Source organism: Ambystoma mexicanum, chromosome 2p, assembly GCF_040938575.1.
Source record: "Ambystoma mexicanum isolate Mex_15411 chromosome 2p, UKY_AmexF1_1, whole genome shotgun sequence".
Taxonomy (NCBI): domain Eukaryota; kingdom Metazoa; phylum Chordata; class Amphibia; order Caudata; family Ambystomatidae; genus Ambystoma; species Ambystoma mexicanum.
In genome coordinates, this window is record NC_090923.1 from 1,163,165,670 (window position 1) to 1,163,237,758 (window position 72,089).

The 72,089-nt window shown below is 50.0% G+C and overlaps 1 long non-coding RNA gene across 1 annotated transcript; it reads right to left on the reverse strand.

Moving 5' to 3' along the window:
• Nucleotides 1–18,778: 18,778 nt before the first annotated feature.
• LOC138567269 (uncharacterized) lies at nucleotides 18,779–53,810 on the reverse strand. The gene is made up of 3 exons (XR_011302149.1): nucleotides 53,556–53,810; nucleotides 36,614–36,671; nucleotides 18,779–18,962 (listed from the first exon to the last, which is right to left on the reverse strand). It is a non-coding gene; the product is annotated as an uncharacterized lncRNA (long non-coding RNA).
• Nucleotides 53,811–72,089: the final 18,279 nt, after the last annotated feature.

Genomic DNA, 72,089 nt, shown 5'->3' on the forward strand with positions numbered 1-72,089 from the left:
TCATGTATTTTTGGTATGTGTGTTACACAGCACCCTCCGTGCCGTAACACAGGGGTGTCATAGTGACCCCCAAACATAGACTCCGTACCCTGGGACTGACTACTTTCTCCCAGGGCATGTAAAGTCACCATAGGCTTTACTAGTCCAAAATTGTGAACAGAACCAGTACAAACCACCATATTGTGGGCGTACTGGTAGGGGCAATTTGATTGCCCCTGGGTCTGTTGTTCGAGGAGGCACTGTCCAGTCCCCCCTGAGTGAGTTTTGGCTGGTGGCAGTGGATACTACTTTTTATATTCAACCGCGAATATATCCCCATTGTTCGAGGCTAATACTTTTTAACATAGCCTCAAACATATCGCCGGTTTATTTATTTAATATTAATTCACCGGTTGGTATTTTTTGCCAGAACTCGGTTCGAAAATGGCGTTTGTGTTCGCTTCTGTGACTCCAACCCAAGTCGAGCCCTTTGTTCCACTTTTTGGGAGGTACCACAGGCGGTGTAGGAGGGGGTTTAGGCACCCTGGACTGAGTTGCCTCTGCAACTCAAGTCGCACTCTTGTGTGACTGGCCCAGTGGTGAGCCACCCGGCTCACCACTTAGCATGTTTGAGTGACAGCTAGGACTGATGAATGGGGGTTTTCTGCATAAAAGCAGGGCTTTGGGGACTGGGACTTCAGATGTCGCCACAGGACTAAAGAATCCGAAGAGGAAGAAGCTGAGCCGACCTGCAATGACGACACCACCGGTGGAGCCCTGCTGAACCGACTCACCACTTCTTCCAACGACACAGGAGATCTTCATCCCGAAGAGTCTTCTTCCTTTGACTGGTGGGGATAACCAGTTTGCCCGCCTTTTCGCCTTCCCGGAGCATCTCGTGGCCGCCTTGCCTGTGCCAAGCACCCCGGCAACCAGAATACCACGATAAAAGGGTAGTGCCTTTTTACCGGAGAACTCCACGGCTGGTTTCTTCCCTGGCAGTGCAACGACCTTCAGCTTTCCTCCACGTCGAGATCATCTCTTCCTCTGGACGACGCCGCGACTTGCACCCGCTGCCAGGAACAACTGCCACCGCTGGAGGATTCTCTCCACTTTCAAGGTACTGTGTCCGCCTGGCCTCCCTCGCAACGGTCTGCGTGGGGTGTCTCTTAAATCCTCAACTTACCACTTGGGTTGGCCCTAGGCTGGCTAACTGAACTTTTCTGAACTGAACTGATTCCTTTTTAAACTCTCTGCAAGACTTTCCAAGACTTTTAAACTGTGTGATCTTGGGCACATTGGTGTTCTACTCTCTCCAAGAGGGAGCCTGGCTCTGAACTTTTTGCTCACAAGTAGACTTTGACTTTCCTGCCTTGTTGAGTGTTTCTAAAGTATTGTGTTGTGTGCTGTTCCTAATTTCTGCCTTTTCCCTCCCTTTTTCTTAAACTTATTGGAGTGCCATCTTTAGTTAAGCGCTCACCTCTGTCTGGGAATAAGTGGTGTTAACTAAGATTTGTCTAATAAGGACTAAGAAATGTATATATATTAATAGTGACTGTGTTTTTGAACTTGCTTACAATAATAGTGCTAGAGTGTTTCTAAGTGTGTCTTTAAATAAATAATTATATACTTAATACCAAAGCTCTGGTCAGTGTTTGCTTGTGCTACTGTATTTTGGTACCTATCTTGTATACTCTATATACTGTCTAACTCTTCTTGAGAGAAGTCTGGCTGCTCAGCCACAGCTACCAGGTAAATCTGGGTAGTACAGACTGCTACCAATTGGGTTTACTGCCAACACCTGTAGTCCTAAGCCTTTTGCAGTGGTCCCTAAGGGAACTGCACAGGTTTCTGCCTAACATGGTGGTACTCTCAAAGGACGGCTTTGGAGTATTAGCTTTGGATTTCCTCTTCTCTGCCTTCCTTTCCTGAATACGAAAAACTATTTGCATGGCAAGGTCCATTAGTGCCTGGAATGAGTTTGGGCGAGCCACTCTGGCCAACTCTTCCTTAATCTTAAAATTAAAATGGCCTCATTCAGTCCTCTCCTGAAAAGGGTAAAACTCGCCTCCGATCAGCTTCCTTGACTAACTGCTTGAATCGGGTAACATAGGTAAGCATATCCTGGGATCCTTGCTGAAAGTCTAACAGGCGTTCCTGGGCTCTATAGACCTGTTCTGCACAGTCAAACATGGTCTTAAGGGCTTGTATGAAGCCATCAAAGTCATCTAGAAGAATGTCGCCGGAATTACCGAGGGGCGTGGCCCAGGTTAAAGCGTTTCCTGAAAGGTGGGAAATTATGAAGCCGACTTTAGCCCTGGGAGTTGAAAAGTAGTAGGGCTTAAAAGTAAAGTGAACCAAACATGAATCCAGAATCCTCTAAGGGTTTTTGGTGAGCCATCGTATTTGTCCACTATACCGCCCAGCAATACACTTTCTTTTGTGGCAGAATCGCGGGATAAAACTAGTTGTTTGAGAGCGGCATTTTTCGCCTTTAGATTCTGCACCTCGGTTGATAGCTCTTGCATGCCACGCATCAGGTCCTGGACGGCCGCTTCCATGTCCATATCGAGTTCGGTCGGTTGGCGTCTCAAACTGTCAAGGAGTTCCCCCCTTCTCACCTTAGTTCGATCTTTGCTGGATTTCTTGATTGATGCCTTCTTGCGTACTGCTCGAGTCTTGAATAAGGCTGCACAAGTCTCTTCCGACTCCAGCATGCGTTCAAGTACCGGGATGCAGGGATCCAGGAATCCAGGAAATAACAGGGTGCGCAACTAGCACACAAGTCCAGGAATCAAGAAAGGAAGGAAAGGGACTAGAATTGGGTTAGAGAGGAAGAAGCAAGGGAAACAATACCGCGAGCTAACGGAGCACATGTCTGGTCGCTGCTTCGCAATAGCATTGAGACGCGCGGGGCCGCAGGGGCGTGGCATATTTATGGAACGTACTACGTCCGCCGTGAAGGCTGGTGCGAGGCGTGTCACGTGATACGGCCATGTTGGGAGAAACAATGAATGCAAGCCCCGCCGTGACAAGGACCAGGAAGTCCAGAATGGGCGCGTTCTGTGGGTCATGACAATAGCAGTCTTGTCTAGCAAGACAATATCATCCGCATAAGCCAGCCAGAAGATCTTTTTACCATTTAGGAGCGGGCTGGCCAATGCGGATGATTCCAGTTCCTCCCCTAAATCAGAGAGAAACAGATTGAAAATAATGGTGCTCCAAGGCACCCCTGCTTTACCCCCTTCTCTACTTCCACTGATTAGGACAGGTTACCTTTATCATCTAATCTCACCCTCACAGAGGTGCCTTTGTGTAGCTCCATTAGCATGGCTAGCAGATGTTCTGGGGCACCCTTTGCCCTGAGCTTCGCCCATAATTTGGATCTATCTATCTAGTCGAAAGCTTTGGAAAGGTCAATCCAAGCACCGTATAACGGCTGGCCCCCCTTCGTCATGGATGATTCGCTCACAAGGTTCAGTATCAACCCATTTAGCGTGGTTGACAACCCGTGCCTAAAACCTGTCTGGAAGCAAGACAGAGCCCCGACCTGGTCCACCCGAGATGCAAGTTCTTTAAATATCAGCTTCATAAAGATCTTGCTCTCTATGTCCAAAAGGGCGACAGGACGATAGTTTACTGGATCGGTCATAGCGCCCCCTTAAAGAACAGAATTACCAGGGTTGATTTCCAGGATGGCGGGAATTGTTTTACCCTTAAGCTCTCCTCAAAGAGTTGCGACAAAAACATTGCCCAAAATTATGGTTCATTTTTGAGAACCTAGTAGGTTAGGCCACTAGGGCCGCCAGCCTTAGAAGATGAAGACTTGCCAATCATATCTGCAATTTCTTCTTGATTCAGGGCTACCTTCCACTTGCTAACTGATAGCATAATTATCTCACCCTCTCAGGGATTCCTAAAAATGCAGGAGAGATGTTCTACCCATTTGTGTTCCGGCGTTAGGTTACATCAAGAGCTACCTGAGTGCGAATCAAGCTGGCTCATGACTGACCAAAAACTTCTTGAATTTGTTTCTGCTATAAGCTTTGACATCAAATCCCCATCCATTTGCAGGCGTGCCATCCTATGATTTCTCGACCAATACCTATAGTTGTTTTTGACGCTTTTAGCTTCTTTTAGGTATATGTCTATATTCAGGGGGATTTTAGCCTCCGAAGTTCTCTTCTCACTGCTCGCTTCTTAGACCTTGATTCTTTGTGCTTTTGCCTAATTACCATGGATGGCGTTACGGGAGGAACTGTTGACCAAATAAAGTTAAGTCATCTGGATGACACCTTTCCGCTAAAATGGACCCTGGCACTTCCTTTAGCGCTTTGTTTAACTTCAACCCTCCATGCCATACTTTACTAGCCGGGTTCTTCCCTTTGTTTCCATTAACTCCTACTTATGAACCACCTTGGTGGCTGGCGAAAGATCTGGCAATGACAGCTCCAACCGGGAGTGATCGCTGCCCCCCTCCTGTAAAACCTCTAGGTTGGATTTCAGGGAAATGAAACCCGAACTGACAAAGATATAGTCCAAAACCGATAATGAATTACCTTGTCTCCATGTTACAGTGGGCCCCACATCCCCCTCCGAGGTGCCATTTAACATTCTTAAGTCCCATGAGCTCATAAAGTCCAACCATTTTTGGCCTCTTATTGCCAGCTGCCTTGACCCAGTTTTCTTTTTCCCTTGTGCTCTCTATACACAGTCTGAGTTGAAGTCCCCCGCCACCATTATGTTGGCCCTACCCATTTCATTTTTTACTGTTATCAATAGTGTATTCAGGATGGTCAAAAATGCTTCAAGCGAGGAGGTTTTGAGATTCCAGTAGATATCTATTAGTACTACTATTGGGTTAACAATATCATGTTTAAAATAAAATTAGCAAGCCATAATGCCGAGCTCATTTTTGAGTAGAGGAGTAACTGCCTCGATTGAACTATTTTTAAGTGCTATTAAAAGTCCTCCAGCTGGTTTATCTAGGGATTTCTGGCTTGCTGGTAGACAGTGAACTGTATATCCCTCGATCTCTATCGGGTTAACCTGCCAGGTCTCCTGAAAAACTAGTATGTCCATCCTTCCCAATAAGTAGTCTCTCATTGCTTTCGATCTAAATGTACTTGAGCCCCGTGTGTTCCAGCTCACCACATATAGACCATTTTGTTTAAAGTTTCTGCAAGCCCAACTCTATTTTTGTCAAAACTTGTGTTAGGATTTCAGGTATCACAACTAAAAAAATTTCTTCCACTGAACTTTCTCCCAATTTTAACTGCCTTCTTTCTGTGACCCAGATGGACTCCTTTCTAGACTGTAGAAGCTATTTTTGCCAAAATCCTTCTGCTGACTAGGGGCAGTTAGAGGTTGCCCAAAGGGTTCCTTAGCCACTAGGAGTCCTTGATGTTCCAAAGCACCAGTGGCTTTTAGAATTGCTTGCTGGGCTTTTATTGTAATAAACCCTAGCTCCACCTCAAGTCCATTCTTACAGTCTGGGAATTTCACGTATTCCGAATCTGTGGATGCAAATAAGAAGAGGCTTCTGGCTTTCCTAAACAGAGACAAAATCACAGATCTGCTGAGGGACTTGTAATGACTGTTCTTTTTTGTTGCTTTCAGCCAAAGTCTGGGAACTTCGAAGCCGGTTATCACTTCCTCTTTGCCCTCCTCCCTCATCTGAGGTCTGTCTTGAGAGAGGATGGTCAGGTCCTGAGTTGGCGCTAACGCCTTCGATTTCCCAATTCCATTCCAAATACCCCGGATGATCTGATGTTTCCCGTCTCCCAGATCCATGGACGGTACAGGGACGGTTTTTAACTGGGTTGTCGGTACAATTGTTAGCGCTCTTGCCTGTAAACGGAAAAATTGGCGCTAATTTTAATTTTGGTCCTTGAGGGACATTGATCGCTTGCTGCACCACTGTATTGGTTTTTGGATGTTTTTATTTCTGAAATATTGGTGCCAATTTCAGATTTTTGCCAGTCTGGCCAATTGTGTTCTGGTAATTAATCGAGGCTTTCACCTTCTGATCTTGACCGATAGCTTCCCCTTCTTTTCTCTTTGAATTACCAATACTACTTTCAGCCTGGCCTTTATTTGCAGGTCTGTCTGTAGGTCAATGCTCACACTTATGATTTTTGACCAGTCCTGCAGCATTTTCCGATGGGTTTGATTCTTTCTTTCCTGAGTTTACCCGTTCCTTGCAATATCATTGCCATTTGGCACAGTGTCCTCTGGAGAGTCCAAGGGCTCCTGACTGGTTTTACCTGCCCTTTTGGTTTCTGACTGCTCGTGTGATATTGGGAATGAGATATTGCTCACATAGTTTTGTATCCCTGTCTTTTTCATTTTTTTGTTTTTTTTGACATTTTCCCTGGGTTCTTTTTCATATGTTGCTCGGTAGTATTCTGGATCATTTTCCACGTTCTTTCTTTTTAGTTTTTCTCCTTCTCCTGTGATTTTGTTCACATGCCGCTATCCATGCTGGTTCCTCCGTGGCCCCATTCTCCGGACCCCCTACGGGTGTTTCCTTGATCGTAATTTCTACCTCCCCAGGCACTTCTACTTGTCCTTCGATCACGTGGGCCAACCTCCTGCATTCTACCAGGGTAGATTCCGACAATGGGGTGTCATCAAAGATCCCTGGGTTCTCTAATATATCAATGGTCTCTATCTCCCGGGGTGGGGGGACTGCTTGCCAGAACAGCGACAACTCTCGCAGCTAGATTTTTAAGGAGTCATCTCCATTTTTATTCTGACAATGCCCTTTGTATAGAGGAAATGTCCAAGCCCTGCTTTGTCATTTCAGTTCGAATGTCATTTAGTGCTGGGGTGATGGAGGAGGTAATTACGTTCTTAAGGCCCACCAGTGATGATTCGCTTCTGGCCACTTCATTTGCGAGCTCGAGAAGGATTCTGGCTTGGGACTGCACTTCGTTCTTTAGTAGCTCAAAAACAGACACTAAAGAGTTCAGGACGATGTTTAGTGCCTTTTAAGGTGGTGTCATCTGGCTGATAGCTTTTACAACTTTGCAACCCATTTTCTAGCAGTAAGCCGTACTCCTGTAGGTCTGATCTGGCCCTCTGCTCCCCTCTCCGGGCCTCTAAATCAGGAGTTTCACATTCTGTTGTCTCCTGGGCTATTGGCTGATTGTTATGATCTCGACATGATCTTGATGCCTAGGGGCCCTCTTCTTCCGATGTCGAGGTTTGCTGTCCCCAGCTTTTCACTGCTGCTTCATCCGCATCATTCAGGCTTTAATGCCGCTTCTTCCCGAAATGCTCCTTAATTTTCCTTTGTATGTGCTTGGTGGTGACTGTGTATTCTAGGCCACGTTTCCATTGATTAACAAGTTCCTAATGGTTAGTTGTTTCTTCTTCTCCTTTGTCGTGCTGATCCAGGGAGTCATGAACTTGAGCTACTGTTTCACCAGACGGGATTAATTGTATGGGCCCTGCCTCACCCACAGATGGCGTCCCAGCACTGTAAAGTGCACCATGGGCTCCAGATAGGAGCCCTCCCATTCCGGTGCTCTTGAGAATTCCAGTGCCGCTGTACTGCAGAGCTTAATTTGTGGAGACTTGATTATTACCCCCTTATTGCAAACCTACAGACTAGGGGCAGTAGATTAGAGCCTCAAGGTTACCAGGGGCTGGGACTCTCTGAATGTCAAGTTCCACCAATAGTTCAAATGGGGTGATTTTCTACCCTGGGCTACCTTAACCCAGAGTGTTATATTCTAAATATGCGGTGTCCAATGACAGGGACTATTTCCTTGCAGCTGGGGGCGGGATCTAGGAGTAACTCCCCCAATCTGCCGATCACTTTATCAGCAGACACCAGAAACTTTCTTGGCACTTAGGCCTTTATAACATTCAGTACATAGTTACCAGGGCTGCGCTCACGCTTCTCCGACCTCCGGCTCTCGGTGCGTCTAAATTAGATCCTCTATGCTGGAACTGGCTGTGCTCGGATTATTGGATGATCCGGGACCGTAGTGCTGCGCTATGATGATCCTTAGCTAAATGGTTCCGGTCTCCGGCGGTGTAACGTCGAATTCTGCTCATCTTAGAAAAATGCTTAGGCTGCTACTGCGCATGCGTGAATTTCAATGGCAAAGCAAAATCCGACGGTACTGTAACGTCGGATTTTGCTTACCCGTCAGAAAATGCTTTCTGGTCTACGGGGCAGGGGCAAGGGGCAAGGGGCAAGGGGCAGGGGCAGCTGTACATTAAACCTATTAACCCTATGTTTCCACAGGGCATATTATTTATTTTAACCCTATGTTGTGCAGGGCAGTGCATTAACCCGTCAGAAAATGCTTTCTGCCGTCAGAAAATGCTTTCTGGTCTACGGGGCAGGGGCAGCGGGGACAGGGGCAGGGGCAGCTGTACATTAACCCTATTAACCCTATGTTTCCACAGGGCATATTATTTATTTTAACCCTATGTTGTGCAGCGCAGTGCATTAACCCGTCAGAAAATGCTTTCTGCCGTCAGAAAATGCTTTCTGGTCTACGGGGCAGGGGCAGCGGGGCAAGGGGCAGGGGCAGCTGTTCATTAACCCTATGATTCCACAGGGCATATTATTTATTTTAACCCTATGTTGTGCAGCGCAGTGCATTAACCCGTCAGAAAATGCTTTCTGCCGTCAGAAAATGCTTTCTGGTCTACGGGGCAGGGGCAGCGGGGACAGGGGCAGGGGCAGCTGTACATTAACCCTATTAACCCTATGTTTCCACAGGGCATATTATTTATTTTAACCCTATGTTGTGCAGCGCAGTGCATTAACCCGTCAGAAAATGCTTTCTGCCGTCAGAAAATGCTTTCTGGTCTACGGGGCAGGGGCAGCGGGGCAAGGGGCAGGGGCAGCTGTTCATTAACCCTATGTTTCCACAGGGCATATTATTTATTTTAACCCTATGTTGTGCAGGGCAGTGCATTAACCTGTCAGAAAATGCTTTCTGCTGTCAGAAAATGCTTTCTGGTCTACGGGGCAGGGGCAGCGGGGCAAGGGGCAGGGGCAGCTGTTCATTAACCCTATTAACCCTATGTTTCCACAGGGCATATTATTTATTTTAACCCTATGTTGTGCAGGGCAGTGCATTAACCCGTCAGAAAATGCTTTCTGCTGTCAGAAAATGCTTTCTGGTCTACAGGGCAGGGGCAGCGGGGCAAGGGGCAGGGGCAGCTGTACATTAAACCTATTAACCCTATGTTTCCACAGGGCATATTATTTATTTTAACCCTATGTTGTGCAGGGCAGTGCATTAACCCGTCAGAAAATGCTTTCTGCCGTCAGAAAATGCTTTCTGGTCTACGGGGCAGGGGCAGCGGGGACAGGGGCAGGGGCAGCTGTACATTAACCCTATTAACCCTATGTTTCCACAGGGCATATTATTTATTTTAACCCTATGTTGTGCAGGGCAGTGCATTAACCCGTCAGAAAATGCTTTCTGCCGTCAGAAAATGCTTTCTGGTCTACGGGGCAGGGGCAGCGGGGACAGGGGCAGCTGTACATTAACCCTATTAACCCTATGTTTCCACAGGGCATATTATTTATTTTAACCCTATGTTGTGCAGCGCAGTGCATTAACCCGTCAGAAAATGCTTTCTGCCGTCAGAAAATGCTTTCTGGTCTACGGGGCAGGGGCAGCAGGGCAAGGGGCAGGGGCAGCTGTTCATTAACCCTATTAACCCTATGATTCCACAGGGCATATTATTTATTTTAACCCTATGTTGTGCAGCGCAGTGCATTAACCCGTCAGAAAATGCTTTCTGCCGTCAGAAAATGCTTTCTGGTCTACGGGGCAGGGGCAGCGGGGACAGGGGCAGGGGCAGCTGTACATTAACCCTATTAACCCTATGTTTCCACAGGGCATATTATTTATTTTAACCCTATGTTGTGCAGCGCAGTGCATTAACCCGTCAGAAAATGCTTTCTGCCGTCAGAAAATGCTTTCTGGTCTACGGGGCAGGGGCAGCGGGGACAGGGGCAGGGGCAGCTGTACATTAACCCTATTAACCCTATGTTTCCACAGGGCATATTATTTATTTTAACCCTATGTTGTGCAGGGCAGTGCATTAACCCGTCAGAAAATGCTTTCTGCCGTCAGAAAATGCTTTCTGGTCTACGGGGCAGGGGCAGCGGGGACAGGGGCAGGGGCAGCTGTACATTAACCCTATTAACCCTATGTTTCCACAGGGCATATTATTTATTTTAACCCTATGTTGTGCAGCGCAGTGCATTAACCCGTCAGAAAATGCTTTCTGCCGTCAGAAAATGCTTTCTGGTCTACGGGGCAGGGGCAGCGGGGCAAGGGGCAGGGGCAGCTGTTCATTAACCCTATTAACCCTATGATTCCACAGGGCATATTATTTATTTTAACCCTATGTTGTGCAGCGCAGTGCATTAACCCGTCAGAAAATGCTTTCTGCCGTCAGAAAATGCTTTCTGGTCTACGGGCAGGGCAGCGGGGACAGGGGCAGGGGCAGCTGTACATTAACCCTATTAACCCTATGTTTCCACAGGGCATATTATTTATTTTAACCCTATGTTGTGCAGCGCAGTGCATTAACCCGTCAGAAAATGCTTTCTGCCGTCAGAAAATGCTTTCTGGTCTACGGGGCAGGGGCAGCGGGGCAAGGGGCAGGGGCAGCTGTTCATTAACCCTATTAACCCTATGTTTCCACAGGGCATATTATTTATTTTAACCCTATGTTGTGCAGGGCAGTGCATTAACCTGTCAGAAAATGCTTTCTGCTGTCAGAAAATGCTTTCTGGTCTACGGGGCAGGGGCAGCGGGGCAAGGGGCAGGGGCAGCTGTTCATTAACCCTATTAACCCTATGTTTCCACAGGGCATATTATTTATTTTAACCTTATGTTGTGCAGGGCAGTGCATTAACCCGTCAGAAAATGCTTTCTGCTGTCAGAAAATGCTTTCTGGTCTATGGGGCAGGGGCAGCGGGGCCAGGGGCAGGGGCAGCTGTACATTAAACCTATTAACCCTATGTTTCCACAGGGCATATTATTTATTTTAACCCTATGTTGTGCAGGGCAGTGCATTAACCCGTCAGAAAATGCTTTCTGCCGTCAGAAAATGCTTTCTGGTCTACGGGGCAGGGGCAGCGGGGACAGGGGCAGGGGCAGCTGTACATTAACCCTATTAACCCTATGTTTCCACAGGGCATATTATTTATTTTAACCCTATGTTGTGCAGCGCAGTGCATTAACCCGTCAGAAAATTCTTTCTGCTGTCAGAAAATGCTTTCTGGTCTACGGGGTAGGTGCAGCGGGGCAAGGGGCAGAGGCAGCTGTACATTAACCCTATTAACCCTATGTTTCCACAGGGCATATTATTTATTTTAACCCTATGTTGTGCAGCGCAGTGCATTAACCCGTCAGAAAATGCTTTCTGCCGTCAGAAAATGCTTTCTGGTCTACGGGGCAGGGGCAGCGGGGACAGGGGCAGCTGTACATTAACCCTATTAACCCTATGTTTCCACAGGGCATATTATTTATTTTAACCCTATGTTGTGCAGGGCAGTGCATTAACCCGTCAGAAAATGCTTTCTGCCGTCAGAAAATGCTTTCTGGTCTACGGGGCAGGGGCAGCGGGGACAGGGGCAGGGGCAGCTGTACATTAACCCTATTAACCCTATGTTTCCACAGGGCATATTATTTATTTTAACCCTATGTTGTGCAGCGCAGTGCATTAACCCGTCAGAAAATGCTTTCTGCCGTCAGAAAATGCTTTCTGGTCTACGGGGCAGGGGCAGCGGGGCAAGGGGCAGGGGCAGCTGTTCATTAACCCTATTAACCCTATGATTCCACAGGGCATATTATGTATTTTAACCCTATGTTGTGCAGCGCAGTGCATTAACCCGTCAGAAAATGCTTTCTGCCGTCAGAAAATGCTTTCTGGTCTACGGGGCAGGGGCAGCGGGGACAGGGGCAGGGGCAGCTGTACATTAACCCTATTAACCCTATGTTTCCACAGGGCATATTATTTATTTTAACCCTATGTTGTGCAGCGCAGTGCATTAACCCGTCAGAAAATGCTTTCTGCCGTCAGAAAATGCTTTCTGGTCTACGGGGCAGGGGCAGCGGGGCAAGGGGCAGGGGCAGCTGTTCATTAACCCTATTAACCCTATGTTTCCACAGGGCATATTATTTATTTTAACCCTATGTTGTGCAGGGCAGTGGATTAACCTGTCAGAAAATGCTTTCTGCTGTCAGAAAATGCTTTCTGGTCTACGGGGCAGGGGCAGCGGGGCAAGGGGCAGGGGCAGCTGTTCATTAACCCTATTAACCCTATGTTTCCACAGGGAATATTATTTATTTTAACCCTATGTTGTGCAGGGCAGTGCATTAACCCGTCAGAAAATGCTTTCTGCTGTCAGAAAATGCTTTCTGGTCTACGGGGCAGGGGCAGCGGGGCAAGGGGCAGGGGCAGCTGTACATTAACCCTATTAACCCTATGTTTCCACAGGGCATATTATTTATTTTAACCCTATGTTGTGCAGCGCAGTGCATTAACCCGTCAGAAAATGCTTTCTGCTGTCAGAAAATGCTTTCTGGTCTACGGGGCAGGTGCAGCGGGGCCAGGGGCAGAGGCAGCTGTGCATTAACCCTATTAACCCTATGTTTCCACAGGGCATATTATTTATTTTAACCCTATGTTGTGCAGGGCAGTGCATTAACCCGTCAGAAAATGCTTTCTGCTGTCAGAAAATGCTTTCTGGTCTACGGGGCAGGGGCAGCGGGGACAGGGGCAGGGGCAGCTGTGCATTAACCCTATTAACCCTATGTTTCCACAGGGCATATTATTTATTTTAACCCTATGTTGTGCAGGGCAGTGCATTAACCCGTCAGAAAATGCTTTCTGCCGTCAGAAAATGCTTTCTGGTCTACGGGGCAGGGGCAGCGGGGACAGGGGCAGCTGTTCATTAACCCTATGTTTCCACAGGGCATATTATTTATTTTAACCCTATGTTGTGCAGGGCAGTGCATTAACCCGTCAGAAAATGCTTTCTGCTGTCAGAAAATGCTTTCTGGTCTACGGGGCAGGGGCAGGGGCAGTGCTACAGTAACCCTATGTTTCCACAGGGCATATTATCTATTTTAACCCTATTTTGTGCAGGGCAGTGCAGCATAGCATTAACCCGTCAGAAAATGCTTGCAATGGCATTTTTTGACAGTGTTTTTTGTAGCCAACCATATGTTGTACGGAGCAGTCAGCATTAACCCTATGTTAGCAATTTTGTACCCTATGTTACATCATTTATGGTGAGATTGCAAAATCAGACGGCAGCCTAAGCAAATTCTGACGGCACATAAAATGCAATTTTCTGCTGCCCTGCAAAGCCGCCTGTGAGGAATTGTGCCAATATAGCCCTATGGTGGCTTGGCGCCGTCCTTCCCGGGCAACTTGAGCTGTGCCTCAGCATTTTTAACCCCATGTTGCATCATTTCGCCAGCCTAAGCAAATTCTGGTGGCGAATCCGCTGTGGAATCGCGGGTATTGAGTCCTTTCATTTTTTCTTTTGTTCTTTTAGAGTATTAAGGCTGTTTTTGCTTAGAAGTTTACACATTTTACTGTTAATGTGATGATTGTTTTGCAAAGGTAAATTTTAACCAAACACAATAAAAAATGTTTTAAAAAAAAAATGGAGTCTTTTCCTTTCCCCAACTGTACAACCTGCAGGTTTGTCTGGGCCCATTTTTAATTCCAAGGCCCCCCCCCCCACCCCTTTTGGTGTTATCTATTGTGGCGGTTGCCCTCCCCGGGCTTTCATTTTGCCTTAAAGTTTAGCCTCCCTGGTGATTTTATTCTGGTTCTGGGCCTCTCGGACCGCTCTAGCCTCATGAGGGGGAGGTGGGTGGAAACCCCTTTATGTAATGTCTTTGAGGCCCGGTCTTGTGGTGATGAGGTGCTGGTGAGTCCCCCTTCTTCTCAACCGGGCCTCCTTTTGTGGGACCTATTTTCTGCAGCTACTTGGGGATTCTCTCCTCGTGGAGGTCATGGGGCTATACCTGGCGGGTTGTCTCTCCTGGACCAGGTCTGCAGGGCCCCTAGTCCTTTACATCCCCTGCTTTTAAGGGGAAATGTCTCCCAGCGACCCCCCTGCCTGAGGTGTCCGCTTTGCCCCTCTTGATATTAGAGGCTTCATCTCCTGTGGTTGCCACAGTTTGTCTGGTTAGGCATGCCTGCCCCCACCCCCCTCCCCCCGGAAGCTCCACCTTAGCTCCTTTATTCTGCTCTGGGGAACCGTGGTGTCTGGAGTCACTCTTGTGGGCCCTTGATCGGATTTCACCAGGGCCTCCACGGTGCGGTGCCTTGGCCCTTCCTGGCCTCAATCTTCTCCTGGATGGTTGGTGTGGTGGAGGTTGTGAGGTAGTCCTCTTTGTATAGCTGATTGCTCTGTGGTCCGGAGCCTCCTCCCTCCCTTGCTATGTCCTACGGTATCTTCCTCTGTGTGTTTGCATTAATAGAGGTGCCTCACCTGTTGCACTCGTCGGGGTTGCACTTGTCGGGATCCTTATGAGGCTCCACGGGTGCTCCTGCTATCCCCCTGTTGCTCTCCTCTATGCTTGCCCCTTCAAGGCTCCTGCTGTCCCCCTGCTGCTTTCCTCTACGCTGGCCCCTTTAAGGCTCCTGCTGTCCCCGTGTTGCTCTCCTCTACGCTTGCCCATTCAAGGCTCCTGCTGTCCCCCTGTTCTCCTCTACGCTTGCCCCTTCAAGGCTCCTGCTGTCCCCCTGTTGCGCTTATCTACGCTTGCCCCTTCCAGGCTCCTGCTGTCCCCCAGTTGCTCTCCTCTATGCTTGCCCCTTCAAGGCTCCTGCTATCCCCCTGTTGCTTTCCTCTATGCTTGTCCCTTCAAGGCTCAGGGCTGGCTCCGGCTGCTTTCCCACTCATAAGGCACTGGATGGACGGAGAGGCTATTTGCAACAAAACTAGCTGCTTGGGTGCTGTAGGCAGATGAAAGTGTCTGCATTGCCTGGGCCTCCCTTTCACGGCCCGACAGAGGAGATCAGTAGTGCCTTTGAAGGGTTAGTCTTGCCCAAACTATATAATGGGATGCTAATGAACCTGCTAATAAAACAACTACCCTTTTGTGAGGGTCCAATAATCAATGATATTGAGCATTGATTTCTAATACTTTAAGGAATGAAGCAAGCACACTGTGTTGTGATATGCACTTAGTTAGCAGGCCACACCATTTTTAAAATGTTCGTAGGTAGGCCACCCCCATCAGGTATTAGACCATAGCCATCATGCAAGACACACCCCCAAATGAGCCCCCACCACCTTACTTTCTTACCCCACTTAACGCCCTGGGAGTACTTGAAGCATATATGGGTAACATATAAAACATTCTTGCAGAGGGCTGGTTGTGGGTTCTCCGGATTCGAAGCACCAAACTCAACGCGGGTCTTGGATAGTCTTTCACTGAAGGAAAATCGTAAAGTACATGTACCCATAGTAAGTCTGCATAGCACCATGGATGACACGGTGACTGTGTAGACCTCTAATGATCTACCATCGCCAAAGCCTGAGATACCCATAACCTTACCTGCCATTGCCCCTCAAGGTAGGGGTATATTCAATCTTGCCCCACAAGGGAGGAGTACACCCAATTTTGATCAATCCAAGCATTCGGCTCTCCTCCAAATGGCCCGACCTTATGGCCAACATTGCTAAAGAGCTTCTACTTTCTAAGGACCCATTTGACCGTGGCTTTTTGTCGGGTGCATTAAACGATTGGGTAGCAGACCTATGGGTGCCGAAATTGAACTCTGCATCCCAGACACATGGGCATGCTAGCGCTGATGCTACAGGCAGCAAGGGTAAACACTGCCAGCCAAACTCTTTCACAAAGGGAAATGACAGATCAAGCCACTCAAACTGACCTCTGTATTGAGGAATCCCTGAGTTCTATCGGGCCAATATTGGCATGCGATGAAAAGGCAAAAATCCCTAGCGTAGACTTATAACAGGAAACTGTTCCTTCCTTATCTCTGCATGAGCTGAGTGCTGGCCATAAAGAGGTTAAACATCCCACAGTCATGAATGCCAAATTGAAAAGCACTTCCCTATGAAATCTGCCAGTAAAAAAAAAAAAATTTTTAAAAATCACATATGCCTAAGATAATGGAATCGAACACTCATGACTTTGTAATGGATCAAAGATATTTCATTATAACGAACATTCAGAAAACTAAAGAAAAAGAGCCCAAAGAAGCCCTGCGCAATAAGGTTCTCGCTTGGTTGTGCCACAGAACTGTCCCAGGAGTAGTCGGACTCAAGGACTTAATGATCATTCGGAGGATAGATCTGAGTGACTGGTGTCTGCTACCCAATTGTGACTGCATTTTGGTGGGCTGTGGGGCCAGCACCTTGCCTGCTTTTCTCAGACGATGCAAATATCTACCCAAAGGGACCTCAAACTGTAACATTATTCTTAGAATTTAGATCTTCAGAGAGTTTCTTATGGTTCTTCCTCTTCCTGATTATTGTTAACATGCTTACTCTGATTTTCTCAATACTTGAACTGCAGTTACTAAGTGGATGGTGATTGTTATGTCTTGCCCATTTTGCTCTTATCTTGTTATCGACCCTTATATGTATTTATGTTGTTTGTCTTGTCTGCGCCCTTAAGCCTCCGGGTTCTCAGGTGCGCAATACAAATTCAATAAAGTAAAGTAAAAGTGCTCAAACACCGCCTGGGGACTATGGGAACCTGACGCATAAAGTGTTGCTAAGTATCACACACCAGGTGAAAAGTGCGGCTTCTCTCTCGTGCAATTATCACACCATTGACGAGAAGTCCTGTCCCGCCTCCCCTCACTGAAACAATTACACTCATTCTGAAAACAACGTTACAACTGACTGCACGCTACACATCCCATCTCGAAAAACCGTAGCTATCTGGACAATTGGAGACACTCACTGCCATCCTTGCATCCTTCAAGGACACATCATATGTGCCTGGCTGCTTCTGTACTCGAAACTCTTTAAACTGAAGCACTCCTCCTTTACCTGACTATCATTAACTGCTCACAGCAGGACACAACTGTATTAGTTCCGGAGGCAAGTGGCCTTCATAGAATCATAGTTGGCTAGCCCAACCCTCCGATTGGGTTTATAGCTCTTTGGTGACTATTAGCCAATTAGGAGGGCCGTTCTGTTTGGGATATGAGGCACACTGTGGCAAATCAACTTCCGGTGCACCAGTGGTGCAGAGATGAATATCGGTTTCTAAACCATCAAACAACCCCACAACCTCTAGTATACCATAAGGGATCTGAAAAGATTGGAAACATAAGCAAATTATAAACCTTGTTCAATTTTGGTAACATGGACGGAGCGGCATGCTTATCTGTGAATAGTCGTGGATCGTTGGTTAGTTGCAACACAGCGATAATACAATTATTACCCAATGTCTTTGCTTTGGGTAATAATCGCTTCGTGAAAGCGAGGCGAGTGGAAAGCATATAAAAGTTCCTCCGAGCCTGTTTTTGCCATTTAATTGTATTAATCTGTGCTCCGTGCCTCAGTGAATCCCTCTCCCTGCCTTCCCCACCAGCTTCCTCTTCCTGATCCCCGCCCGTCTCCCAGCCCGCCCACCTCCCTGATTGGTCAGATCACTAGTCTTAACGGATATGAGTTTCTTGACCTACTATCCGCCAGTTGTCGCTGGTACCCCCGCCCTTATTTCCCTCGTCATCACTGTGTGCCCACAACCCCTTAGGTCCCAACGTTTCACTGTGTGCCCAGACCCCCTGGTTCACATCTCGTCACTGCCCCTCCAACAACCTCCGGTTCAGTGTGATGCTGCCAGCTTCTCGCCTGGTCCCCTAAGATATCGCCATCTACCCCATGCCCCTCTCGTGTCCCATGTTGTCGCTGTGTACCCCCAGCCCCTCTGGTACTGTGATTTCTCTCTGTACCCTCTGGTCCCCTGCATGCTGTTGCGGTTTGCCCCCACCCCCGGTCCCCTGCGATGCCCCTCTGTACCCAACCCCTCCGGTCCTCATTTACAGTTCCCAGGCATGCCCTCCTGTCTGTGCCCTAGCACCTGCACTGTCTAGGTGTCTCTAGACCGAGTGCAGTAGCTAGTCTTCACATTTGTGCTGTTCATGCCCTGTGGGAGTGTCTTTGCTTTCTCCCTCTTTCCCTCCCTTGTCATCGAATGCCTTTGAAGCGCATTGCGCTTAATCGCCGTGTGGATGGAACATCATATCATATCACTATGCTTACTCTCTACTCTACACATTACGCAATTAGAGTGCACCTATACCCCTCAATCAATTTGGCCAAGCTGCTCACATATGACCACTACCCCACAAACACGTCATCACTCTAATAAAAAGCAGCTATATCCCATTACAAACCGGCTTAGCTGCACATATAAGCGTCCTACAGGCCGAACGCAGCCAGAACCCAGTCTGGGTGTACACCCACCAGACTGCACACATATCATCAACACCTCATACATCCCAGTCAAAAATGTCATAAAACGGATGCAAATTATATATACTGTATAGCTTATGAATTATATGTTCTTTAGCACTACCAAGGAGTTCTCCAGGATGAAGTTTCAAGGCACAGCCAAATAGTTCCTACTGGATAGTATGTGATGTTCCATCCCACTCTGTTGCTCCTGTCAGCAAGCATAGATGTATAAGCCCCCATTTGCTTTATTGGCCCACATTCTGTATAGTTGAAGGCCATTTGAAGTTACGCTGATTTGATCAATGTTAACACAAAGAAGCAAAGTAGTAGAGAAGCAAGCAAGTTTTACCTGATCATTTTATTCTTTACAATGAAATATGTATTAACAGAAAATAAATTGCAAAAACCAGCAAGAACATTTATTTTTGGACAACTTCGAAACAATGGCACTCAGGAGGTTGGTGCGAAATTCACGTCACCCACACAAGCCAACGCGGAATGCTCCAATGAGGATGACTTCTCTCTAAGTGTAAAGAGATAAAAAAGTAAGGCTCAAAGATTGGGATGCATACAATAGCCACCAAAATGTAACGTATGACAGCATGAACATATTAATCAATAATTTATTGGGTATTTATAGTGCCCCTATACAGCAATATTTATAATAGTAGTGTGAAATTCAAAATTACAATGTACATGTCATCAGAGCGAACTGGACCTTCCAGCCCTCGAAGATGAGATAGCAATACCCTTGAGATAGATGGGGATGCAGAATTGTATTCAAACATCAATAATCGAAACAACTCAGGTAGTTGGCAAAAGGATAAGTGTTTTAATATCAATTATCTAAAACAGGAATGATAACGGACATCAGCAGATGTCTCATCACTATCTCAAAGCGTTTCATTAAAAAAATGACACCTTTATAGTAAATATTCGTCATTGATGACATTAACCTGTGTATCACTCATGTCATCCTACGTGGAAAAACTTAAATACCTACGGGTGAATGCAATAGGGTCTAAACGAATCATCTAGGTATACTATCCATACTCGTTTGGGCAGTGAAATAAAGTGATAGGCTTCTTAACATCAGGTGGGGCAACTAAGCCCTTCCCTAAAATGTCACTATAAATGTCACTAAATATACGACGTCTAATTGGCTACACAACTATAGGACCCTTGATCATGCGGTCCTTTATCATCGGTAACTTTCCAACCTCTGTCATTACCCTCCCAACCTATGTTAGCAGCTCTCAGGCTGAGCGTCCAGGTGCAGATAAGCTAGTCTTAACCACAGCTTCCCAACAATTAACATGATCATCCATCATCACCTCAGTGGTCTGCTGTCAATTAGGGCATTGAACTCGTCCTTGGAAATGTTCCTTGCTACTGAAGAATTCAGGGGAGTGAAGGCACACTCTGCCTTTGTGCGTAGGTGTGACCATCATGCTCTTCCGACTTCTTCTCCCCACGTGACTAAAGACCACGAAATTGAGCTTTCAGAATTCAGATTTTCCGGACTAATGTCCAGGAAAGTCATAATTGTATAAAAAATGTATATTTTATGCGGCTAGTAGTTTTGACCATTGTTCCTGAATACATATTCCTAAATTTCACAATTTGCATCACATTGTATCAAAAAACTCCCACTTGTGTACAATTCAACCAGTCTGTTACAAAAGGAATGAATTGCCATTTGCAACTGTGGGTCACTTTTTCATTGGTGCCTGAGACAATTTTATGCCCCAGGCCAACCTGGTGGCCAACCATGCTTGGATAGTGTCATACATTCTGTTGATGTAGCTGTAGTCTTGGTCATAAATCCCTGAGAGGGGAATGAGGATTTGGGTATCATCGGCATAGTTGGTATAAAATATGTCCAGAGCATGGTTTTGTATAAATGTTGTAAAATGTTGGGGAGACGCATGAGCCTTGAGGGACCCCGCAGGGAACTTGAGTTGGATGGGCAGCAGTGCTTCCAGCATAGACACTGTCTGCCTGCAAGAAATTAGGCAATCCATTTGGTGGACTTGGGTGAAATGTTGGCAGCTAAAGTGAGGTGGTGGCAGAGTGTTTGGTGGTTGACCAGGTCAAACGCTGCCGATGGATCGAGAAGGACAAGCGCTAGGTTGCCAGTGTCGTGGATATCGTCGAGTTGGTTTTTCAGGTCAAGGAGGAAGTATTCTGTGCCATGACAGGTCTGAAGCCTGACTGGTGAGGGCTGAGGATGTTGTGTTGTTTCAGGTAGGCTTGTATTTTAATGTATGATATGATATGATATGGAATTTATAACGCGCCTATACACAAGGGTTTCTAGGCCAGACAAGACAAGGATGGGGAAACAGAGGGAGGACGAAACAACGATCTTACTAGGCCTTGTCATTTAGATCACGCAAGTGCAGGGAAGGGGATGTAATCAAAGGTGCAGCCAGCGGGTGGCTCAGTGCAGGTAATCAAAAGTGCAGCCAACGGGTGGCTCATAAGTGCAGAGCGAAGGGGATGTAGGGTTACAGATACAGACCCCAAGTGCTGGGGCAGCCAAAAGGCAGTGCAAGGTGCAACTGGACAGGCAGGGACCTGGGCCCAACTTCAGAGGGTGACCAGTGCGTGGACCAGACGGGTCATCAGCAGGGGAGAGGAAGAGAGAAAGCAGAAGCAAAGAGGAAGGTCTCGAGTTGCTTCTGGGACCAGAGGTAGTTCTGCTCAAGTTTGAGAGAGGCAGGGAGGCTGTTCCAGAGGGAGGCCCCAGCCGAAGAAAGAGATCTGCCCCCAACTTTCTGCTTTGAAAAGCGACTGACCCTCAGAGAGTTGGAGGTGGATGAGCGGAGAGCTCGAGAAGGGACATGTTTAGGAAGAGAGAGTTGTAAGTAGTGCGGTCCCAGTCCCCAGAAAGACTTGTGGACAATGCAGAGGGTCTTGAACTTGATCCTTGCCACCATTGTGGGCAATGTAGGCAGCAATGGTAGATGAGTGTTCAAAATGGCTGCGCATCGACGCCATGTTATCCTGGCTCACATTTTACACACTAGCATTACAAAGCCGTGTCTCCAGGTGTCACAGGTCCTCTGTCTGTTAAGCAGGGGCAGCACAAACTTGTGCATCCCCATAGGGTAATGGCACCTGCACTATAGTAGTACACAGGACACAGTAACCCCTCAGGGATAGAGGGTTAGGGACTGTTGGATTGGATAGGCACAGGGAGGTAGGGTAACCGGAAAGAGAGTTAGGTAGAGGGTGTGGAAAGCAAGGGGGAAGTCGGGTAAGGAACGAGTTACTTACCTGTAACTGTTGTTCTCTAGCATGGGTCTGGCACTGAATCACATGCTCATGAATATTCCCTGTCGTCGGGCTGGGAATCCTCGGTATAAGAAAAAAAAGTTTCACTTTTGTTTATAAACTGTCTTTCTCCTATAAACCAATGTCTGAGCTATGGGTCATACTGCCACCAGCCAATGACTGCCCTCTCCCTAAGCCCCTCCTCTGGCAGCCATCCTCAGATTTGGTAGCACGTAAAGTGGCAGTATGACCAAGAAGAGCCCCAGAGGGGCAGGAGGGTTCACATGTAATTCCATGCCAGACCCAAGCTGGAGAACAACAGTTACAGGTAAGTAACTCGTTCCTTCTCCAGCATGGGGTCTAGCATGCATTCACATGCACATGAATAAAGAATACATAGCCCGGGAGGATAGCTCAGCGGCAACGTGCGCGCCTTGGAAGCAAGACGACACGAAGCAACACAGGTTCGATTTCCGGGTCCGCGCTTAGAAACCTCTGGGTGTTTAAGTGCGTTATAAATACGCAACTAAGACAAAAAAGAAAAACAATTATGCAACCAAAAAAAAAACAATTCCTGTAACAGCGCCTCGATGCCCGTGGGCTGTGTGAGCGCTTTAAAAATGGAAATAAATAAAATAGCAGTACATACATACACGGCCACGGGAAGTGGCAAGGCTCAACAGAAGGAATTACTCTTACCTCCTCACCTTCAAGCAACCAGGTTGCGTAGCACTGCTTGGCCGACTCTGTACTCCTCTCTGAAATACCTGTCAATGCAGTAGAATTTCATGAAGGTGTGGGTAGACCTGCACGTAGCAGTCCTGCAGAGGTCTAGCAGGGGCACAACAGACAGGAACGCAGTCGTCGCAGCGATCGCTCTGGTGGAGTGGGCTCTCGGACGGCCAGCCAGCGGTTGGTTTGCCAACTAGTGACAATGGGAGATGGAAGCCTTGGACAAGGCCTTCCCATGGTTCACAGGACCAAAGTTAACAAAAAGCCGAGAAGCCTTCCGGAAACTCTTCGTGCGGGCCACATAAAACTTCAGCCCTCGAGCCACATCCAGTGAGTGCAAAGTCTTTTAAGCCGGCGACGAAGGCGTCAGAAAAAACACAGGCAACATCAAGGGTTCGTTCACATGAAATTCGGATGGAAACTTGGCCATGAAGTAGGGGTGCGTCCGCAGCACCACCCTCGTCTCGTGGAAAGTGAAATAAGGCTGCTTGCAGGACAGAGCATGGATCTCACCTACTCTCCTGGCAGAGGTAATGGCCACGAGGAAACCTGTCTTCCAAGAAGGAACTTGAGCAGAGCTTTATGCATAGGCTAGAAAGGGGCCCCGTGAGCCTAGTCTGCACCACGTTGTGTTCCCACACCGGGGCAGCGCCTTCACCGGCGGGAGCGATCGGAACAGTTCCCTAATGATCTCCATGACTAGATGGTGCGACCAAAGCAAAGACTGTCCTGGAGCCCTGGTGCAGCGGGAGATAGCCGCCAGATGCACCAGGATGGCGACGTGCGCCATCCCTGACGTAGCCAACGACAAGTTGGAAGGACCTGTGGGCCGTGACCCTCAGAGGGTTAATCTTCTGTGATCGGCACCAGGTCGCGAAACGCTTCCATTTGTGTCTGTAACACTTCAGAGTCCACAACTCCCTGGCCTTGGCGAGGACCTCCCTGCAGTCCGCAGGCAGCTCCTAACCACCAAACTCGAATGCTGCAGAAGCCAGGGCTTCAGGTTCAGCGATCTTGGGTCATGGTGCAGTATTGCGCCTCCTACCCTGGCGAGAAGATCCACGACCACTGGTAGCTTGACTGGAGGGGACGCAGACATGCTGAGAAGGTCCGGGTACCAGATTTGCTTTGGCCACACTGGTGCGACGAGGATCATCCTGAACCAGCACTGTTTGAGTTGACCGATGACTTGTAGTAGCAACAGCAACGGAGGGAACGCATACAGGAACAGGCCTTCCCAAAGGGAAGGTGAATGCCTTCCCCATGCTCCCCGGCTGGGGGAAGCTGATGGTGAACCTCCGGCACTCGGTGTTCATCGCCGTCGATAACAGATTGATGTGAGGACTGCCCCACCTGAGGAAGAAGTTGTCCACTTCACCCTGCAGAAGCTCCCACTCGTGGCAAGAGCGCAGCTCCCTGCTGAGGGAGTCGTCAATGTTTTTGACTCCCACCAGGTGAAAAGGAAGGAACAAGTTACTTACCTGTAACTGTTGTTCTCCAGCATGGGTCTGGCATGGATTCACATGCTCATGAATATTCCCTGTCGTCAGGCTGGGAATCCTCGGTAAAGAAAAAACCAGTATCAGTTTCGTTTCTGATCTGTCTTTCGTAGTAATAACCAATCACTAATCTTTGTGCCATACTGACCACAGCCAATGACTGCCCTCTCCCTAAGCCCCGCCTCTGGCAGCCATCCTCAGATTTGGTAGCACGTAAAGTGGCAGCATGACCAAGTGAAGAGCCGCAGAGGGGAAGGCGGGAGGGTTCGCATGTGAATCCATGCCAGACCCATGCTGGAGAACAACAGTTACAGGTAAGTAACTTGTTCCTTCTCCAGCATGGGGTCTGGCATGGATTCACATGCCCATGAATAAAGAATACATAGCAGTACACATGCACAACCACGGGAGGTGGCACAAAAGGCTCAACATTAAGCAATACAACAACTCAACATTAAGCATCTCTTACCTCCTCACAAGGCTCACCTCAGGCGAACAGGTTGCGCAGCACTGCTTGGCCGACCCTGGACTCCTCCCTGGAATCCCGATAGACGCAGTAGAAACTTGTGAAGGTGTGCGTCGACCTCCACGTAGCAGCCCTGCAGATGTCCAGCAGGGGCACACCAGACAGGAACGCCGTGGTAGCAGCGATCGCTCTGGTCGAATGGGCTCTCGGACGGCCTGGCAGCGGTCCGTTTGCCAACCGGTGGCAGTGCCTGATGCAGCCGGAGAGCCATCTGGAAATGGAAGACTTCGAGAGAGCCTTCCCCTGGTTCACAGTCCCAAAATTCAAAAACAGCTGTGACGTCTTCCGAAAACTCTTCGTGCGGTCCAAGTAGAACTTCAGCGCTCTAGCCACATCTAGCGAGTGCAAAGTCCTCTCAGCCGGCGACGAAGGCGACGGGAAGAACACTGGCAACACCAAGGGCTCGTTGAGGTGGAAGTCCGACGGCACCTTGGGCATGAAGGAGGGGTGCGTCCGCAGCACCACCCTCGTGTCGTGAAAAGTTAAGTATGGAGGCTTGCAGGATAGGGCCTGGATCTCTCCCACTCGTCTTGCAGAGGTGATGGCCACGAGAAAAGCAGTTTTCCACGACAGGAACTTCAGCGGTGCCGAATGCATAGGTTCAAATGGGGCACCCATGAGCCTAGCCAGCACTACATTAAGCTCCTAAGCCGGGGCAGGCGCCTTCACCGGCGGGAACGATCTGAAAAGTCCTTTCATAAATTCCTTTACAAGACGTCCCGTCGTCCTGGTATATCTTGAGATGGCAGCCAGGTGTATTTTGATGGAGGCGTGGGCCAATCCCGCCTTGACCAACGACAGCAGGTACGGCAGCACTTGAGGGGCCGTAATCCGTAGAGGGTTGATCTTCTGTGCCCGGCACCAGACAGAGAACCTCTTCCACTTATGTCCGTAACACTTGAGAGTTGAGGACGCCCTGGCTTTTGCGAGAACCTCTCTGCAGTCAGCCGGGATATCGTACCCCCCAAACTCTAGTGCCGCAGGAGCCAGGCCTGCAAGTTCAGAGACGCCGGGTCGTGGTGTAGGATGGCGCCTCCTTCTCTGGAGAGAAGATCCGGGTCCGCCGGTAGCTTGATGGACGGGGACGTTGACAAGTCCAGAAGGTCCGGGAACCAGATCTGCCTAGGCCACGCCGGTGCGACGAGGATCTTCCTGCACCGGGACCTCTTGAGCTGGTTGATTAGTCGAAGCAGCAACGGAAACGGAGGGAACGCGTACAGGTATAATCCGTCCCAGGGGAACGAGAACGCATCGCCCATGCTTCTCGGCTGGGGGAACCTGCTGGCGAACCTCTGACACTTTGAGTTCGTCGCTGTTGCGAACAGGTCGATCTGGGGTTTGCCCCATCGTCGGAAGAGTCGGTCCACCTGATCCTGGCGCAGTTCCCACTCGTGACACGTGCGCAGCTCCCTGCTGAGCGAGTCGGCAATGGTGTTTCTTTCTCCCGCCAGGTGGAAGGGAACCAGGAACATCCCCTGGGCGACCGCCCAGTGCCACAGATCCTGTGCTTACTTGGAAAGGGCTGGGGATCTGGTGCCTCCCTGCTTCCGTATGTAAAACATTGTCGTGGTGTTGTCCGTGAAGATCCTCACCACCTTGCCTTTGAGGGACGGGAGGAACGATCTGAGAGCCCAGAACACAGCTCGAAACTCCAGGATGTTGATGTGCAGAGACTTCTCCTCCGGATGTCAGAGGCCTCTTGCGTGGAGATCTCCTGTGTGGGCGCCCCAGCCTTCCAGTGAGGCGTCCGTAGTCACCGTCACCTGGTACGACGGCATCTGGAAGTCCTTGCCCGCCGTGAGGTGAGCACGAGAGCCCCACCATTGAATCGCCTGCCGGAACGCTTCGTTGAGAGGGTTCCCGTCTTCGAAGGTGCCCGTCGCCTGCATCCAACGGGCGTCGAGGAATTCTTGAAGCGGGTGCATCCGTAGTCTGCAAAGGCGCACGAGATAGATGCAAGAGGACATCATCCCCAGGAGAGACTTGATGGACCTCACCCTGGCCACGTCCGTGGCTAACAGGCGTTGCACCTTGCCCAGAATGGTCTTCGTCCGTTCCTCCGACGGTGCCGCCAGGCGCCTCACTGTATCGAGCTTCGCTCCCAGAAACAGGGCCACCTGCGACGGAATCAGGTGAGACTTCGGGTAATTTATGGCGAATCCCAGTTCTGCGAGTAGCCGGACGGTGCTCGCAGTGTGTCCGACGGCGAGTTCCTTTGTCTTTGCGCGGATGAGCCAGTCGTCCAGGTAGGGGTAGACGTGAATCCCCTGCAGACGCAGCCGTGCAGCCACCGGCGCCAGGCACTTGGTAAAGACCCTGGGCGCCGACTTCAATCCGAACGGCAGAGCTTTGAATTGGTAGTGGCGTCCCTGGACGACGAACCTGAGAAACTTCCGGTGACTTTTTAGGATGGGAATGTGGAAGTACGCATCCTCCAGGTCCAGCGACGATAGGAAGTCGCCTTCCTCCAGCTGTCCCAACACGTGTTGTAGAGTGACCATCCTGAACTTTTGTGACCTGATGTATTTGTTCAAACGACGAAGGTCCATGATGGGGCGCCAGCTGCCTGTCTTCTTTCTGACGAGGAAGTACCTTGAGTACACTCCGGAGCCCCGGAGTCTCTTGGGGACGAGCTCGATGGCGCCTTTTCTGAGCATCGCTCGTACTTCCAACAGGAGTTGTTGAACATGATTCTCCTTCCTGGCCACAGGTGGAAAATGGGGACACTCTATCGAATTCCTGAGGGAGTGTCCTCTTGCCAGGGTATCCAACACCCAACGGTCGGTGGAGATGGTCTCCCACACGCCGACGAACTTCGTCAGCCGGCCTCCCACCGGGGTGTTTCGGTGGGGGCCCGACACCACGGCCGGTTCAATCTTGCTTGGAGGTGGTGGCCTTACCGCCCTGGCCTCCCTGCTGATGGCGGCGGGACCCTCCCTGCTTGCCGCGACCCCTGTATGCTTCTTGAGACGAGGAGCGTGCCGCTTGGCGGTAGGACGATGAGCCGCCGCTGGATCCCTTGGAAGCCCCTTGTCTGCCTCCGGCGCTCCAAAAGGGCCATCGCTGCTGGAGGGTTCCTAGAGCTCGGGCCGTGTCAGTCTTTATGGCCTGGAGCGATTCGTCCACAGCCTTGCCGAACAAGTTGTTGCCGTCGAACGGCATGTCCAAAACTCTCGTCTGGACGTCTTGACGGAAATCAGTTGCTCGGAGCCAACCTCATCGTCGCAGGCAAACCCCGTTACCTAGCTGGCGAAAACCGGTATCGGCGATGTCTGTCGCCACCGTTATGGCGTGGTCAGACGCCACCTTGCCTTCTTGAAGTATTTCCAGGGCCTCGGCCCTCTTGTCGTCCGGCAGGAAGTCCAAAATGGGGGCCAGCTTAAACCATAGTTCTCTGTCGTAACGGGCGACGATAGCAAGGGCGTTGGCCACCTTGATTGTCGTTGCCGCCGACGAGATAATCCGTCGTCCCATGGCGTCTAATTTCTTTCCCTCGCCGTCCGGTGGGGAATTTGCTGTCGAGGCTCCTGAGCCTGCGTCCTTCTTAGCCGCCGCCGAGACAACAGAGTCTGGCGTTGGCTGGGCCCTGAGACACAGGGGTGCCGTGTCGGGGACCCGATACTTTTTCTCGTATCGGTCCCGTTTGGCCGGTGCTGTGGAGGGGTTCTTCAGCACTGACAGGCCTTCCTCCCAGAGGTCGTCGATCAGGGGCACCGCGATGACTGATTTTCTCTTGGCCTCCCTGCGCTGGTAAAGGAAACCTTCCTTTTTGCGTTCTTCTGGGCAGAGTTGGAACAACTCCGACGCCCTGGATATCATGGCATGGAACGAGCCAATTTCGTTGGGCGGGGAGGCCCGTGGGGCGGGAGACGGAAGGTCCGTTCCGTCGTCTGCACCGTCGTCGTCAGAGCCCGTCGTCGTGCCTACCACATCGTCGTCACCCGGTTTGGGAGAGGATGAGGAGGGGACCGTAGGTCTTGCGGGAGCGACGGGAGGAGAGGGATGGATCTGTCGTCGCTTGTTCGGAGGGCTTTCCGACGGGCCAGGTTGGGGTTCCTCCGGCCTGGGCCGTGGTAATCTCGTTCTGATCTCAGAGCATAGGGACTGGATCGCCAACAAGATGGCCGCCGAGCTATCCTGAGGCTCGGGTTCCGGCTGCACTGGACGGGAGGGCTGTTCATCCTCGTCATCCTCATCCTCCTCGATTACGTCCAGGGGATCCTCCTCACGGGATCGAACCTTCTCGAAGCGAGCTTCGAGGTTTTTCACGACCTCAGTCAGTTCCTCCTCCGAGGCTGATTCCGAGCTCGAGATGTCCACCGTGCCCCCCCCTTTTTTGTCACGGGGGTCTTGACAACGGGTTGAAAAGAGGATTCCCTCCTTGGCGGCAGGGAAACTCTAGTTCCGGAGGTGGCCTCCGTCGGCGGGGTCTCTGCCGGCACGGCCAGAGTCGCCGCAATCGCCTCGATAGAGGCCTTAGCTTGGTGGGTAGGGGCCTTGACCGCCCTAGGCGCGACTGGGGCCTTCTCCTTGGGGGGAGGGTCAACGCCTCGAACCCCCTCATCCGAGCTCGGACGGGGCTTCTCCCGAAGCTTACCCGGAGCCCCAGACTTTCTCTTCCCCGAACCAGAGCGCTGACTCGTGGTTGACGGTACCGGGGAGGAAGCGCCCTGCTTGGCGACCAAAGAGCCCGACCTTTCAGCGCTCCCGGAGCCCGCGGACTCCCGGCGCTTGGCCTGGTGTTGGGCCCCCGTCGCCGGGGTGCCCGCACAGGACTTAGAAGCCCGCTCTGACCCTTTCTTCTTCTCTCCAGACTTCTCCAACCAGCTGGCAAGGCGGGATCGACGGTCTTTCATGGTCCGCTCCGACATGTTCTTACAGAACTCACAGTCCTTCTCTACATGTGTCTTATCCCCGTGGAGGCAGTAGAGGCACCTCGAATGTTCGTCTTCTTTAAAGACATTTTGCAACCCGCATCCAGGGCAGTTCCGAAACAGCTTGGATCCGGGCGACGAACCCTTGTCCTGGGCCATGTCCAAGTAGGCCACAAGTCTTCTGGAATGTTCCAAGAAGTAGATTCGATGAAGTCTTCACCCTTGAGGGGCGTAGAAGTTCCGAAACGGATCCCGTTAACGGAAGAATGAAATGGTGGAGCTTGAGGCTCGAACCGGAAAAAATGAGACAAGTCTCTTGAAAAAGCGCGAAAAAGTAGCAAAAAAGCTCGAGAGCTATGCACGAGGACTCCCAACACAAGAACGTGCGGTAAAAATTTGAGGTAGGCTGCCAGAGGCGGGGCTTAGGGAGAGGGCAGTCATTGGCTGTGGTCAGTATGACACAGAGATCAGTGATTGGTTATTACTACGAAAGACAGATCAGAAACGAAACTGATACTGGTTTTTTCTTTACCAAGGATTCCCAGCCTGACGACGGGGAGTATTCATGAGCATGTGAATCCATGCCAGACCCCATGCTGGAGAAGTAACTTGTTCCTTCTCCAGCATGGGGTCTGCCATGGATTCACATGTTCATGAATACAAGAATACATAGCAGTACACACATGCACAACCACGGGTGGTGGCAAGGCTCAACATTAAGCATTTCAACAACTCAACATTAAGCATCTCTTACCTCTTCACCAGGCTCACCTTCAAGCGAACAGGTTGCGCAATCCCGGTCGACGCAGTAGAATCTCGTGAAGGTGTGCCTCGACCTCCACGTAGCAGCCCTGCAGATGTACAGCAGGGGCACACCAGACGGGAAAGCCGTGGTAGCAGCGATCGCTCTGGTTGAATGGGCTCTCGGACGGCCGCGCAACGGTCGGTTTGCCAACTGGTGACAGTGCATGATGCAGCCGGAGAGCCATTTGGAAATGGAAGCCTTCGAGAGGGCCTTCCCTTGGTTCACAGGGCCAAAGTTCACAAACAGCTGTGACGTCTTCCAAAGACTCTTCGTGCGGTCCTTTCGAACTTCAGCGCTCTAGACACATCCAGCGAGTGCAAAGTCCTCTCAGCCGGCGACGAAGGCGACGGGAAGAAAACAGGTAACACCAAGGGCTCGTTGAGATGGAAGTCTGACGGCACCTTGGGCATGAAGGAGGGGTGCGTCCTCAGCACTACCCTAGTTTCGTGGAATGTCAGATATAAAGGTTTACAGGAGAGGGCCTGGATCTCTCCCACTCGTCGTACGGAGGTGATGGCCACAAGAAACGCTGTCTTCCACGATAGGAACTTCAATGGTGCCGAATGCAAAGGCTCGAATGGCAGACCCATGAGCCTGGTCAGCACCACGTTGAGCTTCCACACCGGGGTCAGAGCCTTCACCGGCGGGAACGAGCGGAACAGTCCTTTCATGAACTCCTTCACCAGGCGATGAGACCACAGCGACGACAACCCCAGAGTTCTGGTGTAGCGGGAGATCGCCGCTAGATGGATTTTGATGGAGGCATGAGCCAGCCCTGCCTTGGCCAGCGACAGCAAGTACGGCAGCACTTGAGGGGCCATAATCCGCAGAGGGTTGATCTTCTGTGCACGGCACCAGACAGAGAACCTCTTCCATTTATGTCCATAGCACGTAAGAGTCGAGGACGCCCTGGCCTTTGCAAGCACCTCCTTGCAGTCCGCCGGGATATCGTACCCTCAGAACTCTAGTGCTGCAGGACCCAGGCCTGCAGGTTCAGCGATCCTGGGTCGTGATGTCGAATGGCGCATCCTTCCCTGGCGAGAAGATCCGCATCCGTCGGCAGTTTGACTGGGGGGGGGACGCTGACATGTCCAGAAGGTCCAGGAACCAAATCTGCCTCGGCCACGCCGGTGCGACGAGGGTCATCCTGCACCAGGACCGTCTGAGTTGACTGATGAATCGCAGCAGCAACGGCAATGGTGGGAACGCATACAGGAACAGGCCGTCCCAGGGGAATGAGAAGGCATCGCCCATGCTCCCCGGCGGGGGAAACCTGCTGGCGAACATCTGGCACTTGGTGTTCGTCGCCTTCGCAAATAGATCGATCTGGGGACCATCGTCGGAATAGGAGATCCACTTGATCCTGCCGAAGCTCCCACTCGTGGCACGAGCGCCGCTCCCTGCTGAGTGAGTCGGCGATGGTGTTCTTTATTCCTGCCAGATGGAAGGGTACCAGGAACATCCCTTGGGCAACGGTCCAGTGCCACATATCCTGCGCTTCCTTGGATAGGGTCGGGGATCTGGTGCCCCCCTGCTTCCTGATGTAGAACATCGTGGTGGTGTTGTCGGTGAAGACCCTTACCACTTTGCCCTTGAGGGACGGAAGGAACGACCTGAGGGCCCAGAACACGACTCGGAGCTCCAGGATGTTGATGTATAGTGACCTCTCCTCCGGGAGCCAAAGGCATCTCTGGTGTGCGCTCCCCATCTTTATAGGGAGGCGTCCTTCGTCACAGTTTCCTGATGTGCCGGGGTCTAGAAGTTCATGCCCGCTGCTAGATGCGCGCGGTTGCCCCACCACCGGATCGCTTGGCGGAAAGTCTCATTGAGGGAGATCCTGTCTTCGAAAGCTGCCCGCCGCTTGCATCCAACGGGCGTCGAGGAACTCCTGCAGTGGCCGCATCCGCAACTTGCACAGACGCACGAGGTAGATGCACAACGACATCATGCCGAGCAGGGACTTGATGGACCTCACCCTGGCCACTTCCATGGTCAACAGTCGTTGTACCTTGCCCATGATGGCTTTCGTCCTCTCCTCTGACGGTGAAGCCAACCGTGCCACTGTGTCGAGTCTGGCTCCCAGGAACAGGGCGTCTTGCGACGGTACCAAGTGGGACTTTGCAAAGTTGATCGAGAATCCCAGTTCTGTGAGCAAGCGGACGGTCTTCGCTGTGTGATCGAGTTCTCTTGACTTTGCTCGGATGAGCCAATCGTCCAGATAGGGGTATACGTGGATCCCCTGCAGCCGCGCCGCCACCAGTGACAGGCACTTAGTGAAGACCCTTGTCGCCGACTTCAACCCGAAGGGCAGGGCCTTGAACTGGTAGTGCCGCACTTGTAAGAACTTTCGATGTCCTTTTCGTATGGGGATGTGGAAGTAAGCATCCTCCAAGTCCAGCGATGACAGGAAGTCGCCTTCCTCCAATTGTCCCAGCACGTGCTGAAGGGTGACCATCCAGAACATCTAGGACTTGATGTATTTGTTGAGGCGGCGCAGGTCTAGGATGGGCCGCCAGCCGCCGGTCTTCTTTCGGACAAGGAAGTACCGCGAGTATACTCCGGAGCCCCGGAGCCTCTTTGGGAAGAGTTCTATTGGGTCCTTTCTCAGCATTACTCGTACCTCCAGAAGCAGCTGTGGCACATGGTTTTCCTTCCTGGCCACAGGTGGGAAATGGGGACACTTTCTTTGGAACTCCAGGGAGTGCCTGTTGGCCAGCACCCAACGGTCGGTGGAGATGGACTCCCACACGCTGATGAATTTCGCCTGCCGGCCTCCCACTGGGGTGCTCGGGTGGGGGCCCGGCGTCACGGCCGGTTCAGTCTTGTTTCGCCGAGGCCTTGCCACCTTTGCCTCCTTGGCGATGACGACGGTCCTCCTGTCTTGTTGCGGCATCTGTAGGCTTCCTGCGACGAGGAGTGGGCTGCCTGGCGGTACGACGAGGCATTGCCGCCGAATCCTTTGGAGGCACCTCGAGACTTGCCACCGGAGGTCCGAAAGGACTGCCGTCGCTGATGGAGAGAATCCAGGGCCCGGGCCGTCTCGGAGTCCACCTTGATGGCCTGCAGCGACTCGTCCACTGCCTTGCCGAACAGGTTGTTCCCGTCGAAGGGCATGTCCAGTACCCTGGTCTGCACGTCCTGACGGAAATCAGTGGCCCTGAGCCAACCGCGCCAGTGATGGCAAACGCTGTTGCCCATCTGGCGAAAGCCGGCGATGCCCGTGGCCACCGTGATGGCGTGGTCCGATGCCACCTCACCTTCCTGCAGGATTTCAAGGGCTTCTGCCCTCTTGTCATCTGGGAGGAAGTCCAGGATGGGAGCGATCTTGAACCACAGCTCCCTGTCGTAGCGCGCCACGATAGCGAGGGCTTTGGCTGCCTTGATTGTCGTCGCTGCCGACGAGATGACCCCTCGTCTCATGGCATCCAGCTTCTTCCCCTTGGCGTCCGGCGGGGAAGTGGAAGTTGATGCCGTCGCCCCTGCCGATTTCTTCTTGGCCGCCACAGAGACCACCGAATCCGGGGACGGCTGTGCCCTGAGGCACATCGGAGCGGAGTCCGGGAACCGGTACTTCTTCTCGCACCGGTCCCTCTTCGCACGGGCCGTGGACAGGTTCTTCAGAAGGGACAGTCCTTCGTCCCAGATGTCGTCCAGTAAGGGGACCGAGAGGACGGTCTTCCTCTGGCTCACCTACAAGACACCTACATGGGTTCAACCTTCCGCTGGTGGTAAGGGCAACCCTGTCCTTATCTCTGTACACAGGGTCTGCAAAGCCATCAAGATTGCGCCTGAATTGTCTTGTGGCATCTGTTGCGACAGGAGCGAAGGCTGGGGCGCGGGTTCCTCCACTTCCTCGACGGTCTGCAGTTCCTCGTCGGCCCCACCGTTGCTCTCTACGTCTGCCTCGTCGGGATCCCTCCCGTAGGTTCTGGCCTCCTCGAACTTCTTGTCCAGGATCTTTTTGACGTCAGCCAGCTCATCCTCGTGGTGGTTTCCGTGTCAGTTAGGGCTACCGTGTCCCACCCCTCTTTCTCATCCTGGGGTTTCACGGGGTCTTCTCGATAGGCTGGAAAGATGTTTCCCTCCTTGGTGGCAGGGAAACTCTGGGCCCAGAGGTCGTCTCCACTGGGGTAGCCTCCGCAGGCTTTGCCAGGGCCGCCACAACTATCGAGGCCTTCGTCGGGTGAATGAGGGCCTTCATGACCTTGGCCGTGTCTGAGGCCTTCACCTTAGGGGGATGGTCACCGCCTCGCCCCCCCCTCTTGGCTTTCTCCATCGGGATCAACCGGGGCTTCTTCCGAAGCTTACCCGGGTTCTACGACTTCCTTTTCACCGAGCCAGAGCGTTGGCTGGTGAATGATGGCGTCTGTGACATCGTGCCTTGCCTGGCAGCCGAGGAGCCCGAACCAACGGCGCTTCCGGTGCCCGCAGACTCGCGGTGCTTAGCCTTTTGTTGGGCCCCCGTCGCCAGAGCGCCCTCAAAGGTCTTAGAAGACCGCTCAGATTTCTTCTTCTCATCTGCTGCTGGGCTCTTCCCCTTCAGCCAGTTGGTGAGTCAAATACGAAGATCCTTCATTGTCCGGACGGACATGTTCTTACAGAACGCACAGTCCTTCTCCACGTGCGATTTGTCGTCGTGAAGGCAGTAGAGGCACCAGGAGTGCTCATCTTCCTTGAAGACGTTCTGTAATCCACATCCTGGCCAGTTCCTGAACAGTTTGGATCCAGTAGGCGTCGAATCTTCCTTGTCTTGGGCCGTGTCCGAAACGGGGTAGGCCTCAAAGGTCTTCCGGAATCCTCCAAGAAGTGTAATGCGACGAAAATCCGCCCTTGAGGGGCGTAGAAAAATTCCAAAACGGGTCCCCGTTGATCGGAAGAAGAATCGGTGGAGCTTGAGGCTCGAATTGACCAAAAAAATAAGAGTATACTCTTTGAATAAAAAAAAAAAAAAACGCGATACGCAGTAAAAGCTCGAGAGCTAAGCACGAGGACTCCCAACACTTGAACGTGCGGTAAAAATCTGAAGATGGCTGCCAGAGGAGGGGCTTAGGTAGAGGGTAGTCATTGGCTGGGGGCAGTATGACCTAGAGACCAGTGATTGGTTATTAGTAGAAAGACAGTTCAGAAACAAAACTGAAACTGATTTTTTCTTTACCGAGGATTCCCAGCCTGACGACGGGGAATATTCATGAGCATGTGAATCCATGCCAGACCCCATGCTGGAGAATGAGAAACATCCCCCGGGTGACGGCACAGTGACACAATTCCTGAGCCTCTGGAGAGCGCCAGGGATCTCGTGCCCCCCTGCTTCTGGATGTAAATCATCGTGGTGGTATTGTCTGTGAAGGCCCTCACCACTTGCCCTTGAGGGACAGAAGAAATGACTTGAGGACCCAAAACACTGCCCGTAGTTCCAGGACGTTTATGTGTAGTGTCTTCTCCAGTAGCCACAGGCCTCTGGCGTGGAGACGTCCGTTGTGGTTTCCCCAGCCTTCCAGGGAAGCATCCGACGTGACCGTCTCCTGGTACGGCGGGCTCGGAAGTCTGTGCCCCTGGTGATGTTGGAGCACACGCCCCACCACCTTATCGCTCGACGGAACTCATCGAGCACGATCCTGTCCTTGAAGCTTCCGGACACCTGGATCCAACGGGAGTCCAGTAATTCCTCAAGTGGTTGCATGGGTACACATGAATTCCCTGTAGTCACGGATGGGCCGCCAGCCAAGCTAGGCACTTCGCAAAGATTCTGGTCGTCAACTTCAGTCCGAAGGGGAGAGACGAAAAACGGATTCCCGTTAATCGGATGAAGAAATGGAGCACACAGGCTCGATTGAACAAAAATAGAGTTTTCTGAGTCAAAAAGCGCAAAAAAAGCAGAAGGCTCTAAGAGTGGAACACGAGGACTCCCAACACTTGAATGTGCAGTAAAAAATGTGAAGATGGCTGAGGAGGGGCTTAGGGAGAGGGCAGCCATTGGCTGGGGGCAGTATGACCCAGAGCTCAGTGAACGGTTTATAGGAGAAAGACTGTTCATAAACGAAAGTGAAACAGTTTTTTCTTTTACCGGGGATTTCCAGCCTGATGGGGAATATTCACAAGCATCAGAATCCATGACAGATTCCATGCTGGAGAAATGCTCCTCGACAACTTCTGCTTCTCCTCCAATGATCCCATGACTGTTGATAAATCTCTGTGCTCATGAGGCTGTGCGCATCACACACACACTTCATTACCTCGACACTATGTTGAGACAACAGACTGCCCAACACCTTACCCAGTGCGTGCTTCACTTCTGTGCAGCATGCATATAACACATTAATTATGGCCATTCAGTGCACGGAGACAGTTGTGACTCATACAAGTTACATTGGTATTCACACAAATTATGCATTGATGAATAAACAGGGCTACTTAGCTCTGGCTTGTAGATCTAGGCGGGATTGTCAGTTCTGTGCTTACATGACGTTCCAAGTTCCATTTCAGTAGATGGTGAAGGCACGTTCTAAAGAAACAAAGGCTGAAATCAATATGTCAGAGTGTTAGTGCTCTGTTCATTTAGTACTGCATTCTTTTGCTATGTGTAAGCGTCTCCTAGGAAACATTTGTTGCGTAACTCACATAAGTAGATTTTACATTAAGCACATTAGATTTCTATTTTTGCTTAACAGTCTTTACACTGCTGGTTGTTCCAACACTAGCACGCAGTTTTTTTTTTTAAATCACTTTTTATTGTTTTTTTATTTAGACATTACCTAACACAACCTTGACTCCAATGAGTCAAACTACAATAACTCACTGGCCGTCCAGATGGCATCCGACGGGCTCTCTCTATCGAGAAGAACTTGGAGACGAGTTAGGTTCAAACATATCAGTGATCCATTGTTCCAAGAACAATTCCATGTATGGTCCCTCCGTATTTTCTGGCAAGCCTAGAATTCACTGCAGTATTGAGGGTTCCCTTACTGGGTCCGCAACCCTCTTCCGATCGAGCCGCTTCACCCATGCAATGCTGTGGACATCCAGCGTCGGGCATCCTCAGGATATGGCAGAAGGCAGATGTAGGGTGGATGCAGCGAACTCCAGGAGAAGATTACAGGTCGGGTCTGCTTGTGGAGCCGTCTGTGCTTCAGCACGCCGCGAGCCACAATGCTTGTTCAGGCCTCTTGGATTCCCGCCAGCTAGGGCTGCTCCTTTCGCTGGTAGGTGTGAGCACTTGTGGACGCAGCGTGGTTGGGGTGGCCAGTCCCGCGCACGTCTCACACCGTCTGACGCCCACCAGGCAGGCCCCCACCTTTGTATCCGCAGTCCCCGGACAGGCACTCTGGGCGGCAGCACTGGTGGTCCACGGTTTGGATTCCAGGGTGCTGTTGCAGGGGCAGCGTCACCCCCACCAGGTGATCGATCTTCTGTGTTCCTTCGCCCGCACTGGACTGGCTGGGCGCTCCATGCAGGTCTGCGGGTAAGGTATTTCTTTTGGATCGTTGTCCCTTCACGTGGAGCGTTGCGTGCTTCACCTAGTGCTTCTGCATCTGCCGGGCCGCCTCGATCGGCAGATAAGTTCTCTGTGTTCTATGGGTCTCGGGTGCCTCCCTTTATGCGCTCGATGACCTGTTATAGTGCAACTGAGTTTCCAGGCGGCTCCTCCTTGATACACTTGGTTCTCGAGGGTCGCGATTCAGTCTGCGGCCATCTTGGCGTTCCTACCTCGAATACACGCTGATTTCTTCCGCGGCTTGTATATTGCTGGCGGGTCTGATTTTTGATTCCGTTTTTCGCCCAAATGTTCCCCACTCATTTGTCGCTCCACAGGGATGGTTTTCCCCTCAGGGTTTACAAGAATAGCAGGCTATTTTACAGGATGTTTGTCGGCGGTTGAGAGAGCTCGGAGACTCACGTCTTCATCACTCTGCTGCTAGCCACGCCCTTCCAACACTAGCACGCAGTTTAGTCTTCACACCAGGTAGACAGAGTAATGACAAGCTAGCCCAAAGACGCTGCAATCCCTTTAGTGAGCCTAATGAGTTGCTTGTTCCCCTGGGCATAGAGTAAGAGCCCCGGAGTGTGTGAGGGCCAGGAGGTGAGAACCTGACCTCAGCCAGAAGAAACAGAACACAAACAAAGCAACAGCATGAACAGTGACATTCAATCAGTGGAAGAACTAATTGTATATCACTAACAATGCCAATTATCCTAAAAGGGGATTTTAACATAGCATGGGACCCCTCTAAAGACAGAACCAAAATAGCACAGGGGGCACAAGGGAAACCCTGGCCTTGGTAGACGCGAGGAGGGCGTTTGAAGGGATACCAGGAGGGGTACACCTTCTACTGGCATGCTCACCACAAGCACTCGAGGATAGATTACGTGTGGCTCTCCAGAAGTCTGCTGGGCCACACTACAGGGATCTCGGTCGAGACTATCATGCACTCAGATCACGCACCCATAACCCCAAACCTGAAAAGAAACCGACGACCTGCTGCCAAATCGGTCGAACAACTGTATCAAGCAAATTATCCGCCCCTCCTAGAAAGGATCAGAACGAAAATTATGGGGGCCCCTACCCATAACACTGCTAGGCCAAATAAATGTTATAAAAATGGTCATCCTACCCCAACTGTTATACTACTTCTCAGCCCTCCCTATCCAGGTACCGCCCGCCCTATTCAGGTCTCTTCAAAAAAATGACAAGTAGATTCCTATGGAACAATAGAGTACCGAGAGTGGCTGCTAGAGTCATGGAAATGCCTACTTGTAAAGGCAGGTTGGGGGAAACGGACCTTAAAGTCTACTATCTGGCAGCCCAGATGAGAGTTATCCGGGATCGGCAGAATGAAGATAGGGGAAAGAGATGGAGGCCAATGGACCGATCAGTAGCAGGGGAAAACCTGGAAGAGATACTATGGAAACCCAAACCAGATAAACCACCCCGAATGTACTGTAGCAAGATTCTGGCTCTAGTGGGCGACGCGTAGGATGAAGCAATGAAGAGGGGACACATCACCCCTCACCCATCACCGTTCACACTGTTATTGGACAATCCACAATTCACCCCGGGACACAAAACCGCTGCATTCACCAAATGGCAGCAGGGGGGGATGCCAAAAGATCAGAGATATGTTTGCGCGGAACCAGGTCAAACAATTCGACCAATATACGGCAGACTTCGAACTGGGGGAGAGGGAGAGATTTCGCTATGCACAACTAAGGCACTGGTTATTCCAAACCACCATGAAACAAGCAGGGACATGCTAGCTAACGCCCTTTGAAAAATACCTGAATATAGATCCCGGCGACAGGTGGGTGGTCACCTCCATATACGTGCACCTAAAAGTGGTTGAAGATCCCCCTCCGAGGCCATATATGAAAACATTGAAATTACCCATGGGACACTCAATAGAAAAGAGCGAATGGTCGAAACTATGGGTGAGTGTAGAGAATGTAAAGTATCTCGCGGCGGTCGCGCGTGCTCTCGTGCTTGTTTGGAATGAGAGTCGCGTGACCGCAGCGAGGAACGGCAGTTGGAAAGGAAATGAAAGGCGGCTTGAAGTGAGAGGGGCGACTGGCGAGCTCCGTGTTAATAAACACTTACTTGTTGATTCAGTGTGGCCTCCCTTCTTCAAGTGGCGACGAGGGGGCACACGGAGCTTGCCGAGGAGCCTAGCGACGTTTCCTTTGAAGCGGAACGCGCCGTTTATAAGCCGGAGACAGGAGGAAGCCTGTGGAGAGGTGGGGGCCTGAAGAGCAGCTGTCTCAGCAGTGCCTCGGAGCGTGGCGCTGCAGGGGGACGTTCTCCCCACTCTCACTCGAACGGCCACACAAGGAAAGGCTGTTTGTCCTGGTGGGTGCCGCCCACTCCCCCTCTCATTGGACACTAAGGTGAGGAGCAGGGAGAGGGGGGGCTGGGGGCACAGCCAGGGAGGAGGTACAGTGAAGGAACATTCAGAGTCAATGGAAGACACCATAAGAGGGGTGTGTTCAGGACATTAAAGCTACAGCAGAGGTGAAACCCCAGTGGCTTGCAGTGTGCACAGGAAGACTGCCTCCCGGAGGACAGTAAAGTATCTGCATCAGGGAGGAGGTATAGCTGAGAGGAACTCAGAGACAACAAGAGCCATATTAAGAAAGAAGTGTGTATAGTACAGTGAAGCGGGGCAAATGTGCGCCCCTAGTGGATAATGTTGTCATTGCAGTATTGGCAAGAAGAATGCCTCCCAAAGGACAGTAAAGTAACGGCATAGTCTTAACACAATACGGTGTGCCAAAGTAAAACTGTAATACTGTGAACCTGTGCTCTTCATATATAAGAGTCGCCTAAGAGGGCAAGCACATGAGACTGGCAAATAGTAGGAGATAAGGATAACAAAATAAAAAAGTATTGGAGATAAAAGCAAAGTAACACAAGGGGTGATAATTGGAAAATAAGCCACTAATTACAAGAAAATGGCTGCGGCAAGTATGTCACCTCCGCCACCGTTCCTGTCAGAACCTGGTGCTCCACCTATAAGGTGGGATAGGTGGAAGAAGCTGTTTGACACGTACCTGATTGCCATTGGAGGGGATAAGTTTGCAGCAGCAAGAAAAGAGGCAATACTGCTGCACAATCTGGGAACTGAAGGCAGAAGTGTTTATGATGGATTACCGGATCCTCCACAAGAAGGCCAGGGAGAGATGGACCAGTATTCCATAGCAGAAAAGAAGTTGGAAGTTCATTTTGAGGCCAAGAAAAATATAACATTTGAGAGACACAAATTCTTCCAAAGAATACAAGATCCGCAAGAGCCGGTGGAGAACTTCATTGCAGCGTTGAGGTCTCTTAGTCATACGTGTGAATTTGGGCTGCTCACTGACTCTCTTATAAGGGACCAATTAGTTCGTTGCACAAATAACATAAAGATACAAGAGAGGTTACTATCAAAGGATGCATCACTGGAGTTGGCCATAGACATGGCAAGGAGTATGGAACAGACCCATAAATATATGACCACTATGAAGGGAGACAAGTCGGAAGGAGAAGTGGCTGCTGTGAAGAGATTTCGCAAGACTGGCCTCAACAAAGAAATCAAGTGCTACAAGTGCGGTAGTAACCGTCATATTTCCACAAGCATGTTTTGCCCAGCCAGAAATATCTCGTGTTTAAAGTGCAAAAAGAAAGGGCATTTCGCGAGAGTGTGTCGGGAATCAGGGACGGTGCAGAGCATTGAAGCAGGTGGAAGAATGTCGGAACAAAGTGAAGATTTAGAAATGGGAAGGAGCAACCAAACAAAGCATGTATTGGAAGTAACAGAAGTATCAAGCAAGGGAGGTGCACCTACCGATGTATTCATGGTCGATGGAAGGGTGGTGACAATGAAGGTGGACAGTTGCTCACCATGGACATTAATGTTCAAGGCGACATTCCTGAGTTGCATGCAAGGAGACGTGACAAAATTGAAGAAGCATAATATAGAGCCATATGCATATGGAAATGTTAGAATTGGAATTATAGGGATGTTCCAGGCTTCCATCAAGTATAAAGGGAGGAGCTGTGAAGCAGAGATATACGTTACCCAAGAAGGTTCTTCACTTCTGGGATGGGAAGAACAGTGGAAATTGGGAATTAGGATACAGGCGAATGCGGAGAGACCAGTTGATGTGGCTGAACTGAAGGATAAATGGGAAAAAGAGTATCCCATGGTGTTTCAGGAGGAACTGGGATTGTTGAAGGGTTTTAAACATGAAATTCAATTAAAGGCAAGGGCCAGTCCGAAGGTGCACAGGGTGAGGCCAGTACCTCACGGATTGAATGAGAAACTCAAAGAGGAAGTGGAATCGTTACTCCAAAGAGGAATAATAGAGAAGAGTGAAAGCTCGGAATGGCTATCGACGGTAGTAGTAGCAGCTAAGGCCAATGGAGACATTAGGTTATGTGTGGATCTGAGAGATCTGAACAGAAACATATTAGTGGATAGACATCCCCTACCAATAATAGGTGATCAGCTATCAGTACTGAACAATGCCAAGGTGTTTTCGGTTATTGATCTCTCACAAGCTTACCATCAGATTCCGTTGAAGGAGGATTATCAACACCTGACAGCATTTATCACGGTGTTTGGTTCATTTAGATACTGTAGGATGCCATTTGGGCTTGCGTCCGCGGCAGCCGTGTTCCAAAGGGTCATGGAGACGGTGTTGAGTGGAGTAAAAAACATTATTGTGTTCCAGGACGATGTGTTGATATATGCTAGTTCTACTGAAGAACATGATGAAGTGTTGAGACAAGTGTTAAGCAGATTGAGTGAGGCAGGGTTGACGGTGAAGAGGAGCAAGTGTAAGATTGCGGTACATAGGGTGGAATATCTGGGACATGAGATAGATGAGCAAGGGGTGAGGCCAAAAAAGAACTTGGTGGAAGCAGTAAGATGTGCACCTGTACCCAAAGATAAAGAGCAGGTGAAATCATTCCTCGGTTTGGCCGAATATTATCATAGGTTTGTAAAGGATTTTGCCAAGGGATCAGTGCCCCTCAGAATGTTGCTCAAAAAAGGAGTGAGGTTTGAATGGTCTACGGAATGTGATGTGGCTTTTGAGTGCATTAAGCAAGCAGTGGGTGAGGCGCCATCCATAGGTAGGTTTGAACCTAAGGACAAAACGGTTTTGGTAGTGGATGCGAGCATGTTGGGACTGGGCGCGACGTTAGTGCAGTACAACAAGGACAATACTGAGAGAGTGATAGCATTTGCGTCTAGGACACTGAGAGGGGCAGAGAGCAAATATTCTGTCATTGAAAGAGAAACGTTGGCCATGTTTTGGGCAGTAAATCATTTTAAGTTCTTCTTGTGGGGAAGAGGATTTGTGGTCAGGTCGGACCACAAACCCCTGGTTCAGATGTTTGAGAGTGGCAGGTGGGCCATGGGTTCTCCAAGAATAAGCAGGTGGGGTCTGGGGCTCCAAAACTTTAACTTTGAAGTGAGCTATTTACCAGGGAAGCGGAATGTTGTGGCAGACTGCCTTTCCAGACTGCCTCTTAGTGGTGAACCTATGGAGGACAGAGTGACAGAGGAGGAGTTAGTGGTAGCAGAGGTAAAAAGTGCGGTCAGTAAGGAGGATTGGGCGAAGGAAGAGAACTCTGATAATGACCTCAAGTTAGTCAAAAGTTGGACGGTGACGGGGTGGCCAGAAAGGAAAAATTTGGATGGTAAGTTCAATACTTGGTGGGAAGTAAAAAATGAGTTAAAGCTATGTGAGGATAGGTTAAGGAGGGGGAGGTGCATTGTTCCTCCTCATTCCCTTAGGTCGGTACTAATTGAGCTGGCTCATCAGGGGCATCCTGGAGAAGCGGCTATGAAAAGGAAATTGAGGCAGAATTATTGGTGGCCGGGAATTGACAGGTGTGCGGAAAGGTGTGTCAAGGATTGTATAATTTGCCAAACGAGTGACAAATGCAGAGTGGTGAGAGAGGCTCCGATTATTCCAAATGTGGTACCGGACCAGCCGTGGAGTAAGTTAGCAGTGGACATAATGGGTCCGGTGGCAGGTCTGGGAGATGGTTTAAAGTTTGTGTTTGTTGTTGTGGATTTTCATTCCAAATGGTTTGAGTAGGAGGCTGTAAGGGAGGTCACGGCAAGGGAGCTGATTGGATTCCTAGAAAAAGTATTTCTTAAGGAGGGGGTCCCGGTGGAAATTGTGTCAGATAATGGGGTACAATTTGTGTCTGGGGCAATGAAGAAGTTTCTTGCAGGATACAGTATAAAACACACAAGGACTGCTCTGTATAATCCTAAAGCAAATGGACTTGTTGAAAGAGTTAACAGGTACATAAAGGGGGGCCTGCAGATGGCCATGAAATCGAGGCAACCATGGAGGGAAGTATTAAGGATGCTGACATGGAATTATGTCACTACGCCTCATTCGGTGACGGGAGTATCCCCATTTGTTTCGATGAAGGGAAGGGAGCCTGGGACAAGGCTTTGTCCAGGATGGCTAGGAATGGCCAAAGTGGTTAATGTTGACCGTAATCAGATTATGAAACTTATTGCATTGAGTCAGGAAAGAAATAAGGAACTGTTTGATGACAGGATGAGGATGAAGGAACGTGATTGGAAGGTTGGAGAAAAAGTGTATGTCAAAAATCCTAGACTAGTGAACAAGTGTGTGGAAAGTAGATTTCTGGGTCCTAAGAAGATATGTGCAGTAAAAGGTAATGTGGTAGTTCTGGAAGGTGGTGAAGTTTGGTCGAAAGGAAGATTGGCGAAGGCGGGTGATGAGGAAAGGAGTGAAGGTGAGGAACAGTTGAGGAAGGTGGAGGAGGATAATACTAGATTTAATGAGAAGGTGAGAGGAGGGGTGTCGGATGAGAACATGGAAAAGACAGGTGGGAAGGTCAGAGAAGATGACATTCAAAGGTCAAAAGTCAAAGAGGATTCTTCACATAGAGCCAGGTCTAAGCCGGTGTGGATGAGGGATTACGAGACTTGACATTATAGTGCTCAAGTCCTGTTGAAGGTATCCATAATGTAAATGGACACGGAGGGTCCTAGATCATGTGCAAGCTGTACAATTCTGTCGACTTTATTTATTTATTTATTATATTCTGGTTCAGACAAATTTTCTGATTTATTTTAATTATAGTTGTTAAGTTTTACATTACAGTTATAAGCATTATATAAAGTATATTTGCCCTGTTTGAGGGGGAAGATGTGTAGAGAATGTAAAGTATCTCGCGGCGGTCGCGCGTGCTCTCGTGCTTGTTTGGAATGAGAGTCGCGTGACCGCAGCGAGGAACGGCAGTTGGAAAGGAAATGAAAGGCGGCTTGAAGTGAGAGGGGCGACTGGCGAGCTCTGTGTTAATGAACACTTGTTTATTCAGTGTGGCCTCCCTTCTTCAGTGAGCATTCCCAAGCTCACGAGATCCCTCCAAATTCGGGAAATCTGGGTAAAACTGCTTTTCCATTGGCACCCAACGCCCTAAAGACTCCACAAAATTGACCTGGGGGAATCGAAATTCTGTTGGAGGGAATGTGGAAGGGAGGGAACGTGGAGCCACATAGGTGGGACTGCCCCAAAATAGAGAGATATTGTGAGAGCATACAAGAGGGTTCTGCACAGACTGGTCAAGGTTATTGGAGTTCCTACAGGAAGGATCGAGGGGTGCTTGGTGTCCAAGGAACATGCGCCTCTTGGGTATAGCAGGATAGCCTCTGATCAAGCTACTACAGGGGAAGTGCCCCGAGGACTGAACAGAAGCACGCAGTGCAGCACTGACTCATGACACCAGGGATAACGAAGCCCGGAGATGGCACTTTAGCACTATGGACTACCGTCAAACCAAAGGGCGTAGGGGGCGTACACATTTACGGTTGAATGTCCATTTTGGGATGCCCAGGCCCTGTCATTGGAATCAGTGGTTTCCTGTTAGGAAACAAGATGGCCCCGGTGGCCTCTTGCTTTCTATCGCCTGTTACCTTACTTTTCCCAAAGTCACAGGAAGCCCTGACTCTGTCCCTTCTCCCTGACTGGCTGTTGGGTGGAAGTTCCATATATGGTGTTGTGGGGGAAGTCCAGGCCAGACTGGCTGGAGCCTTCCCAATCACTGTATGTTGTGGGTACGCCCTTGGGGTGGGACCTAGGGGAATGGAGTGTGTGACGAATACACATTCTGTGTTATGGGTGTCTAGTATCTGGCGTTTGACACAATGACTGAGACAGCCCTGCCCAAAACTGGTATGAATGCAGTGTGTAGTGCTGAATGGCATGGTACTTGGCCGAATCCACATTCTGTGTTGTGAGTGTCTGGATGGAGAAGAATGGCCTGAATGCACTGTGCGCCTGATTGGCTGCCTGACTGCCCTTCTGAGTGATTGGTTGCCTGAGTGTGACCCAGCAGAATGAATGGGAGATCAACAGTATATCTGGGGGCCTTTCACTACTAGAAATCGCTCAGAAGCTGAAGTAGAAACTGACATCGAAACTGATGCAGTTCAGAAGCTGAAGTTGAAACCTATGCTTACCTTTGAAGCCCACTGGAAGAAGAACTGCTGCTGCTGTCCTTCGCTAATCTGAAAGCTGCTGTGCCTTCAAGGAACTGATCCAAGCGAGGACCTGGCTAGGAGATCTCTTCCCGAGCTACAAGGGGCCATTGTGCACCAGCCGATCTTTGCCAAAGCTCCCTGGTAGACAGACCTACGAAAGGGACCGCCGAGGAGATCAAAGAGAAACACCGGACAGCCGTCCGCCGTCGCCGACCTGAGCCACAGAGCCCCCTTTGCCTAAGAACATTTGATCCAAGGACTGGGACTAGAAATTGGTATGCTTCAGTCTGGTCTTCTGGGTGTATTGCTGTCCATGTAGAGATCTTTCTTGTATGGCCGTCGGTGTGGTTGCTGTGGTCAAATCATTAGGCTTGCTTTTTTGGTGTGGTTTTGCATACTGCATCAGTAATGCTTAGAACGTCAATCTCTGCGGTTCACTATCCTGTTCAGGAAAGCATGGTAGCCTACTAACCCTTGATTTGCCAGCTTCTTCAGACTGTTGAATGCTCTTTGCCCTAGTGGGCTCATATTGTTGGATCTGTCCACAATGTATGAGCTGGTTGGAAAATTGGCAAAGTTCTTTGCTTCAACTGGCTGCTTTTTTGTTCTGGATTTCTATTCACCGGGTGTACGCTGATTATGCCCTAAATTTTGTTGAAGCACTTATGGAGCAACAGGTGTTTCTTCAGGGAGTGTGCAAAGCGGTCTCCTTTGTTACCCAGGATTTACTCTTCATCGCAAACTTTGTGTGGTGTACTGACTGTTGGATTATGATCAGATGACGGATGGACCAATTTATACTTTTGTTCCCTGCCCCACACTTCAGAGGGTTGCCCTTCATCATGCTGGATGCTTGTGGGCAGAGGCTGGGGGGGCTTGCAATTTGTAAGCAAATGACAGATCTTTGACCGGTGCTTGTCTGCAGGACTTGGAATGTTAAGCTACATCCTTTTTGCGGGCCTTATTGCAATTTATCCAGCATTCTGCTTTGCAGGTAGTGAATAATGCATACGTGGTACCTCCAGCATTTGCTTTAAAATTGTGATTTTTCCCTTTTATAGTCTGTGTGTGTCTGTGTGTGTGTGAAGCTCAGATTCCTATTAAGGATGCAGGTGCTATCTTATACCTGTTGCTCATTCCTGGTCTGATTGGAATCAGGGGTGTTGGCGGAGGTCCTGGCCCACGCGCCACAATCCGATCAGGCATTCCCCTTCAGAAAGATGTCCTTTCGTGGCTAAAAAGTTCTGTGAGAAGCCACAGGCCAACGCCCAGATGAACAAGAAATTGGACAGCCGCTTTAGGCTACTGGATGGGGAACCAGTCCTCCTGGCCTCCCACCCTCAACCACACTCTTCAGTTGTGGCAGCAGCCTCTTTGGAATCCAAGCCATCCTCGTTGTCGTCCACAGCAGGGGCCGCCTCTACCTGTCTATCCAAGGAGGACAGGGCCCTCGAGTCTATTCGGCAGGAGATGTTATCTCAACGCTGGGCTGCACTTGCGACAGGCCAACGCTGATACCCTTCTAGCCACGGTGAACTAGAAGCTGTGGCGAGAGATCGGGGGAGTTCCTGCCCGACATACACCCGGAGAGACAGGCCTCTATTAAAGCCAGGCTGACAGAGACCTGCGCAGTTGCGCAGGACCTCATGGGGTCTTTGGTCTCGCACATCGACACAGCCAGTAGATGCCTCTGCCTGGGGGTCTAGAGGAGGTGGACGGCGTAGATGCTTGCCACAAGGTTCTCCTTAGATGTAAAGGAGAGGAGTCTAGACCTTCAGTTCGAAGGGACGGACCTCTTTCATTCGACCACCGATGACAAGCTGACAGTAAAGAAGACCTCAACGCAAACTGCCAAGTCCCTGGCCATCCTGACCAAACCTGGGCAGAAGTCCTTCCCTCAAACCCAGGGCAGGTCCGACTTCAAACCCTGCTCCATCAGCAGCTTGAAGGGGTTCAGGGACCATGATACGCTGCAGCCTGACTGATCCCCCAGCGACCACAGGAGGAAGCAGCAGAGGACCTTGCACCGCTTTTTCCGCTCCTCCTCCTCCGCTCCTACCTCGGACGCCAAGAAGCAATGACGTGACGGTCAGGTAACACAGCTCGCTGGTGGGGGCCGGCTGGCTCTCTTCGCGGCTGCACTGGCTTCTGTCTTCCTCTTCTTTTTCCTCTACCCTCTTCTCCTCTGCTTCAGAGAGGGTCCCCGGCACTGTTGCGGGAGATCCTTCTTCTTTTGGACATGCAGGTGTTGGAGCCGGTTCCTCAGTCAGATATGGGCTCCGACCTCTACTACAGGATTTTTGCAGTACCCAGAAACAACCAGGCTTGTTTGAGGGTAGTGTAAGGAACTCATGGTGTCAACAGTAAAGACAGACAAGTGCTCACAGTTCAAGGGTGTTTATTAAACTGTATGCAGGTTGGAAAAACATCTAATCTAAACCTAAATCTACAATGGGAGTAAGCGTCGACCATCAAATGAAAATAGGCAGTCCTAATGGCATTGTGTCAAATAAAAAGGGCCTGGGCGGCGCTGTTGCGCTCGGTGAAGATGGCCACCTAAGTGAAGGCTCTGTGCTGGGAGGCATTATTCTTGTGGAAATCAGCGTTGGTGCGCCGTAGTCTACCGGGGGGACATCAACAGATTACTCCCATGCACCCAGTCTAATTATCAGCCGGGTCTGGAGACGAGAGCCGGCTCCGTTACGGAGCTTTGGGCGGCTGTTGGTGGACGGGGAGTCGGCATCGGCCTGATCCGACTGACGCTTCCGTGGGAGTGTCTGCTAGGGCCGGGCATCTGCGGCCTGCTGTGGGGGAGGCGCTCTGTGCCCGCCTGATTGGATTCCCCAGCACTGATCAAGCCGGATCCTCTGCGCCCAGGGATGGGGGGGGGGTGTACAGAGCTTCCCTAGGGGCTGCTACGGTTGCAGCGACATCGAACCCCGACCCTTGGAACCTGCGGCTTCTGGTGTGCAGCGTGGACTGCTGCCGCACTCGACCCTTCTGGCGCTGAGCGGGTCTGCTCTGCCGCTGCTCCGGGCTGGGGTGTGCTGGTGGGGGGCGCCCGCCGCAGCCTTCCTAACATCTACACACTTGGTGGGGTACCCCCCCTCCTGCGGCCCTGGACGGGTGGAGCCCGGAGCCCACGACACAGACGGTGAGTCCCTGGGGGCGGGTGGGCCTGGATCTGGCAACCACAGCTGAGGCTTCGTTTTCCCTGGGCTGGCCCTCCCCCCCCCCCCCCCCGGGGACACTGCGAGCCTCGCTGCGGCCTGTCCTGCCCCTGCCGGGGGTGCTGCTGTGCGGCGGGGGTGCTCATTCACTCCCCCACAATCTGTGTTTCTCCCGCGACTGCACAGGAGTTCGAGCTCCACGAGCCGCCAACTTGGGCCATAGGGGGCACGACTGAATGGTCATTGGCCTCTGGGTGCGCTGATGGTGGGCGGCCCTATACTTACTCAACATTGAAGATCACACCCTGCTCAGGCGCTGATCGAGCCTCAACAACCCCATCCCAGTTCATGCTGCTGCGACAGTGAAGGCTCCCATCCCTCTGCAATAGCCCAGAAATAGGTGGCTCTGATAGAGCTTGTTGATAGAGGGCTCTGGATCCCTGGGCTTCTCCACCCTCACCCACCTGCAGAATTCCTGCCTTGCGAACCTCAACAGGGGGGGCCACTCGGATGCAGTGTGTGTGGAGTCTGGCCAGGTTGCACAAAGCTTAAACTATCTACACCACCCACTCGCCCTACAACCCGGTGTTACGCTCACCTGGCTCCCACAAAGGCGTCGATCTGGACTGGACTGCTGTGACCTCCACCAATGTGACGCGTAGGGCCGAGATGACGACTGGACTGGCCCACTTAGCTTTGTTTGCTTGACCCGTAGGAATATTCTTCTGCAAATGGAGAAAGGGAATTAAATCCCCCCACCCCGCTGTTCTCCCCACTGATCACCTTGGATGTCCCCTCTTATAGTCTCGCCTGATGATTTGAAAAGATGAGCTCTCCATCCTGCATTGAGCGCAGGGGCGCGTGGATAACCAGTTACTTCACTGGCTCGAAGGAATTGGTGAGTTCCAGGACAATATTGACTCCGATATTCCTAGCAAGACGCCGTATGTAGTTCGTAAGAGTTCAAATGCCTGACTTTCACTCTTGTCCGATTCCTTGCAGGTTGCAGCTTGACCCTACTGAAGAGTTCCTCGTGGCAACCGGTAATGTTCTGGTAAGGATTTGTATTATCCAACACAGTTCGAAAAAATTATGTCCATATGTAACCTGTTGCTTTCTCCCTTATTCAAGCGCTGAGAGAAAGTATGAAGTCTCGGGGAATAATGCCTCCGGCAGTAAAATCAGGTAAGTCTTTTGTGGTGAGGAGGGTTTCCCTTGTTAGTCCCTTGTTTCACCTTGCTGTCCTTTTGTTTCCCCTTAGGGGCCGGGGTTCGGCTAGGATGCAGTGGAAGCTGTGCCGACCCGTGAAGAAGAATAATACCCCCAGTGGTAAAATCAGGGGTAAGTCTATAGGGGGTATTCCTCTGTGTATTCCCTTGGCTCACCTTGCTGTTCTTGTCTTCTCCTTAGGTGCCGGAGTGCGGCGGGAACATGCAGGAGGATGCGGTGAAATGTGAAGATGCGGCGAAGGCCGGTGAGTTCAGCGCGGCACTGCAGCTGGCGAGGCGGCGCGCATAAAACAACTTCTTTCTTCCAGCTCGAAGGCGCGATGGATCGGGAATTCAGGTAAGGATCAAAGGTATTGCTCTTGTTCTAACCTTTTCTCCTTCTTTCTCCCTTTTTCTAGGAGCTCCAAACTCGAGGCGGGTGTGGCAGAAGACTGGATGCAGACTTGCAGGCACGGTGAGCATTACGCTGCTGGATGCAGAATAACGCGAAGCGTGTGCTGTTCTTCGAGCGTGGTTTAAATAGCCCCCAAAGTAGTCCCAGGTAGGTATTCCTCCTCAGCCCCACCCGAGTAAAAAATAGTCCCTAGGTAAAATAGTCCCTTCCAAGCCTCGTTTGGCTTGGAGCTCAGGCAGCATGGTCTGCATCAGGTAAGTTTGCAGCATGGTCTGCATCAGGTAAGTTTTAATTTATGAGCCTGGCGCCTATGGCGCCAGGACTGACTCCATATGAGCCTGTGGAAACATAGGGTTAATAGGTTTAATGTACAGCTGCCCCTGCCCCTTGCCCCGCTGCCCCTGCCCCGTAGACCAGAAAGCATTTTCTGACAGCAGAAAGCATTTTCTGACGGGTTAATGCACTGCCCTGCACAACATAGGGTTAAAATAAATAATATGCCCTGTGGAAACATAGGGTTAATAGGGTTAATGAACAACTGCCCCTGCCCCTTGCCCCGCTGCCCCTGCCCCGTAGACCAGAAAGCATTTTCTGACAGCAGAAAGCATTTTCTGACAGGTTAATGCACTGCCCTGCACAACATAGGGTTAAAATAAATAATATGCCCTGTGGAAACATAGGGTTAATGAACAGCTGCCCCTGCCCCTTGCCCCTGCCCCGTAGACCAGAAAGCATTTTCTGACGGCAGAAAGCATTTTCTGACGGGTTAATGCACTGCGCTGCACAACATAGGGTTAAAATAAATAATATGCCCTGTGGAAACATAGGGTTAATAGGGTTAATGTACAGCTGCCCCTGCCCCGTAGACCAGAAAGCATTTTCTGACGGCAGAAAGCATTTTCTGACGGGTTAATGCACTGCGCTGCACAACATAGGGTTAAAATAAATAATATGCCCTGTGGAATCATAGGGTTAATAGGGTTAATGAACAGTTGCCCCTGCCCCTTGCCCCGCTGCCCCTGCCCCGTAGACCAGAAAGCATTTTCTGACGGCAGAAAGCATTTTCTGACGGGTTAATGCACTGCGCTGCACAACATAGGGTTAAAATAAATAATATGCCCTGTGGAATCATAGGGTTAATAGGGTTAATGAACAGCTGCCCCTGCCCCTTGCCCCGCTGCCCCTGCCCCGTAGACCAGAAAGCATTTTCTGACAGCAGAAAGCATTTTCTGACAGGTTAATGCACTGCCCTGCACAACATAGGGTTAAAATAAATAATATGCCCTGTGGAAACATAGGGTTAATGAACAGCTGCCCCTGCCCCTTGCCCCTGCCCCGTAGACCAGAAAGCATTTTCTGACGGCAGAAAGCATTTTCTGACGGGTTAATGCACTGCGCTGCACAACATAGGGTTAAAATAAATAATATGCCCTGTGGAAACATAGGGTTAATAGGGTTAATGTACAGCTGCCCCTGCCCCTGTCCCCGCTGCCCCTGCCCCGTAGACCAGAAAGCATTTTCTGACGGCAGAAAGCATTTTCTGACGGGTTAATGCACTGCGCTGCACAACATAGGGTTAAAATAAATAATATGCCCTGTGGAATCATAGGGTTAATAGGGTTAATGAACAGCTGCCCCTGCCCCTTGCCCCGCTGCCCCTGCCCCGTAGACCAGAAAGCATTTTCTGACGGCAGAAAGCATTTTCTGACGGGTTAATGCACTGCGCTGCACAACATAGGGTTAAAATAAATAATATGCCCTGTGGAATCATAGGGTTAATAGGGTTAATGAACAGCTGCCCCTGCCCCTTGCCCCGCTGCCCCTGCCCCGTAGACCAGAAAGCATTTTCTGACGGCAGAAAGCATTTTCTGACGGGTTAATGCACTGCGCTGCACAACATAGGGTTAAAATAAATAATATGCCCTGTGGAAACATAGGGTTAATAGGGTTAATGTACAGCTGCCCCTGCCCCTGTCCCCGCTGCCCCTGCCCCGTAGACCAGAAAGCATTTTCTGACGGCAGAAAGCATTTTCTGACGGGTTAATGCACTGCGCTGCACAACATAGGGTTAAAATAAATAATATGCCCTGTGGGAACATAGGGTTAATAGGGTTAATGTACAGCTGCCCCTGCACCTGTCCCCGCTGCCCCCGGCGGGCAGAAAGCATTTTCTGACGGGTAAGCAAAATCCGACGTTACAGTACCGTCGGATTTTGCTTTGCCATTGAAATTCACGCATGCGCAGTAGCAGCCTAAGCATTTTTCGACGATGAGCAGAATTCGACGTTACACCGGGGCACAGCCGCTGATATTCTCAAATCGTTTTCACATTCTGCCAGCCGCCCTGCATACGTCTAGCCGCCACTGTCACTGTGGCAAGCTGCATTAAAGCAGACAGCCAAGCTGCCTCTACACAAGCTGTTGGATTCAGAACACCATTTTATTTTAGAGGTTTCCCATTCATTTATGCATTCGTTGGACAAACGTGTTTCTGTTTTCAGCACAACTCTGCTCTGCACGGGAAGGGGCGTCTTCCAACGTTACGTTCTCATTGTTATTTGTTGGATTTACGGTCAATAGTTGCAAGCTTGCTTGACTTACTTGACTTGCTTGGCTCGGTTGTCGCTCGAATCCTTCCAATTGTAACTCTGAATTCCCACGGCGTAGTTGTGATCTTGTGCTCTGGGGTTGAGCTGGCTTCCCTCTTTCTCTCATGGTGGCATTGCTCATTTTCTCTGAGGGGCCACAAATGATAACGCCAGGAGGCTCTCCGCAGATCAAGATTTCGAAGGAGTCCAAGGACTCAAAAGACTGCTTGACTCAGCGACCGCTTCGCGGTGCGAGTCAGTATTTCACAGAGTCACGCCCAAAGGAAATGGAAATAGCAAACATACTCCGCTCCACGTACACGAACCACACGACTCCAAAGACTCTGCTGGGGAATTAGCATCCACATGCAATTCCACTCCATCCTACTACTCTACCTCCACTACTCCACCTACAGAACCCCAGCCCACTACCATATCCACCCCTCTATTCCATATCACCCCATTCTACCCATCAACCCACCTCACTACTCTACCCTAGTACTCATTCCATTATTTGAACCCACCCCACAATTCTACACCTACACCCTCACCCACTGCACCCTTCCCCGCTGCTATACCCACTACATTAACCATCCACTCATCTGCCTCACCCCACTCTACCCTCTCAACCTATCCCATCCCACCCCTCTCTAGTCTACCACAACCTCTACCTCACTCCATTCAACCCCTACCCACTTTCCCCTTTCCCCACCATACTCTAAACATGCCCCCACCTAATTCTTCCCCTACCTGCACCCAACTCTTCCTTTACACACCTCACTCTACCCTTGCCCCACCCTACATAATGTTTTCCCTATCTCCACCCACTCTACCCAGTACTCTACCTTCTCTACCCCACCCACTATACTCTACCCCACTACTCTTTTGCACCACACCACCCAACCAATCTGTCCACCATACTACACTGCCCACTCTACCACACCTCAATAGCCCTTTCTTGCCTCAAGTTACCCCTCCCACTTCACCTCATTTCAACCCACTTTACCCATACCCGTTACATTATCCCCACTTTACCGATAACCCCAGCTCACTCTATCCCTAACCCCAAAGTGCTCTAACCCAATCCCACACTACTCTACCCCCACTCTGCATCACCCCTCTACCCTCTTCTCTCACCCCCACTCTTAATAAACCCTCTACCACCAACCACCCCATTATTTTCCAACCCCACTCTATCCCAATCAGTTCTCACCCCACTACCCTAAAGCCCACCCACTCAATCCCCACCCACCAAGCCTACACTAATCTACCCCACCCCACTGCTCTTCCTTTTCTACTCCCACCCAACTCTTCCCCACCACACTCCAAACCCCCATCGTACCTCACCCTCATCTACCTTTGATCTTTTCTAATCCCACACACCACCTCACCCCACTCTGCCCCTAGAGCCCAACACTTGACCTTAACCCACTCTCCCTACCACACCTTGCTCACCCACCCTACCAATCCTATACCCACCTACTGCACCCCTGCCTACCAGCACCCATGCACCCATTCACCCTAGATCACCTCACCTATCCCCACTCATCCTGGCACGCCCATGCATACCAAGCTCATCCTTGCGTACTGCCTCTCTTCTTAACTCACCCCTACCCCTGCCAACCTACATCACCTCCGAAATCACCATGCTTACTGTAAAAGTTCTAAACATGTCTGCAACTTGGTATTTGTTGACACAAAATTAGTACACAATTGGCCTTATTACGAGGTTGGCGGTAACCCCATAATACCGTTTCCGCTGCCTGACATTCTGGCCAGGGATATCAGGCGGCGGAAATCTTAAGTCCCTATTCCCATAGAGTCCAATGGGACTCTATGGTAGTGGGGAAACGGAAGCACCATACTGTTGCTTACGGTGCCAGTGCTTCTGTGAAAACTAGGTCTATTACTATTGCTATATTGCTGCATACACTAACATACAGTCATGTTTGCAATCACTGGGTAAGTAGAACCCAAATATTTACATGTGTACCCATAAATGTAGCATGCAACAAACAATTGCACATGCCAACACTATTGGCTTTGCCAATGATTGTTTAGACTGGATATAAAGATAATCTATGGTTCGCTTTCCTGTCAATCACCCATATCCCAAAACCTTGTAGGCATGGATTAACTGTCACAATTGCGAGAAGAATTCGGACTCACCCTGACTTATGTCTCTGTCTTGCCTCGAAGAGATAGTGTCTTTTCCTGGATGAAGCCAGTTGGCACCCTGATTGAGCGAGGAACCGGGCAGCTTCCTCCAGCACATTCCCCAAGTAGGGGAAGGATAGAAAACTCCAATGGAATCTGGTGGAGAAGGCAAGCTGGAAGAAGGAGAATATTCCTATGATTCCAAGGAGCAGGCTGGTCAGGAGCAGATTCGAAAGGCTCAGGATTCCAAGCAGAATTCAAGGAGGAATGGTAAAGGAGATTCCAAGAAGACAGGCGATCAAGGGAAAACAAATGGGAAACAGGCTGAAGAAAGGAAGAAAAGAACAGAATAATGCGAGGAAAGGTACATTCATCTGGCTCCAATACATGAAGTGTTGCAACGCAGCTTGCAGAAGAGTCAAACAGGTTTTTCTGAGGCGGTCGGCCATTTTGGATTGCGTAGTGGCGCTGCAGAGGCAGCAACAATGGCTAACCCTGTGCACTATCGTGAGTGGAGGTTTAGATTCTATTAGGAGACAAGGAGACAAGTGTTATGAATTCACTTTACTTCACAACCAGCAGCAAAGATTTAAATATGGTTTCATCACATCAAACATTTTTAAAACGCCAACATTTTTTGAAACTTGGGGAAAGACACCAGTGCAAGATAACAGCTGTGAATTAATTAGCCAGTCAGGGTCTTCTTCCACAGTATAAACCCTGTTGCAATTAGTCCCTTATGCTCTTCTGAATTTGCGAGATGAACCCCTGAACAGAAATCATGCTACAATCGAGAAACGCCATCCATCCTGAAATTGAACTCCAAGCAAAGCTTTGACTCCCTTGTAACCTTCGTGAACTCGTCCCATGGAACTTCTCCTCAAACGAACACTGCAAGAAAGCGAGAACAAACAATGAGTGAGGGTTGGAGGGATAATACTCAACTCCATGTCTCTTAATAGAATCTAAACCCCAGCTCACACTAGTGCCGGGGATTAGCCATTCTATTTCGAGACCAGAGGCTTCCTATTACACAAGTTCAAAGCTCTTGCAACACCATATTCACCATATGCTGACCCTTTTTTATGGTGAAAGGTTTTAAAAGTAAATGCTTAGACAATCAGCTGCACAGAGAATATCCTCCAACCTTCCTCCCATCAAAGCGGATTTAGAAGCTGTGTACCCCCACCCCAGCCAAATGAGCTCCAAAAGGTGGAAACATCCACCCCACATCCTTCATAAACCAATGCGCCCTGCAAGACAAAGTGGCTGAGGACACTGCCCCAAAAGGTTTTCTGATGGATATTAGCAGCTAAGAGGTTGATGGAGATCGCAAATCGCTAGTAACACAAACACTGCAAGCAATGAACCACGCATCATTTCTGATCCTCTGGGAAAGAATGATAATAAATCAAGGTAGTCAAAAACTTAATTCTGAGGGCAAGACAAAAGGTTACCCCATCTGAGGAATAGACTTTATTATCCACATCTAAATCTTTAACATCTGAAACTCTTTTAATGGGAATGGGAAATAACAGCATAGTCAACTTTGCAGATAGCTGGGAGTGTTACAACTTCTCATTTCCTGGCCAAGACTGAAACAAGCGGAAAACCATATTCACATCCGAAAAAACAGAATACCTAGCCTTAGAAGGAAATTTAATTCAAATGGACCGTAATACTTTCCTAACTAGAAAGTGTCTACCCCATCGACTCTCCTTTAACAAGAACATGCCCTGCAGAGATGGCTGAACGGAAGTGTCCCATTCCGGGATGGATGGCGGTTGTTGCCGCGAGTGCAGCTTCGCCGCCATTGATTGTTCCACCACGCCTTCTCCCGTCTGTTGCAGCGCTCTAGTCTTCCTTGTTTTGACCGTCAGCGGAGAGTACTTCCTTCCTTCTCTCCCCGCTGGCGGCGCGTTGCAATCGTCTTGCTTTCCTTCAGCTTTGTGGTCATAACGCTGTTTTTTCTCTTTTGCTTCGTTCCGAAGCTCTGTCCCTCTCGCCGTTCTGCGGCTTCTTTTCTCCTTACTTGTTTCTCTCCCCTTGCGGCCCTCCTCCGTTAGGCTGCTTTCTTTCTCTCTTTGTTCCCACCTCTTCCTCGTGTCTCGGTACTGGCTCCTATCTCCTTATTGCAGTTTTCTGTTTATACTTCCAGCTTTACCTACCTTCCCTGGTGTCTGATTCTAACGCTCTGTTTTGGGTTTGGCGTTCCGGGGACCTTCTGAATCTGCTTAGGATACCGCTTCATTCAGTTCCGAGGCTCCTATCACTTCCGGATACCCAGGAGGTTTTTTCTGCTTCAAAGCTTTTTCCTCCTGTATTGCCTGGCCCGGGCTGGGGTCGTGGAGTGGTCTCAAAGTAAATCTGCCACGGCTTCTATCCGGGTCAGGTCACTGGCATCAAAGAGGGAGATGGATTATTGAGCTCACCGTCAAGGTATAGAAGAAGCGGATACCGGAGCTACAGGTGAGGAGAGTGATGCCACGGTTGGGGAGGTCGGACCCTTTGAAGCATATCAGCAAGGTGGTATAAAGGGGATTATTGACAGTTTTCAACTCCAAAGAGTTACTATGGCTACCCCCGAGCAGTTGCAGGAACAAGTTCAAGAACTATGGAAAGCTGTGAACTGCAGACGATTAAGGCAGAGAATGTAGCCCTCAAACAATTGGTTTCCAGTTGCGAGTCACCCCCTCCGGAGTTACCTCTAATGGCTCTACCTTCAGGAAAATGTGATGGATTTCCCAAGAAGCTGAAGGAATTTCTAGAAGCTGCTACAGTGTACATCACTTTCCGACCTCGAATGTTCGCAACTGACCAATCGAAGGTCGGTTTTTTGATTTCCAACATGACAGGCAATGCATTAGCTTGGGCTACTCCTTTTGTCACCTGAGAGAACCCAGTATTACAAGATTATGCCGGTTTTCAGGCTTTGTTAAAACAGACCTTTGAAAGGCCAGAACTGACCTATTCCACCTACGAAGATTTATTGGATGTGCGCCAGGGCAATTCGGATCTTCTGTCCTACATCACCACCTTCAAGACCTTAGCTGCTTCTGCGGGCTGGCCGGAACAGGCCCAATTTGCAATATTCCGCAGGGGTCTTAAAGAGGATCTAAAGGACGAGTTGGCTCGCGCTCCACAACTGATTTCTTTTTATGACCTCTTGTCCACAGTGCTACAGATTGAGTTCAGACTCCAGGAAAGGCGTCTAGAAAGAAGACGCTATCGAGGAAATCTTCCTAATAGTGATCTGCCTACTACTTCTGGTTCAATACCGTCCTTACCCCGAGAAGAGCCTATGCAGATCGGAACTACCCGGGCACCACTCTCGCGCAAGAAAGAAGACGCCGAAGAGAGAGAGGTTTGTGTGCATACTGTGGCTCAGATAAGCATAAATTTAGAGACTGTTCTGAATTACCACCAAGTCGCTCGGGAAACGAGCAACCCCGGACCTAAAGGGGACAAGAGTCCGGGGTTTAACTGTATCGGCCAGTCCCTATGTAACTCTCTCCATTTCTACCCAAGAAGTCCAAGAAGACTCCCGGCTCATGGTAGTTAATGTTAGTGTGAAGATCGATGATCAACAGGTGGATAGCCTAGCACTCTTGGATTGCGGAGCCGCTGGTAACTTTGTTGATACAGTATGGGCCGTTAAAGTCGGTCTTAAAAGACTTACTCGCAAGGAAGGACAACCTGTGGAGGGGTGGATGGTACGCCGCTCTCTTCAGGGCTCATCACACAGACCACTGAAGAACTACAGATTCGGATTTTTCAGCATGTGGAAACATTCAAATTTGACATAAGGGCTGCTCATTTTCCAGTTATATTAGGTATCACCTGGCTCCGTAGACACCATCCTCAGGCGGATTGGGCATTGAATCGGCTGAGCTTTGAATCAGACTATTGCAAACAGCATTGCCTTCCTCGACCGGCTTATACCAAACTGCAGCTTGTTCCACATCCCAATCAAGACTCTGTAAGCATTCATGCCTTACTGTGCTTCTGTGTACAATACCAAAGCGTTTTTAATGAAGTAAAACCGGCTAATTTGCCGCCTCATCGGCCCGAAGACTGCGCATTTAACCTGGTGCCCAACGCTTTAGTTCCATTCGGCCGGATGTTTCCTCTTTCCCAATCAGAGACGGCTGTTTTGCGTAAATACCTTGTGACCAATATCCACAACGGTCTCATACAACCTTCTAAATCTCCAGCAGGAGCCCCTTTGTTCTTTATCTCAAAGAGGGATTCCAATGAATTAAGGCCCTGTATTGATTACAGAGAGCTCAATAAGGTCACAATAAGAGATCGCTACCCCATGCCTCTTATTTCAGACATATTAGAGGCTGTGCGAGATGCCAAGATTTTCACCAAATTAGATCTCCGCAATGCTTACCATTTACTACGCATTGCTAAGGGGGATGAATGGAAGACTGCCTTCCGTACACTGTATGGGCTATACGAATATAGGGTAATGCCCTTTGGTTTAGTCAACGCTCCAGCAGTATTCCAGCGGGTCATGGATCGTTTGTTCTCAGACCTACTGTTCTTTTCGGTAATTATTTATCTGGACGATATTTTGGTATTCTCCAAAGATGAGAAGGACCATGAGCTTCACGTCCTTGCCGTATTGGACAGACTTCAAAAGAACAGTTTATTGGCTAAACCAGAAAAATGTCAATTTGGGGTTACCTCCATACCTTATCTGGGGTTCATTCTATCAGAGCGTGGTATTTCCATGGACCCACATAAGGTTTCGGCTATTCTCGATTGGCCCACTCCTCCTTCCATCAAGGCGGTGCAACGGTTTCTAGGTTTAGCTAATTTCTATAGAAGGTTTATCCCTGGATTTTCTGAAACGGTACTACCTTTAACCTCCCTATTGAAGAAATCTGCAGGCGCATTTGTGTGGTCCTTTACAGCGGATGAGAGCTTTAAGCAGCTTAAATTCTTATTTTGCTCCGCCCCCATCCTGCAGCAACCCGATCAAGACAAACAGTTCATAGTAGAGACCAACGCTTCCTTGACAGCTATTGGAGCAGCTCTTCTCCAAGCCACTGAGGGGGTTGAACACCCCGTAGCATATCTCTCCCGCACACTCACAGCTAGTCAATTAAACTATTCAGTATTGGAGAAAGAGTTATTGGCTATGAAACTGGCTTGTGAGGAATGGCGTCATCTTTTGTTGGGCTCTGAGCATTCTTTTTTGATTCGCACGGATCATAAGAATCTCAAGGTGCTGCAGGCCATGGAATGCTCCAACTCCTGTCAGGCCCTATGGGCCCACTTCTTTGCTCAATATAATTTTCTGATAACATACCTTCCTGGGTCTAAGAATGTCTTGGCCGACGCTCTGTCACGTAAAGAGTCAGATCCTGTTTTGAGACTGACGGACCTGATCCCATGTTTCCTGGTGGCCGCATCGTGGCACAAACCAACGTTTTTCTTCAAGATGTCAAGGAAGCCATTATTGGGGATCCCTGGATAGACGAACACAAACAGTCTTCCTCTATCAAGCAATAGACGGCCTTTGGTTCTTTCAAGATCGTTTGTACATACCCCCGGGCCACCTCAGAAAGATTATATACTGGTGTCACGACTCCAAGACTGCAGGTCATAGAGGTCAGTCTAACACGGTAGAACTCATTAGAAGGACCTTTTACTGGCCAGGGATAAAGGAAGACGTCAGATCCTACATCGTGGCTTGTCCTGTTTGTGCCATAGCTAAGAATCCTATAGGCAAACCATTTGGTCTTCTCACTCATACCTCAACGTCCTTGGGGACACATTTCTACTGACTTCATAGTCGACCTTGCTTCCTCAAATTCCTGTACATGCATTATGGTGACTATTGACTCTTTTACCAAGTTAGCTCACTTTTCCCCTCTCCCGGGTTTACCAACTGCTACTAAAATGGCTGAGGTGTTTGCGAGAGACATCTTTCGTCTACACGGCCTTCCTGACAAAGTTACGTCTGACCGAGGCAGTCAATACATCTCTAAGTTCTGGAAAGCGCTCTGCAATCGGTTGGGTATTGATCGAGCTCTCTCCTCCGGGTTCCATCCCCAGAACAATGGTCAGACGGAGCGACTTAATGCCGCCCTTGAGCAATATCTTACATGTTATAGTAACTAATTGCAGAATAACTGGGTTCTGCTTCTTCCCACAGCAGAGTTTGTCTATAACAACTCCAGACACACTGCCAATGGTCTTACCCCTTTCTATTGTACTCATGGGGTTCACCACAGGGCTCTGTTAGCCATTGTCTCTCACCCCAGTAACTCCCCAACTGTAGAATCTATCTTAACTGAAATCTCCCAAGATCACCAGACGGCCAGGACCAACCTTGAGAAGAGTCTCAGGCATTACAAGAGGCAGGCAGACAGCCATTGACGCCCGGTTCCGGAATGGAGAAGGGGAACCAAGGTATGGCTCTCGACCAAGTTTCTGCCCCGATGGGTCCGACCTTCTAAGTTGTCCCCCCGTTTTCTTGGTCCCTTTCCCATCCTGGGGAAAATTAAACCGGTGGCTTTTAAGATTAAGTTACCGCCTGCTCTCAGTCGCATTCACCCAGTTTTTCATTCCTCTCTTCTTAAGGAATATATACCTGATCCCGACCGTAAACCAACTCCTCACCAGTACACCTCCCAAGATGTCTCACAAGAAGAATACGAAGTCTCCAAGATCTGAGACTCTCGGTATTACAGGGGTCGCCTCCAGTACCTTATCTCCTGGAAGGGGTACCCCAGCTCTGAGGATTCCTGGGAACCTGCGCATTTTGTGAGGGCCCCCAGACTCTTAGAACGTTTCCATCGTACCCATCCCGGAAAACCAGGGGGTGCGGGTATTAGAGGGGGGCATACTGTCCCATTCCGGGCTGGATGGCGGTTGTTGCCGCGAGTGTGGCTTCGCCGCCATTGATTGTTCCACCACGCCTTCCCCCGTCTGTTGCAGCGCTCTAGTCTTCCTTGTTTTGACCATCAGCGGAGAGTACTTCCTTCCTTCTCTCCCCGCTGGCGGCGCGTTGCAACCGTCTTGCTTTCCTTCTGCTTTGCGGTCATAACGCTGTTTTTTCTCTTTTGCTTCGTTCCGAAGCTCTTTCCCTCTCGCCGTTCTGCGGCTTCTTTTCTCCTTACTTGTTTCTCTCCCCTTGCGGCCCTCCTCCGTTAGGCTGCTTTCTTTCTCTCTGTGTTCCCGCCTCTTCCTCGTGTCTCGGCACTGGCTCCTCTCTCCTTATTGCAGTTTTCTGCATATACTTCCAGCTTTACCTACCTTCCCTGGTGTCTGATTCTAACGCTCTGTTTTGGGTTTGGCGTTCCGGGGACCTTCTGAATCTGCTTAGGATACCGCTTCATTCAGTTCTGAGGCTCCTATCACTTCCGGACTACCCAGGAGGTTTTTTCTGCTTCAAGGCTTTTTCCTCCTGTATTGCCTGGCCCGGGCTGGGGTCGTGGAGTGGTCTCAAAGTAGATCCGCCACGGCTTCTATCCGGGTCAGGTCACTGGCATCAGAGAGGGAGAAGGATTATTGGGCTCACCGTCAAGGTATAGAAGAAGCGGATACCGGAGCTACAGGTGAGGAGGGTGGTGCCACGGTTGGGGAGGTCGGACCCTTTGAAGCATAATAGCAAGGTGGTATAAAAGGGATTATTGACAGGAAGTTAATAGTTCTATAAGCCTTCCCCTGCTTGAAACAAGCAACCAGGAGGTTTACCATCTCCAGCGGAAGGACAGAAATGGGATTAATATCCCTTTCCATGCACCAGCCCACTCAGTGCAACTACGCTAATGAGTAGGAAATCTGAGTGGATCTAGACCATGAGCCCATTATAACTTGATAAGTGTCTCCTGAAAGACCAAGGAATGCCCAGGAGCCGCAGAAATCCTCCATGCCATAAGAGGGAGCTGCCTTTGCAGAACCAACTCGTGGTGTGCACTGCCGGATCGGTGATGAGATGGAAGAAGTCTGGGAACATCTATTTATAGCCCTAACAGGGATACAACCACACTTGGAATGGCCAGAAGGGAGTTGGGAGAACCACTGAGGTCTCTTGTCTGCGCACTTGGAGAAGAACCCTTGAAGTTAGTGAGAAAGGAGGGAAGGCATACCCCAGACCAGAGACCAGTCCTGGAGAAAAGCATCCACCTCCACTGCGTCTGGATACGGACGCCAACTAAAAAACCAAGGCACCTGGCAATTGAGGAGCGGGGCAAAGAGGTCAGTGTGGAACGTGCCCCAAATCTCTGACAGGAGGAGGAATATTTCACTGTTCATCTTCCAGCCACGTCCATCTCGAAGGAACCTCGAGTTCTAATCCTTCAGATACCATGTTGACCAACCCCGGCAGATACTCTGCCGGAAGCATTAATCCGTGCTCAAGGCTAAAAAGCCAAAAATCCCATGCTATGTCGGCTATGCCCTTGGACCGAGTTCCACCCAGCTTGTTGGCGTATCTCACGCTGAGACATTGTCCATTCTCAACAGAATGCAACAATTCATCTTGTCCTTGGCAAAGCTTTTTACATCAAACAAAGCAGCAAGGCATTGGAGACACTTCATATGAACACACTGTTCTTGGGTGGACCACTTTCCTACTGTATAAATCTGTTTTCTTGCTCCCCAACCTGACAGACTCATCAGACTAATACCAAATCGGGATGAACTCAAAGATAGCTGGCCCATTCAAGGACTCCATGTGCTGAAGCCACCATTGTAGTTCGTTTGTTGCATCTAGAGACAGCCTCACTACCTGAGAATAAGGAGCCTCACTATGGAGATGACGGGCCTTCAACCTCTGAAGAGCCGTGTAGTGCAATGGGGCTGGACAAAACACCTAAATCGAGGCAAACAACATTCCTATGACCTGAGCCAGAACTCGGAGAGAGAGATACTCCATCCACAAAATGGACCTGACCTAAAGTCGAATACCCTGCCTCCTCTTCTGAGGTGGCACATACTGCCACCACTGAGCATCTATTACAAAATCCAGAAATTGGATGCATTGTGTAGTCACAAGCACAGACTATTGAAGGTTGAACACAAACCCCAGATCCTGGAGGAGAGTAACCGTTAACTGGAGATCGGACAGCAATAACTCTTGCTCTTGTGTTAGAATGAGCATGTCGTCCAAGTATACTATTATTCTCACACCTCTCACTCGTAGGAAAGTCATGACGGAACGCAGACGCTCTGTGAAACACCACAGGGCAGGGGATAGGCTGAATGTAAGAGGAGGAATTGCCAATAATAACCCTGCCACAGAAACTGAAGGTATTGCTGGTGGGGAGGATAAAACGGGATGACCAGGTATGTGTCCTTCAGATCTATCTTGCCCATCCAATCTCCCTGAAGGAGAGAGGCCCTCAGCAAATGAATACCTTTCATCTTGAAGTGGTGATAGACCACAAAAGCATTGAGGGCCTTGAGATTGATAACTGGTCTGAACTGCCATCCGGTTTTTTCACCAGAAAAATAGAAATGAGGAAAAAGTAAGCTACGTAGGAGGCATGGCGTAAGCCACTGCTCCCTTCTGAATGAGGTCCTGCACCTCTGTGCCACCTAACCCTGGTTCTCCTGCCTGAACATTAATGGACATGGGAGAACCACCTGACAAAGGTGACAATAAAACTCTATATGGAAACCCTGCACTGTCTGCAAGACCCATGCGTCTGTAGTCAGGATAGACCAATTGTGAGCAAAACAAGCTAAACTTCCTTCAAGTTCTCCTTTGGAAGAAACACTGAGGAATTTGACCATCTGCACAGGGAGAGTGCACTCGCCTGGGATTTTTGAATTTTTTAATAATGAAAATGAATGATGGGAGATCAACCTCTGAGAAATGTGTTAGGCCATTCCACAAACATTTCATCTGCTTCCCGCACGAAACATATAGTGACATGTACTCCAGGAAGACACAGCCTACAGGCACCATCTTTACCAGTCATATTCAGCTGGAAAGTGACAGCCATGGGTAGACCAAAGCATCTCTAGAAGGGGGGAAGGCACACCTTCCTCCAGCCATGGGCAGCCTAATTAAAATATCAAAGGCCCCGTGGATCTGCTTTCCCTTTGTCTAATTCGGCTGGTGGCACCGCATACTATTGAAAGATAATTGAGGCAAGCCTAGAGGAGAGGCTTGGTTGACGAACAGGCAACAGGAAGGTGGGGCTAACACCCCCTTGGTATGCAATGTGTCAGCTTGAAGCTAGTTCCCACCTCTCTGTATGAAAGGCAGTGAATGGACTGTCTGGGTCCAGCAGTTACCGCAGGTGTACCTGCAGAGCAGACCCCTTTCAGAGGGCCGAATGATGTGATTTGGGGGAGACAGGAAGTCTGCTCTCACCACATACTTCAAGGGAGACCTGCGCTTCAATCAAGAGTCACAGACGGCTCAGTTAATCAGAGAGACACTTTGATCTACAACAGACAGGAAGATGGGTGGGACTTAGGAGTACATGTTGTCACCCCTCACCTTTCCCTGTTGCAGAGAACTCTGGTCCTGACCTCATGCATAAAAGAAGATTGTTGGTGGGGACCCAGGATTGGTTCATCAAGGTAGGCTTAGCCTGCACCAATCACTGGGGCCCATTTTGGCTTTAAAAGAGGGCTGAACCCCTCACTTAGCAGATCATCCGATGACTTCAAAAGGAGTAAGTAGAAGGACTCATTTGGACCCAGGCCGCAGGTACAGCCAACCTTACATCTTCCGCCAGTGAAGGAAGGCCAGGAGTTCCAAGAGGGAAGCAAGAACCCGCCCCTAAACATCTCCCAGGGAACAGAGGAAGATACCGGTCTCAGAGGACCTGCCCAGCAGCTCCAAAACTAGTACCCAGCCAGCACACAGCATGCCCTGCTATAGTTCTGCCAGCAAGCTTCCTAGGTGAGAAGTGCCAGAGAGTCTCTGGACAAAGAACAAGGCCGTTGCCTGCAAACACTCTCCTGAACTTTGGGCTGTCCACCTTGAAAGGACGACACAAGCACTGCGAAGAAGCTAGGAGGAGTGCTACACAAGGATCATCCAGCATCCATCTTTTAAGGACATTTTCGACACAGTCGAGTCCCCGAACCACATCCGGCTGCACCACTTGTTGTCAGGCCACAGTCTGCAGAGGCGTCCGAGATGCCTTGACCAGCATTCCAGATCTGCCAACCAGCCCACGGACAATGATTCTTAACCCTGAGCCGCTGCGCCTGCCACCCTGCAGACGTTTGTCCAGCCTCGCTTGCCGAACTGCCTGCCGACTGATACCTGCAGCTGTCTCCCGCCACTATCTCTGTCTGAAGTGCTGCAAAGCACCCTGGAACCGCCTCGACAGGGTCGAGCACCAAGAACTTCTTCAGCACCAGGTATATTGTGGTCCTGCCTCCCTGGTCCTTCTCTGAAGATCCCTAGAGACGGTTCCAACCCTTTGCCCCCTTGATGCTGGGACCAAATAACCTAGAACAGTAAGACTGATTACTTTACCAACTATCCTCCTGTCAGTATCCAGAGTGCATCCCTTTCCTTCGTGAAACTGTCTGCCCTCTGTGCTCCTTTACAGGGTGGGTTGTATTTGTAGTGTGCTAGAACTGTCTGTTGTAGTAATAATAAAGCAGATATTTTTATACAACCTTGACTGGACAGATCCTTTTATCATTGGGTAATAATTGTATTTTCTCTGTGTTGCAACTAACCAACAATCCACGACCTTGACGAGATAAGCCTGTTCTGTCCACATTACAAAAATTGGACAAGGGGGTCTTATAATTCACTTGTATTCCAATCTGTTAGGATCCCTTCTGGTGTACTAGAGGTGTGGGGTTGATTGATGGTTTAGAAACCAATATTCATCCTTGGACCACTGGTGCCCCGGAAGTTGATTTGTCACACAGAAACATAAAACGCTCACCTGATACAGATCGAGCCTGACCTGCTCTCCCCTTTGGTGGATCAACCTCTCCACTGGGTTCCCCTCTCGCCCACTATGGGAAGAAGGCGTCAGACGCACCTCTGGCGGCGAACGACCAAGCCTGCATAGCCCTGGAAGCAAACTGTGTTGGACGAGAGGGGCCTTGAAAGGAACGGCTAGAGAAGCAGGCCCTCCCTCTTCCAGCCCTGGAAAAAACACTAGGGACAACACCTTCTGTATGTTTGTCTGGGTCTTTGCCAGAGCAGTGAAGGTGTGAACAAATGAGGGGAACACTTGCACAAACCTGTCCCCAAACAGAAAACCCTGGGCTTTAGTTCCTGCCTCTGATGGGGCCATATCCACCAATTTGGGGTCCAGCGCATCAGCAACGCCTTCCTCCACTCCGTGGACATTGCTGTATTGGCAATGTCCAGAAGTCACACGCATCTTTGCACCCAACCTCCAAGGACAGGCACATCAAGGGGGTATCATGAAATGCAATTTCCTCTAACATGTTAAAAACCTGTGCGAGGGATCCCAGGAAATCTAACAGCTTGTCCTGACAAGCACAAGGACCACAACCATAGACTGGTCAACCTCCAAGGGTTAAAACTACCTTATCTTGAAGACAAGGACGCAGACACTCCGCTCTCAACTCATTCAGGGCCTCTTTCTCCATGGGCTTTCTGACCAAGTACTTCATGAATGCCCTCACTGCCTCAGAAGGACGCCACTCTGCAGAGCGCAGATATTGGATATGCGTGGGATCAAACAAAGGCTCACCCAGCATATCCTGGAGTATCCTTTGACTATCACGGGACTCATTTTTTACTTTCTTCCTCTTGGGAAGGGAATTATCTGAGGACGATGTGGAGGATTTTGAGGGAGGGGAACCCCTGCCCTTACTTCTATGCCTCTTACAGAACCCGGTACTAGGGTCCTTATCGGGGACATCCCCTGACTTAGCTACACCCTCAATGTGCTTGGTTTTAGCCACACTTACCCGGCCTAACCCCCTTCGGCAACAGAGTCACCTCTGGCACCACAGACCCCACTGCCTGGAAATCTGAGATAGCCGCTATCAGGAGGTCAAAGGCGGAGGCAAGTGCATTATTAAAGGTCCCATAAGGCTCTGTCCATAGACTCTTGGACAACCCTACGAATATCCCCATCACCAGCCTCAGGCCTACTGTCGGCATCTGTCTAACTGGAACCCTCCCTTCCTCAGAGGAGCTAGAATGATGAATAATTATGCCCTCCTTACCTACAGGTCCCTGGACCTCACTGCCCCTAGGAGCCGACATGTTTCAGTTTAAGGCTAGGAAAAACTATAGAATAGCCCACAACATGCACCACCTGAAGCAGAGGCTTCCCTCACCCAATGTCTGGAAAGATTTAATTAATGTGCAATTTCCCCACCATTTATGGCCCCCCAAAGTTTTTGCTTTTGTTTGGCTTTCCTATCCTGACTTTTTCCAGTGGAGCCCAGCCTTCAGCTAAACCCCCCTGAGCTTTTGCTCACTTGTTATGGGGTAACTGACACATCCTTCAGACTGTCAGTACAGGGAAACTATGTTTCCCTTAATCTTTGACTATGTTGCCATTCCTTGGCAACATTTTAACAGTGCACAGTGTACCTTCCAGTAACGTGTGCTGGGGTCCCTTTTTGTTTTATGGCACTAGACACACTTGAAGGATTTTTTGGTGATTGCACGAGTGTGCCTTGGACGAACTGGTGGCAGCAGTTACCTTTTTAATGTTTGACTGCGTTTACCGTGTTTGGTTCAAGACTGTGGCTAGGTCCGAAAATGGCCGAGCCACAATGTCTTTTGTTCTGTCCCATGGCCATTTTGTCCCTTGCCTTCACCCAGGTCAAGTAACCTGGGTTTTCCTTATTTGGGCATGCAGCCTCCCACGAAAACCGATCTCTTTCACAGGCTTCTGCCTGTCACGAGTATGTGCCCAGGAAGCGTGTTGGGACTGCCTGGACCCAATCCACACTACTAGTGCCAGGATGTCTGAAGTGCATGAACAACTACTCTCTGCGCCCTCTTCTTACCCACTGAACGAGCCCCTTTGGAAGTGTTACTGGGCCATCCAGTGAACTGTCCAGCTCTACCTCAGGGTATCCCGCAGAAGCGCCCCCATCTCGAGTGAAAAATAGAGGCTTGGGCCATCGCTTGCTGGTGGTCCCGTGCATTCTCCCGCCACAGGCCTAGCTCCTCTGGGTCCTGAATAAGCAGAGTGCGTAACGCTGGCCAGATCTTTGATTCCTGCATCACTACCTGTTGGTGACTGTCATTGTAGATCCCTTGCTGTTCTGCTCTCCTGTGCCCTGAAACCTGCTGCACCAAAATGTTCTTCATACCTCCTTCAGAAGCTGAGAAAAGGCAACTGTCCTGGCACGGATGATAATTCACCCCTTTAGCTGTTGAGAGCTGCAGCGCTGCAAAACTGCAGGACTCAAACCTTCTAGCGACCTCGACTAAACTGACAAAGTTTGGTCCAGACTGTGCCGAGGGTCGGTGAGTACTTGCATCACTTACTGGTGGCCCCCTGGCACAACTGATCACTTTTACGCGCGAGTATCCCTTAAAAGGTATTCGAACCTTGCTGGTTTAGCCTGCACTCCCTAGCTATTCTCGCCATTTGAACACTGCTTTGCCGCCAAGGACAGGGTCTACTCGATTAGTAGGAATCAATTCTTCATCACCTCAAGCCCCTTCCTGATTGGATACAGCCCTCCCAAGAAGACCCGCTTTTTGCTTCTTCTGCGCGATCATGCTTTTTTACTAGGGGTGTACCGAAAAGTGAATGTACTATTCAGCCGAATACCGAACAGTTGACCTTAGTATTCGGCCGAAGCCAAAAAGTGACCGAATAGTAGATAACTACTGGAAATGTGTCAAGACATGCATAACAAGCCAACACTGTTGGCTTTGACAATGCTTGTTTTAACAGGACTTCAGTGAAGGACATGCATAGTTCTTATAAATAGATCATAGCTGTAGGGGTTATGATATGATATTTTATTTTTATCACGCTCATACACAGGTGTTTCAGAGTTCCCTCTGTCCCTCCCCCTTGCCAAGACCTCCCACCCAATTCAAACCCCTACTTGGGTCCTTCCTTTCCTCCACTCCAGGATGCTATATTTTACAACAGTGCTATCAATGATGAAGAAAACAAGACGAAATGACTACCATTACCCACACAGCATGCAGCCTGCCTTTCCCATTCACCCACCCCTAAGCTACTCTTAGAGGACCTGCCCATTACTATACTGAGACCACACCCGCTACAATACCCTATTACCTACAAAGTCCCCTGCCCTATAGCAATTCAAAAGCAGATTGTTGCCGAGCTGGGCTTTTGAGCAACTTGGAAATAGCACTCTATTCAAATAAACAGAGTGAACCCAGCAGCGAGAGGTTCCCCTGTAGGCTCAGCGTCTAGTGAGACTTCTCCTGCCCCCGGTATATAGGCAGGTGTTAGACCCGCTCCCCTCCATCCCGTACACCAAGATGGGGCTGGGAGGTGCTGGGCCGGCCCATCCCTGACCAGTCACCACAGCCCTATATTAGCATAAACCCCTCAGCACTTCACACCCGCTTTGCGCCCATCATACCCAGTCACTGGCTGCCTCACAAACATACCTCCAACTTCACACAGGACGGCAGGGTCTACCAGGAAATGACACAACACAATGCTCATTGTGGACCGTTGGCAGACAAAAGACAAACCTAGTGGACGTAAATATCACAACTCTTGCAGCAAGCAGCCTGACTCTTTTTTAATGTATCATGGGTAACCATAATAGTTAAAGGTGTGTAATGCTGCACAAACTGCTTCAACGTTGTGGTGAACAGACTGAAAAAAGGCGAAGGGAAAAGTTAAACTCCCACAAATCTCATTTCAGTAACTGTGCAAGGGTGACTGCAGTTTAGACTGTTTAGTGTCTCGATTACCATTAGACAGCACGCAGCACCATTCGAAGTGCAAAAACCAAGCTAGCTTTCAAAGCGCTGCCATGTAGTGTGGGAATGCCAAAAGGGTACTCATTCACAGATGACGGCAGCTCCAACAGACTGGCAGATAGCTGAAATACCAGGGTAGTCCCTCTGTAAGGTTGCTGGAGCTGCGGCATGGAAAGAAATGTAGGGTCGATACCTTGAAAAAGGCCAGTAAGGATGTGCCCCTGGAAAGCCGAGTTGCCAAGGCCTGAGCTAGTCAAATGTCACAACAGTGACTCACTTGAAAGACTGGGTAAAGCACTAGGCAGTGGAGTTGGGACAGATATTATGCAATGCCACTGAAAGGCGGGAATGGGTCAGGGCAGATCAATGCCCATGTTAGGCCAATGGGGCTGGGGCAGAGTCAGGCTCGTATAAGGTCACGCGACAAGCCGGTGCCTCTAAAAGGCTCATGTTGGTGGGGCACCCAGGCCACTGCCCTTGAAAGGCCTGTTTAGATGAGGCGGAGGCAGTTACACTGAAAGAGCG